Here is a 72,089-nt window from a genome sequence, read left to right as displayed (position 1 = left end):
GTCATTTCTGAAAGTATTTGTATGGAGTGTAGCCATGTATGGAAGTGAAACATGGACGGTAAATAGTTTGGACAAGAAGAGAATAGAAGCTTTCGAAATGTGGTGCTACAGAAGAATGCTGAAGATTAGATGGGTAGATCACATAACTAATGAGGAGGTACTGAATAGGATTGGGGAGAAGAGGAGTTTGTGGCACAACTTGACCAGAAGAAGGGATCGGTTGGTAGGACATGTTCTGAGGCATCAAGGGATCACCAATTTAGTATTGGAGGGCATCGTGGAGGGTAAAAATCGTAGGGGGAGACCAAGAGATGAATACACTAAGCAGATTCAGAAGGATGTAGGTTGCAGTAGGTACTGGGAGACGAAGAAGCTTGCACAGGATAGAGTAGCATGGAGAGCTGCATCAAACCAGTCTCAGGACTGAAGACCACAACAACAACAACAACAACATGCAAAATGCGATATGTAGTGTTTCCCCATCGACTGCTGACTTTCTTCTTTTTCCTCCATAATTCTGGAACTATAATGTGAACTTGACTCCTGCACCAGATACTTATCACTAATACTGGAATGCATATGTGCTGTATCCTCTGCGGTATTATCCAGTCAGGTCAGGATTATTCGTTGTACACTGGATTCTCATGGTAGGAATGGAGGTCACTGATACAAAGCATCCCAATAAACCCAATATGGCCCAATGTCATTTGTAATTTATGTTGCTGTGGAAGGCATGGTAGAACGAGATGCTAATAGCAGTCGTAGCACTGACTCTGGTTCGTACTACGGTCAGGCACATTTGCACAAACCATTCAGCATAGCCAACTGCATGCACTGCAGTTATGACCAGTAATATTCCCAGTTTAAATTCTATAGAGGCCACGATTGCGTGGTATAGCTCACTGGAATCGTCTATGCAATTGCTGAGAATGTGAATTACTGTTTATTGTAAAATATAAAATAGGGAAGTATGTCCTAAGGAAGAATCACCATTTCGCTCAGCAGAGATCTGCGACATTGGCAGGGAACTCTTTCGTAAAGGTGATAATGAAGACAGAGAAAGCAGTGTGTACCGATGCGCAGTGTATACCAGTTGCAATGCGAACTACAGCCCTCAGTATACGGTGCCAGCCGTATTCCACAGAGTAATTACGCCGAACCTTTCTTGATCCTGAACATTTGCCAACAAAAGACAACAGATGGTAATGAAGAATTTGAATTAAATACACGTCGCATTTCGCTTCCGCCACCTAATAAGGTAAAATATTAATCTCGTGCGAAAAGTATTTCTGCATGCTAGATATTTTTACCTGTTCGCTCCAAAACTGCACATCATACTTCAAACCAGATGAACTCAAGATAATAAAGATATTTTTCCCGGTGATCTAGAGTTTAATCTAGTAAATTAGAAGGGAATTAACATTCAACTGGAAGGTTTAAATGTTGATTAACTGGCGAAACAAAGACAGCAACGGACCACCAAAGTGTGTGGAATGTATGGAAGTATAAATCATTCAGACTACTCAGATTTATATTTGAACATGGACGTGCTACTCTTTCCTGATGTATTGGAAACCTTTCACTATCTTCGACTGAAGAAAGATGTATTGGATCCCGCTCATCACGTTACTTCACTTGGCTTAGCGTGGGATACCCCGCTGAAAATTACTAAAGCGGATTTGCAGCTTATTACCGATGTCGATCAACTTCACTTTGTTGAAAGATTCATTAGAGCCAGTATTGTCCACTGTTCCTGAAGAAATTCAGTCGCGAAGAACAGATGCCAAAATTGACGAATGTTACATCATTTATCAATAGCCTATACAGTTGGGCGACGTTGCACTACCTTCCAGTGTCCAGTTTTGAATGGCTTCCTCCAGAGCAGTCGAATCTTTTGTGTTGGATAAAGTATCAAACGTTTCCAACACATATTACGTTTTAGAAATGGATCTCGAAAATCCCAAGAATATTCATGTTTTACATTTGGATATGCGAGAAAATGGATAAAGAGGAGGAAACGCGTTGTCAACATTTCGTTCAAGACAGCAAGACTTCTCCGTAAATTTCATGTGAAAGCGGTTTTTCGCCAGTCATCTAAGATTTCAGACCTTCTGGGATCAGTGAAGAACAATATATTGTTGCGGGAGGCGGGACATTACAAAATACGAGGGTCACTCCAAAAAACATGCACACTATTTTTTTTAATATCCATCTTTTATTCTACATGTTGGAAAGTTTTACGGTGTGTAGATACATCCTTTAGGAACAATATTTTCATTTCTCCACATAATTTTCATCCCTCTCAACTGCCTTACGCCATCTTGGAACCTGCGCCTGTATACCAGAACGGTAAAATTCTGGACCATCCTATGGGAGCCATTGTTTGGCAGCGTGCACAAGTGAGTCATCATCTTCAAACCTTGTTCCACGAAGAGAGTCTTTCAGTTTCCCAAACATATGATAGTCACATGGAACCAGGTCAGGCACGACTCTAAGGTGGGTGTTTCAGTGTTCTCCATCGGAGTTTTGTGATCGCTTCCATGGTTTTTTGACTGACATGTGGCCATGCATTGTCGTGTAACAGCAAAACATCCTGCTTTTGCCGCTGTCGTCGAACACGACTCAGTCGAGCTTGAAGTTTCTTCAGTGTCGTCACATATGCATTAGAATTTATGGCGTTTCCACTTGGCATGATGTCCACAAGCAAGAGTCCTTCGGAATCGGCACCGTAGCCACAACGTTTCCAGCAGAAGGTGTGGTTTCGAATTTTTTCTTCTTGGGTGAATTTGCATGATGCCACTCCATTGTTTGTCTCTGGTGAAAAATGATAGAGCCATGTTTCATCACCTGTCACAATTCTTCCATGAAATTCATCTCCACCATTCTCGTACTGTTCCAAAAGTTCACTGCATACCGTTTTTCTTGTTTCTTTGTGAGCCACTGTCAACATCCTGGGAACCCACCTGACACAAACCTTTTTTAACGCCAACACTTTCAGTATTCTGCAGACACATCCTTCCCCTATCCCAACGTAGCGTGGCAATTCGTTCACTGTGATGCGTCTGTCAGCAGTCACCAATTCGTTAACTCCCTGCATGTTGTCTGGAGTGTGTGCAGTACGAGGCCTGCCTCTGCGAGGACAATCCTCAATATTGCCGTGCCCGCTTTCATCACGTAACCTGCTTGCCCACCGACTGTCTGTACTGCGATCGACAGCAGCATCTCCATACACCTTTTTCAACCTCTTGTGGATGTTTCCCACTGTCTCGTTTTCACAGCACAGGAATTCTATGACGGCACGTCGCTTCTGACGAACGTCAAGTGTAGCAGCCATCTTGAAGACATACTGTGACGGCGCCACTCACGGGAACAGGTTGAACTAAGTTTAAAAACAAGCGCGAAGGATGTATCTACACACTGTAAAACTTTCACACATGCAGAATGCAAAATGTATTTTTACAAAAATAGTGTGAATTTCTTTTGGAGTGACCCTCGTACCTTGTCAGTATGGTATGGCTTACATTGGCCATATCACACAGACCTTGAATGAACGCTGCACTGAACATCAACACTGCTCTCGCTTTTTGCAGCCAAACAAATCAATTATTGCCGAACATTGTATTTCCGCTGAACATTCAATGGAGTATGATTCTGACCACAGAAAAATGTTTTTCGGACTTCATTATCAAAGGATCAGTGGAAATACGCCTGACGGAAAATCCGATGAACCGCGACAGTGGCTACCAGCTGTACAATGCGTTGAATCTGCACTATTTGTTCTAATCGAAGACGACAGAGTGCGCCAAAGACCGTAGCGAGCGGTAGTACAGAGGACAGCTGAGTTTCGCGATTCCACCAGCTAGGGCGCTACCGCCAGGAGGTGTGGTCCGTCTGTCAACTGAATTTTGACGCATGAGAGGAATACCTACAGCGTGCTTTGTATTGCAGAACGGAGGACGTCTTCGCCAGTATTCGATGACTACCAGAGGATGAGTGGTAGGAGCCCAGTCGAATTATTGTTGAATGTACCGAACGACGACCGGCCGCAAACCCGGAATTTGTTTCAACGTTGATGAATATTTTATGTAAATTGATGGTGGAAGTGGGGGGGGGGGGAGGAGAGAAAGGAAATGGAAGGAATTATTTATGTCAGCTGCATCTAGACTTTATGCGGAATCTGCGGCGAATGACAACCACAAGTTCATATAACTGTTGAACATGCCACAGAGATGTGCTGCCGGTTTTCCTCATCCGTGCTCTCTTTTTAAAAATCACACTCCAATACTCGCAAAATGTTAAGCTACTGTATATGTTAGAAATGTTCTTATAATGTCGATCCTCGATGTGGCGGGTAACAAATGATCGACTTAAATGAAAAGTTGATTTCCATACATCACAAGAAGCAGAAATATCTTAAAATAAATACAAATTCATTTTTAGGACGTCTTTCCCGACATTATTTGAGTGGAGTGTAGCCTTATTTGGAAGCGAAACGTGAACAATAAGCAGTACCGACAAGAAGAGATTAGAGCCTTTTAAAATGTGGTGCTCCATGAGAATACATTAAATTCGAACATTTTAGGTTAGGCTTTACCGTGACTGTTCGATCACAACCAAAGATACACAAAAATGGGACCCTCATCAGGCCTATAGTGAACTGTAAGAACAGCCCAACATTCAAACTCAACAAAATGCTCTTCAAAATTCTCAAAGAAACATACACATTCAATAATGATAGAACACTTAAAAACACAGCAGAATTTCCACAACATGTCAACAACATAGAAGAACCTGATGGAACCACACTTGCCTCATTTGACATACAAAACCTTTAGTCCTCTGCGCCAATAAATCCCACACTACAGATAATTAATCCCGACCTATAAAAGCACAAAAAAATCCCTTCAACTCGCATTACCAAATTAATGGACCAGCCCGCATTCACACTTTCACACAACTATTTTAAATTTAAGAATACAATCTACAAACAGGCAGATGGCCAGGCAAAGGGCTCAAACCTTCCCAGTTTATTGGCTGAAAAATTAATAAGTAATTTAGAAGACAAAATCCTGAAGTCCAGTTCCTCACAAACATCATCTACAGATATGTAGATGATACCACCATTTTAATTAATGGCAGAAAAGATGACATCAGTGAGTTGAACCAGTTATTCAACAACTCCCATGAAAACATAAAATTCACAGTTGAATCGCAGGCAGATGACAGTATAAATTTTTTAGACCTTATCATTAGAATAAAGAATAGCAGACATCAGTTTGAAATTTATCAGAAGCCTACCACAACATATAGTACAATCCACAGCTCTTTTTGTCACCCCCTAGCCCAGAAAATGGGAGATTACAGCACATTATCAAGAGAGCTATCCAACTACCACTCTCTGAAGACAAAGGTGAAAAATAAACTGAAGTAATAAAACAAACAGCTATTGCAAATAGTTACAACAGCTCCATATTAGACACCCTAAAACATTCAATAGTGTCAAAGCAATCACATCACAAAAACAAAAAGAAAACAACATCTTCCATACAATCCCCTTTCCAGATAACATTCCATATCAGATTGCCAATATCATCAAACGAAAGGCATAGACATATCTTTTACCACAGACAACAAGTTTGGACAGAACTTACCCCACAACATCAGCACGCGAAACCCACTTCATCACACAGGTGTATGTTGTTGATGTTGTTGTGGTCTTCAGTCCTGAGACTGGTTTGATGCAGCTCTCCATGCTACTCTATCCTGTGCAAGCTTCTTCATCTCCCAATACCTACTGCAACCTACATCCTTCTGAATCTGCTTGGTGTATTGATCTCTTGGTCTCCCTCTACGATTTTTACCCTCCACGCTGCCCTCCAATGCTAAATTTGTGATCCCTTGACGTCTCAAAACATGTCCTACCAACCGATCCCTTCTTCTAGCCAAGTTGTGCCACAAACTTCTCTTCTCCCCAATCCTATTCAATACCTCCCCATTAGTTACGTGATCTACCCACCTTATCTTCAGCATTCTTCTGTAGCACCACATTTCGAAAGCTTCTATTCTCTTCTTGTCCAAACTGGTTATCGTCCATGTTTCACTTCCATACATGATTACACTCCATACAAATACTTTCAGAAACGACTTCCTGACACTTAAATCTATACTCGATGTTAACAAATTTCTCTTCTTCAGAAACGATTTCCTTGCCATTGCCAGTCTACATTTTATATCCTCTCTACTTCGACCATCATCAGTTATTTTACTCCCTAAATAGCAAAACTCCTTTACTACTTTAAGTGTCTCATTTCTTAATCTAATCCCCTCAGCATCACCCGATTTAATTTGACTACATTCCATTATCCTCGTTTTGCTTTTGTTGACGTTCATCTTATATCCTCCTTTCAAGACACTGTCCATTCCGTTCAACTGCTCTTCCAAGTCCTTTGCTGTCTCTGACAGAATTACAATGTCATCGGCGAACCTCAAAGTTTTTACTTCTTCTCCATGAATTTTAATACCTACTCGATATTTTTCTTTTGTTTCCTTTACTGCTTGCTCAATATACAGATTGAATTTCTTTTGTTTCATTTACTGCTTGCTCAATATACAGATTGAATAACATCGGGGAGAGGCTACAACCCTGTCTCACTCCTTTCCCAACCACTGCTTCCCTTTCATGCCCCTCGACTCTTATAACTGCCATCTGGTTTCTGTACAAATTGTAAAGAGCCTTTCGCTCCCTGTATTGTACCCCTGCCACCTTCAGAATTTGAAAGAGAGTATTCCAGTTAACGTTGTCAAAAGCTTTCTCTAAGTCTACAAATACTAGAAACGTAGGTTTGCCTTTTCTTAATCTTTCTTCTAAGATAAGTCGTAAGGTTAGTATTGCCTCACCTGTTCCAACATTTCTACGGAATCCAAACTGATCTTCCCCGAGGTCCGCTTCTACCAGTTTTCCCATTCGTCTGTAAAGAATTCGCGTTAGTATTTTGCAGCTGTGACTTATTAAACTGATAGTTCGGTAATTTTCACATCTGTCAACACCTGCTTTCTTTGGTATTGGAATTATTATATTCTTCTTGAAGTCTGTGGGTATTTCGCCTGTCTCATACATCTTGTTCACCAGATGGTAGAGTTTTGTCATGACTGGCTCTCCCAAGGCCATCAGTAGTTCTAATGGAATGTTGTCTACTCCTGGGGCCTGTTTCGACTCAGGTCTTTCAGTGCTCTGTCAAACTCTTCACGCAGTATCTTATCTCCCATTTCATCTTCATCTACATCCTCTTCCATTTCCATAATATTGTCCTCAAGTACATCGCCCTTGTATAAACCCTCTATATACTCCTTCCACCTTTCTACCTTCCCTTCTTTGCTTAGAACTGGGTTTCCATCTGAGCTCTTGATATTCATACAAGTGGTTCTCTTCTCTCCAAAGGTCTCTTTAATTTTCCTGTAGGCAGTATCTATCTTACCCCTAGTGAGACAAGCCTCTACATCCTTACATTTGTCCTCTAGCCATGCCTGCTTAGCCATTTTGCACTTCCTGTCGATCTCATTTTACCTACTTGATCCTCTGCTGCCTGCACTACTTCATCCCTCAGAGCTACCCATTCTTCTTCTACTGTATTTCTTTCCCCTATTCCTGTCAATTGTTCCATTATGCTCTCCCTGAAACTCTCTACAACCTCTGGTTCTTTCAGTTTATCCAGGTCCCATCTCCTTAAATTCCCACCTTTTTGCAGTTTCTTCAGTTTCAATCTGCAGTTCATAACCAATAGATTGTGGTCAGAATCCCCATCTGCCCCTGGAAATGTCTTACAATTTAAAACCTGGTTCCTAAATCTCTGTCTTACCATTATATAATCTATCTGATACCTATTAGTATCTCCAGGATTCTTCCAGGTATACAACCTTCTTTTATGATTCTTGAACCAAGTGTTAGCTATGGTTAAGTTATGCTCTGTGCAAAATTCTACAAGGCGGCTTCCTCTTTCATTTCTTCCCCCCAATCCATATTCACCTACTATGTTTCCTTCTCTCCCTTTTGCTACTGACGAATTCCAGTCACTCATGACTATTAAATTTTCGTCTCCCTTCACTACCTGAATAATTTTTTTTATCTCGTCATACATTTCATCAATTTCTTCATCATCTGCAGAGCTAGTTGGCATATAAATTTGTAGTACTGTAGTAGGCATGGGCTTTGTGTCTATCTTGGCCACAATAATGCGTTCACTATGCTGTTTGTAGTAGCTAACCCGCACTCCTATTTTTTTATTCATTATTAAACCTACTCCTGCATTACCCCTATTTGATTTTGTATTTATAACCCTGTAATCACCTGACCAAAAGTCTTGTTCCTCCTGCCACCGAACTTCACTAATTCCCACTATATCTAACTTTAACCTATCCATTTCAATTTTTAAATTTTCTAACCTACCTGCCTGATTAAGGGATCTGACATTCCACGCTCCGATCCGTAGAATGCCAGTTTTCTTTCTCCTGATAACGACGTCCTCTTGAGTAGTCCCCGCCCGGAGATCCGAATGGGGGACTATTTTACCTCCGGAATATTTTACCCAAGAGGACGCCATCATCATTTAATCATACAGTAAAGCTGCATGTCCTCGGGAAAAATTACGGCTGTAGTTTCCCCTTGCTTTCAGCCGTTCGCAGTACCAGCACAGCAAGGCCGTTTTGGTTAATGTTACAAGGTCAGATCAGTCAATCATCCAGACTGTTGCCCCTGCAACTACTGAAAAGGCTGCTGCCCCGCTTCAGGAACAACATGTTTGTCTGGCCTCTCAACAGATACCCCTCCGTTGTGGTTGCACCTACGGTACGGCCATCTGTATCGCTGAGGCACGCAAGCCTCCCCACCAACGGCAAGGTCCATGGTTCATGGTGTATACAAAATTGAATGTTTTCCACTGCGACTGCTTCTACATAGGCCAGACAGGCAGATCGTTTGAGATTTGAACACATAGCAACACTAAAAAACAAAAACCATACATCAGCAATTGCCACCCACCTGCATGAAACCATGTTAACATTACAAGTATCGGCATCCTACACATCCAACCTAAAGGCAAAGAACTCGACATCTTTGAAACACTCCAAATATACAAACAGCAAACAAAACAACCTGAATCCATCTTCAATAACGAAAACGACAATATTTGCAATACTTTCATCTGTGTGTTCAGCAACTGCCTGCGCTATTAAATTTGTAATACGCACGCACACACACACACAAACACACACACACACACACACCTTAATATTTACCATAAATATTTAGTTATGTTACCATGACATCTCCAAATGTGCAAGGCATTGACCTCATTCACAAATACTTCATCACACCAACACCTGTCATCTTGCAACTATATGTCCCATCAACTACTGGCACAAACTGTACATCCGTCCGCATATTTAAAGCATTAACCAATGCATTACCCCAACCTTTAGGCAGTTACTACATGTAACAGATCTTAAGAACCCGCTGCTTTGGAAAATTTCCTCTCATCCAATCTCTCCTTCTACCCTCTCTCTCTCACTTTCTCTTTCTCTTCCTCTCCCTCTGCCTGCAGCTTTTCATATGTATCCATGAAACCCAACCGAAATTGTTATTTGTGAATTATTTTACCACTGTGGCCAACATAATTGTTGTACTTAAAGTTTGCAGTTGTCACCTGGTTATACAAACGAGTATGAAGTTTAAGCTATATCAACTGACAAAATCGGATTTATATACCATCTGAAATATTTATCCCAATACATGTATTCAACACCTGAAAACAAAGATCTCCAAAATTCCTTTAAAATTTATTCTGTAATAATGTTGTTTGTACTTTGAGATAACGTTTCTCTTCTGCTATATGATCCTTGTACCTAATAGTCTCCAGACGCCATATTTGTTTACAAAATAAGACAGTATACATGTGATGTCTTACGACAGTGAAAGGAACCTCTGACCACTGTAGCTACTCAGTTTTACTTATTTTATTTTTACCGTTAGATATACGTTTATTTTTTCGTCAAAATAAACCCGAAACCATGTTCCTCCCTAGACAGAGGTACAAGTTCCTCCAAACAATCGTAACAGAAAAAACGCACACATGTCGTACTAACAAATGTAAGTCCACCTGATGGTGGAGGTTTACACCTTTGAAACGTGTCGTGGAGATAAATAAACAGCGACTACATGAGAATGTTGAAGATCACACGCATAGCTCGTATCACCGACGACCTACAGTTCGAATAATTTCGCTGAAAGAAGGGATCGTCTTATAGCACACGTCCTGAGGCTTCAGGGTATAGTCGGTTTGGTAATGTACAGAAATGGGTGTATGTGTGTGGGAGTGGCGGCGGGCAAAAGCTCTAACAGAAGCCGAGGCTTCCTGCAGTAGGTAACTTCATGTGGAAATAGCTTGCATTAGTTACGCAAAGATGAAGAGGCTGTTACGGGATGCTTTCTCATTGTCGTATTGTTTATACACGTCAAATTCCTCTTTTTTTTTTTTTTTTTTTTTTTTTTTTTGTGACTGCTCCAACTCTCTGTTACTTGTAATATTTGTAATATGCCTCTAAGCAAACAATGATTTAAACGAACGAAATGCGCCGAAGTGTATGAAGTGAGCGCCCTAATGGTTGGTGCGCATGGGTGTACCCAGCGAAGGGCAGGGGGGGCAGCTTCCCCTCCCCCCCCCCCCCCCTAGAAGACATTCGCAGTTTTTTACTAGTTTACTGTTTTATTTAATAAGAAATGCTGAATGTTTTCTTGGATTGTACAAGAGCATTCTTGTATTTAAAATGTTTATTAAAAGCAGTTTTCCACTGGTTTACCGTTTTATTTAATAAGAAGTGCTGTATGTTGTCTCGAGTCCTTGTTTCCTGAGACTAGTATGACCTGCCCCCCCCCCCCCCCCCCCCAGTTCAGATCCTGGGTACGCCCTTGCCGGTGCGTAATAAGGAGTGGATATCGGAGAACAGCGCTGAGTGCAGTGCCGAACGGCAGAGCAGCATTGAAACAGTTGCGGATCGCAGCCGTGTTGTGTTTCTGTAGCGGGGGCACACTCGCAGGGCTGCCAACGCTGCGGCGCTCACCGCACCGCACCGCACCGCTCCGGTCAGCGTCAGCCGCGAGAATGTGGCGAGTCCACTCCTGTTTCCAATTTCCTGTTCGCCCAACTTGATTTAAATTTTCATTTATTTCCCCGCATCGCTGTGAGCGAACGGCGGATAATGTGAGAACGCCACGTGGCTCTAGCTCCCCGTGGAACAATGTCGCTGGCTGTCCACTTCACAGCTCAACCAGCCCTGTTTCGAAAGATGACCACGCTGTGTGTTCACCCCCCGCGAACATGGCCGACAATGTCGATCAGTGATCTCTATACTAACTGGATGGCGAACTTCGGCTGTCACAGCGTGCCATCATCTGTTAGCGCCACCATACTGCAGTTAGGCAAGAAACTGAATGTGATATTTTATTTAGAAAGGCGGCACTCGTTTTCGTTGGAAAGTATTTACATTCTTGACGATAATAAAACTAACTACGTTAAAATTAAAGAAACGAACTACCAATTTCGTTTTATGCTCACGAACACTAAAGTTTACTGTAATATCGTCAATATAAAGTAACTAAAATCGAAACAATATTTTTCCCAGGCCTAAGGAACAGTTTTATTCACACATGTAATGCACTTACCAGTGGCGACATCATCTTTGGCGTAGGAAAAAAACGTAGTAGGATTTATTTAAATGAGAATGTGGATATCCACAGCAATATGCTAATTATTGTCAGGCACCATATGATACAACCAAAATTACGTGTGACACTGACATGAAAATTGTTCTCTCCTTTTACTGAGCTAATTCACATGTACCAGCGTGGAATTTGCGATGAAATCAGTTAGTTTAAAGTCCACATTTAACTGAGAACTAACATATAATAAACAGTCCAGTCAATCTGGGTAACTTTGCACCACTTTTTTCCGTCTTTTTGAAAGCACTGCACACACAATCTACATCACAAGAAACACTAAAATTTCACACATATTGCTAAGTTGTGCTTGGCAATGAGGAAATATGTACTAGACATGCTCTCTTGGAGTAAAATTTCAGTTTTAATACTGGTATAAAATTACTCAGTCATTTTAGGTAACTTTAGTCTTAAAAAAACATAGTATTTTTCCCATATGTAATGTTCTGAATAAATTTACATAACAACAAAAGGAACTCAGGTGTTAATAAAAGTAAAAACAGTGTTATTCAGTTTCCAGATTTACTTTGAAATATCGAGATATTTGTATCAACCTGGCAGTGTTCAACTCAAATCACTGTCAGAAGCTTACTTCACAGTCAAAGTAATTAAAGAAAAATCACAAGCCTAAGAGGTTTTAGGGAGGTGGAAAGACATTTGAATGAATCACAGAGGTAATAAAAACGGTACATTTTGTACAAAATAATACAATTAAGTGGAATACCAGCCATTTGAAACAAAAATAGCAATTGGTACAAAGATACCATGATTAGTTAAAAGCTAACCTGATTTTAATGTCCCAAGGAACACCTTCATATGTCTATGTACTTTTTTATCATTTGTAAAATGATGAAGACTGTAAACATTAACAGCCGGCCGCGGTGGCCGTGCAGTTCTAGGAGCTGCAGTCCGGAACCACGGGACTGCTACGGTCGCAGGTTAGAATCCTGCCTTGGGCATGGATGTGTGTGATGTCCTTAGGTTAGTTAGGTTTAAGTATTTCTAAGTCTAGGGGACTGATGACCTAAGATGTTAAGTCCCATAGTGCTCAGAGCCATTTGAACCATTTTGTAAACATTAAGCATGAGTAAAGATATTGAAATAAGAACCCAAAAACACTTTGAAACACAAAATATGAAATTTATTTTTGTCATTTCCTTACATTTTTAACCACTGTTGCAATGTTACAGGCACAACATTACACATTACTGAATAAAATAATCTTACTGAGTTTTTGTCTTACACTAGTTGTATTCAGAGTTATTTTCTGTGCTGAAACGCTTTTCCCATATGTTTTCAGCCGCACCTGAATGTACCCGGATGCAATCCCATGTACAAGCTGTGTCTCATGCAAATCATCAACTACGCATTCATTATGGAAGTAATGGTCAAATTGAGGGAATGAACAGTTCACAAATTTTTTAAGGACACACATGACAATCTTACTAATTAAGTGCTTTTGCCTCATGTCACCACTGACAACAAACATTTGAAACAATTTTTCTGAGTGCTCCACCACAGAGTATACAGCATTTCCTGTTTCAATAAGCTTGCCTCAGCTTACAAATTTTGTGAATGAATTTCCTGCTGTACTGAGAAGTGCATATGTTGCGTCCTTACAAACAACAGGTGGCCTAAGAATGTAGAGGCAGTCCTTACATGTAACTTGTTTTGAAATTGTGAGGGCAACATACCCTGCAATGTAGTACAAAATGTTCTGCTTGTATGAGGGAGACGAGTACCCTCTTCAATAAGTGAGCACCACTTTTCTACTTGCTCTACAAACATACAAGAATCATCATCATCTACAAGAGGACGCTTTTGTGATCGGGAATCATACAGTACTACAGGTACCATTGAACACGTGTTAAAATTTGCACAGTTTCCCCCAACAGTGCTAACATTACTGCCTAAAAGCAACTTGCACATAGCACACTTCTACTGATATGAATTTGGGTTGTTATTCCAACACCCTCTGGATCTCACTCATGAGAAGAAGAGTTCAATATGATCTTGGGAAAACTTATATGTCAACAAATATTGCAGAGGAGAATTTTCCCTAGTCATTATTGCCGGTGCAATGGCTTTAATCGAATGCATGTTCAAAATTACGCCCTAGGCAAAAGTATTTCTTGGGTGCTGCAGGAGAGAACCACCATTTTCTTTTAAACTTCTTATGTAAGATTCTGTCTGTTGAAAAATATCATGCCAATATGCCTGATTACTGAGTTTCAGGCTGGCTTTATATCCTGAAGCTAGAGGATTTCTGGAGTGAAAGACATCAAAAATTCTGTCTATGAATCTCAAAAACTCTACTGTTGCCTCACTAACATGGAATCTGGGATTGCCAGCTCTTCTCAAAAAATCTGTAGTATATGCAACAACACTAGAACTGAGTGTTTGAACTGCTGACATTGGTCTTTTAACCAACGTAATTAATATGCTGTCCTGACAACTTGTTACCAAATGTCATGCCTTCCTCAATTTGCAACTCATTTAGTTCTTTTAAGTACTGCCGCTTAATATGGCTTTTTGCAGACTCTATAACAGCCACTTCTGCTAATGAATTTCGAGCAAGTTTCACTAAATGACACATATCCAAAATGTACTGAACATTGTGGTTTGAAACTGGGTTAAGGAACTTTTTGATGAAAATTAATACTGCATCCCAATAAACGAAAAGTACTTATATTTTTCCTTGTGAGATCACAAGTGACTGCCCAAATTCTGATGCCTGTATTGGTTAGCCTCTCCAGAGCAGAGTTTATTAACCTTGCCTGCACGCTACTATCAAAGCCATTCATTAAAAAATACGCTACAGGACACTTAAATTTACCTTTTATGGACACAATCATAAAAACTAATGCCTCTGAAGCTTCTTTCACTTCTTTTGATTGTTCAACTTCTCCTCCAAAATCTAGAAAACCTGTATACCTCTTAGTTTCCTGGTCCCACACTACCTCTTTTCTAATTGCCATACTGTCTGTTATGAGGCTAGAATCTTTAAATTCAGCCCTCACTTGATGGTTAAACTCAAAGCATCTGAACACAGCACATAAAAAGCCAGGATCACAATTCACAGTCCCCGCCCAACGAGCAATCAGTGATTTGTGAGGCAGAGGCATTAGTGTCTGTAAATACATCATCATTGCAAACATATTAATGTCTGTTTTGTATCTGTTTCTCTTGGATGACACACTATTATTCAACAAATTGCACACTAATTCCACGTGAGTCCCTGTTTGTTGATTCAGGAATTCATGCAGCTTCTCTGTTAGATGACCCTTCTCTTTCAGAGCACTTATGATGTCTTTCATTGAATAGTTTTTCTTCTCATTCTCCCAATTTTTTCCTGCAGGCTCTTGATTTTTCTTCTCAGTGCCTCCACAACATCTTGTAAAAAGTTGCATGTGCCAGTGACCTTGTCAATCATTTCTATTTGTGTTTGAGATCCACATTCCTTAGACGTCTCGCAACTCTGAGAAAACTGAAGCAAGAATATAATATAAGTAGTACAGGCATGAAACAAAGTTTAGTAAGTACTTATGAGAAAACATGTTTGTTTGAAAACAAAAACAATGTTTATGTGAAGTGACAAACCAGTTCAATATAATCATGAGTTTCTACAGTAGACTGTTCAGTTGTTATTCTAATCTGTCGCCTTGGTTGCTTCTCCTTGGGCATTAAATGAGTCGGAAATGCAAACTGTGATGGCACTGCATCAGGCTTGAGATATCTTCTCGAAGTACCAGGCCTTACTAAATAATCTTCTTCCAAGAAGTGATCTCCATACAAGAAACTAGTCCTTATAGGCGTGAAACCTTTGCGTTTAGTGGCAATGACCCACTGTTTCAGCAAATCGCCTTTCTGCAGAGGAAACTTGTCGAAAACAGAAGACACATTGTATCATGCAAGGCAACGACCAAGATATTTACGGGATTGTTGTCATTTCTTGACATTCAGTTATTACTTGTGGAAAGTTAAATCACTTTCCTTGCTCCACCGGTTCGTACAGTTATATGCAGAGCAAGAAATAACCATTTTACACCCACGACAAACGCTTCGTTAACAGCAAGAGAAACTTTCTACCTAACTAAAAGTTGGTGGACGATGTAGACAAACAGTCCTGTTCAGCTCTCTTTCCGTTCATGATTCTTTTGACATCGATTAGTTACTCACTTGAGCAAATATACAATATCTTTGCTACCGTGTCGTAACGCGACCCTTTCTTTTCCACTCTTCTCCGATGGACCAGATAAGGAGCACAGTCAAATTTCCTTTACATACTCATTATTTTCTTCTCTTACAATACTCTTTCGCCTGCTCACCACATTTTTTTTTCCTTCCTGTCACTTCATACCCGACTTCCCTCACTCTCCTATCTTGAAATCCTTCCATTATCAATACTTTCTCCCTAAACACTTCTCCACCAATTGTTCCTTCAGTTCTTATATTATTTTTTTCTAAATCTTTTTTTTTTCTTCATGAGCCCAGTGTGGGGTTGAATTTTATCCCATAAATATTTGAAGATCTTCTAGTTAATGTACTGTCTTGTGTCTGATATACGTGTTCAAAAATTACCAGTCGTTTTTTCTCATTATTTATAATGTTTTTTTCTATGTTTCGATAAATTTTATCGTTTCATAGTTTGTCATGGACCTAATAGGAAAGTAGGGCAGAAAGTGAGTTACTGTGAACAGTCCAGTGATAGGGTTGTTCTCAGCAGAATCGACAGCAACCAATATCGACCAGTAAAACAACATCGACAACGATACTTCAGGTATACATGCTGACATTGTAAGCCAAGGATGAAGCATAGGGAAAATATATGAGGATGTTGAACGGGTAATTCAATACGTAAAGGGGGTGAAAATCTAATAGTCATGGGATTGGGTTGTAGGGGAAGGACTAGAAGAAAGGTTTACGGAAGAATATTGGCGCGGTACTAGGAATGAGAGAGGAGAAGGACTGATTGAATTATGCAATAAATTTCAGCTAGTAATAGCGAAAGCTCTATTCAAGAATCACAGGAGGAGGAGATATACTTGGAAAAGGCCGAGATATATAGGCAGTGTTCAGTGAGATTGAATTATGGTCAGGCAGAGATTCCGAAGTCGTATATTGGATTATAAGGCAGAGACAGATATAGACTCTGATGACAATTTGGTAATGATGAAGAGTACGTTGAAGTTTAAGAGAGCAGTCAGGAAGGACCAATGCGCAAAGAAGTAGGATGTGGAATCACTATGGAATGATATGCTTGAAGTTCTCTGATGCTACAGATACTGTGATAACGAATATCTCGGTACACAGTTCAGCTGAAAAGAAACGGACATCTCTAAACAGGGCAGTTACAGAAATTGGAGAGAAAAACGTAGACACATGGAACGTAACTGCGAAGAAACCATGGGTAACAAGAAAAACTTCAGTTGATCGACGAAAGATGGAAGTACCAAAATGTTCAGGGAAATTTAGGAATACAGAAATACAAGATTCTCAGGAATAAAATAAATAGGTAGTGCAGGGGAGCTAAGGCGAAATGGCTGCATGAAAAATGTGAAGAAATAGAAAAATAAATGATTGTTGGAAAGACTGAGCCAGCATGTAGAAATGTCAAAACAATCTTCGATAAAATTAATATCAAGGGCGGTAACATAAGGAGCGCAGTGGGAGTTCCACTGTTAAATGCAAAGGAGAGTAGATAGATGAAAAGAGTACACTGAAGGCTTCTATGAGGCGGAATACTTGTCTGAAGACTTGATAGCAGAAGAAACAGGAGCCAGTATAGAAGAGATAGGGGATCCAGTATTAAAATCAGAATTTAAAAGAGCTGAAAGCAGAAGGAATATACAACATTCCATCAGAATTTCTAAAATAATTGGGTTAAGTGGCAAGAAAAAGACTATTCACGTTGGTGTGTAGAATGTGTGAGTCTGGTGATATACCGTCTGACTTTCGGGAAAACATTATCCACAAAGCTCCCAATGTTGTAAGAGCCGACAAGTGCGAGAATCGTTGTACAATCAGCTTAACAGCTCATGCATCCAAGATGCTGACAAGAATAATATAGAGAAGAATGTAAAAGAAAATTGAGAATGTTTTAGATGACGATCAGTTTGGCTTCAGGAAAGGTAAAGGCACCAGAGAGACAGTTCTGACGTTGCGGTTGATAATGTAATCAAGATTGAAAAAAAATCAAGACACATTCATAGCACTTGTCGACCTGGAGAAAGCGTTCGACAATGAAAAATGATGCAAAAAGTTAGATGTAAGCTATAGGGAAAGACAGGTAATGCATAAAATGTATAAGAAGCAAAAGGGAACAATAAGAGTGGGAGCCCAAGGACACTGTTCACGGAAGGTTCAAGAGTGGAATAATAATTCAAGGTAAAGGATATCAGTAGTAAACTTCACTGGTAACTTTGCTATCATCAGTGAAAGTGAAGAAGAATTACGATAGTCGTTGGATAGAATGAACAGTCTAATGAGTATGAAATATCGATTCAGAGTAAATCGAGAGAATGCGAAAGTAACGATAAGTAGCACTAATGAGAACAGTGGCAACGTCGTTGCAATTCTGCTAACTAGACAGCTAAATAACCCATGATGGACGGAGCAAGAAGGACATAAAAAGCAGACTACCACAGTCAAAAAGGGCATTCCTGGCCAAGAGAAATCTGCTACTCTCAAACATACTATACTTCGAGGAACAGATTTCTGAGAATGTACGTTTGAAGCACAGCATGGTATGGCAGTGAGACATGGACTGTGGAAAAACCGGAACGGAAGAGAATTGAAGCTTTTGAGATGTGGTGCTACGGAAGTATATTGAATATTAGGTGAACTGATAAGGTAATTAGCGAGGAAAGGAATGTATGGAAAACACTGTTTAGGGACATCCTTAAAGAAATCAGAGAATGACTTCCGTGGTACGTGAGGGAGCTGTAGAGGGTAAAAACTGTAGATGAAGACAAAGATTGGAATACATTCAGCAAAAAATTGAAGATGTAAGTCGCAAGTGCCGCTCTGAGATAATAAGGTTGGCACAGAAGAGAAATTCGTGGCGGCGGCATCAAATCAGTCAGAAGACTGATGACTGAAAAAAAATTATCTTTATGATCCCCCTTATTATTATTTCCAATTTACTTAAATTATTGTTTATAGCTGAACATTCTTTTGCACATGGCTTACATAGGCTTCAATACTATATTGTACTAACTTATTTTTTATAATTTTTTCCCACATATTTCTTTATTGTAAATTTTTTTTATTTTTTCACATATCCTTCCCATTTTATGTATCCTTTCTTCTACAGCAGCTTTTTCCTAAACATTTTCTTGGATTATTTCCCCAAGATATTCCAATTTTTTAAACTTCTCTTTTTGGCTAATATCTGGCTTTCGTTAAAAATTCGGATTTTTTTCTGTAGATATGCTTGATCCGGTTCTACTGGCTATTTTTTCTAAAATGTTAATTTATGTTAAAACAGGTGTCGTATTTTCAGACAGTATAGAAAAGTCATTGTCAAATGCGACGCTGTTAATTCCAGTACTTTTGTTTACTCTTCCCAACCTAACTGACGAAAACATATAATCATTCAGCTTTTCAGTCCAAATTCTCAGTGTTTTTCTAGGACTCAATCAAAAATAATTTGGGATAGGTGGGCATGTTGCCTTACAAGTTTGTTTATTATAAAGGGCTTAGATATTTCTCCAATAAATTTCACTTTAGATACTGTGTGTGTAAATGTTTCATGAATTCGTTTTGATAAATTAGATTACACCAAATTCTTGGATCATTACATCTGCAGAGTGTCTGTCAATGGGATTAAAGACCTTTCTGAAAACAAAAAATATTGTTACAATAGCTTTTGATTTGGGTAATCTATGACGAACTTTTGGTTTAAATATTTGTTCATAGCGAGATCTACACATCCTAGAACCACCTTGACTTTTACCTAACGTCTGTCTTGTGTTATTTCTACTCTGTTTAGAAAAATGTCGGAAAATATTTTGTAAGCAAGTGGTAGCAAAAGAAATTCCTCCGTAGTTGTAAACGTCTTGTTTACTGGTTTCATATGTAATGGATACATCAAAGTTACCTTCAACACTCCTGTGATTTTTTCTGACTCCAAATTTCTTCAAATATTAATTATTGCTCATTTTTGGTACAGACCATTTCAAATGTTTCACTGTAATAGCGTATTTTCGCTTTCAGTAATTTTTAATTTTAGCTTTCCTTTCAGCTGGAAGCCAAATGTAGCATGGGAGACGTACTATCCTCACTTTCCTTTAGCTTTAGGTTAGTTTTAGCTTTATGAACGTTACCTATGCCTAATATTAAACGAAACTCGTGCCATGTCTTTGCACTCACGTAATGCTACATACATGTTAGCTCCACATAAGGAAAAATCATTATAGCGTCATGTAGACACTGTGGTGAATTATTTTAATGAAACTTTTAATTGCTTTTTTAATTTGAAAAATGGTTAACCGTGACCTAAACCTGACTGAATTACCAGAAAGTCAATAGTGCCGCTCTGAAGTGTTTACTATATACCAGTCTGGGTCGTTCTTTAAAACAATTTACACACTGCAGATGTTACCTTAGTCATTACTCAAATGACGACGAGACATGCCCAAAACCACCTCGCTTGTATTCACTATTGCACCCAAAATTTTTCTTAATCAAAAATCGAGGTCGCAATCTGCTTTGTCGATACGAGCTCTCGAAAAAAAATTACGCTGTTATCCCTAAGGTAACGTAATCTCATGATCATAAATTATGGATCAAACCAACAAACATAAATCAATGATATAATAATGATGAGTTTATTGTTGGGAAAATCGTACAAGTACTACATTGCAAGTACCTGGGAGAAATCATCCAGCCATCAGGGATCAACCTAAAGGCCAATGAGGAAAGAATAAAAAAACTACAGAAAGCATATAAACTCACGTGGAACAATTAAAACAAAAAGTCCATATCCATTAACGCAAAATTGAGGCATTACAACACTGTCGCACCTCCGGAGGCACTGTAAGTATCTGAAACAACATAAATAGGTTGGCAAACTAAAAACAAAGAAATAGAGAAACAAGAAAGAAAAATTCTCAGGAAATTTTTTGGCCCGATACAAGAGCAAGGAATCTGGAAGAAGAGACCAACATCAGAATTACATAAACACACAGACAAGATTACGGATACAATAAGGGAAAGAAAAATGCAGTTCTACGGACATATCCACAGGATGAATGAAAACAGAAGTTCAAAGCGAATTCTTAAAGTCATCAACTCAGGCAGGGGAAAAACAAAATGGATAAAAGAAGTTGAAGAGGATCTCAGAAAAGCACACATAACAGTAAACGATGCAGAAAATAAAGCTGAATTCAGGAACATCATCAAAAAATATAAATTTGACACCACAACACAGAAGAGACCAGGATGGAAATGGACAGCGGAACGAAAGAAACAACACTGTGAACACATGAAGAAAATTTGGGCTCAGAAAAAACATAAACAATCATCATAAAGGAATTCAAGTTCAAACGCTCTCTTTAAATGGGAATAATCGAAAATAATAATAATAATAATAATAATAATAATAATAATAATGGTGAGTTTATTTATTCTTCATGTCACCCCAACAAAACATTAAGTATAGAAAGACCAACAAAAAATTACATAAAAGTAAAATGCTAAGCTCTAACAACATTATCTTATGACATTTGCATATGAAAAGATATTATTCATCATAATCATTATCATTACTGTGTTAGTGGGCCTCTGAGGCCCACAGCAGAAAACAAAAGAACAGCCACACTATATAAGGAAATAAAACCGCACACTGTTACAGAAAAGTTCATTATAAAAAGCACAGTAAAAAACGGAAGTCAGTCAGAGCAATGATAGATGATGTACAGCTGAATCTTACTCTTCTACGATATTAGACGTGAATAAATTGTTCAGACTAAGAAATATCTGATCAGCGTTTGTTATTCGTTGATGCAGAGCTAACGATCTAAATTCCAGGAACTAATAAGATACGGGAGGGGTGAGTTCCAGGAACTGATAAATAAGGTGGCTACCATGATCATGTCTGCCTATCATTATCATGCCTACCTCACTTAAATCACTAATCTGAGAAGGCCTCTGTTCACACATCTTTTCTACATCTAATAGCTCACCTGATACAGACCCCCAGTCCTCTAACACCCGATATGGATCAAGTAGTTTTTGACACGTTGACACAAATGCATAAAAACAACGAATAAAAATGACAAGTGTCCTACACCGTCAGTGAATAGTTACTACACATTAATAATTACTGTAGCTACAACTAACTTCACAGCATACCTGAGAATCCGTAAAGGTACATAAAAATGCTAGCAGTGTCCCTCTCTCAAAAGATAAACTTTCATGAAAAATGCAAATCTACTCTATAGAGTGTCAATAAGACAAGATTGAATATTCAGGGTAACATCCAACATAAATCACTGCCTAACTACAAGCCAAAAGTAATTTTCAGTGGAAAGAGAAAAAAAACTTCAAAGACAACACTTTCTCAAAAACATGAAGCTACAGAGCCTTTACACTTTGCTGTCACATAAAATTATCTTTCTCAATGACAGTGCTAAGCAGGGAGCGAACACCTACGTTATTAATTATACATGAAATATATAGGAAAGAAATTTAAGAAATCAAGGTTCATAAATAGTCTTTCGTTGTATATGTAGTAGCAGAGCAGACAGAGCTTTGCATCAAACTTCTCAAGCAGAAACTATCAATAAGATCGTATCCTAGTACACGTGCTGAAACTTGGAAACTGTGCGTGACGAAACGTGTCACTCAGTAATGTTTCTTATTTCCATTATTGTGTAGCTTGCACACTTTAGCAGTAACATTAACTTTTATGCTTCTACAAGAATACAGTGACGCCACGTATAGCTAGCCAAGTGAAAGCAAGTATTCTAAATTCTTATTACACTGTCGCCCATGTACTTTGATCTAGAATAGCCTTCGCTACCCTACTTTTTAGCACGAACATTAATTGTGTAAATTACTTTCGATGTGTGTGGTGCCCATTGGTCTAAACTGAATCAGACTATCTGTAAATGAAACAGAATACAAATAATGACTATCAACAGTACACAGAATGGCTTCCTCATCAAAAAATCACAACACAAAGGATAATTATCTCGTATTGAGACTGTTCTCTGTTAGAAAACGCATCTGCTGAATTATATGAAAACTTCGTAAACGAAGAAACTTTATAAATGAATGCAGTTCCTATCTCCGCCTTAGAAAATTCGTCTGGGCCAGTGGTAGTCAACCTGACAGTAACACCGACTGGTGGGCGTCCCAGCTTTCATGATGGGCGATGGTAGCTAGTAGGGATTTTAGAAACATTTTCATTACGTTTTCGTGGAAGTTTGACATAATGTTTCGTAACTAATTATTATTGTATGCTTTAACTTGCTTAATACTGCTTTATAAATGTTATACAAATATGTGACTTCCCTATTTCATAAATCGCCATTACTGCTGAACCAGTGGGCTGTTTGAATCTTTTGCTTCTAATAAAAGTGAACGGTATGTAAAATACGCCATACAAACGTTTCTTACTTGCAACGTGTAACTCAGCCCTGGTCTATCCCCTTAGTTCCATAATATGCAATGTTGACAGCATGTACCTAAAATGAATCACTGCATGGCCAATTGCCTTAGTATTTATTTTAGGCTGCTTTGGCAAATGAGAATTTTGCTACGCCTTCAAACGCGCAGTTAACTTCTCACGCAATAGTGTCAGGCGGACACTACAGTAATGTTACGATTTGCATTCAAACTGTGAAATGTTGGAAAGTTAATAAAAAACTTGATTTAAGTTGAAATTGTATTAAGACATTTTTAGTGACACAGTGACTATGATCTTCCTTTCCATTAGCATAAATAATGGATATTGATGCAGACACACAGTACTTAAGCCACAAATGTTCTCCTTCCATTCCTGCAAATAGTGGCGTGCGACGAGTAATAATTAGTATTCTGAACACATTACCGACAGTTCACACAGGATACCGAAACGTAAATATTAATCAACAAAATAGGGTCTTTACACTACAATAATTACGCGCATAGGACTTGTAGCAAATAAGAAATCTGTTCATGTTACCTTTTAACAAATATGCCGACGCTCTGTAAAATCGTCTTAACATCATCCTCCATCCCAGTCACACCAGGGAGCATCTAAAATAAAATTCGTCCTCCATTCAGCACGTGCGCCATCAAAACTCTTCATTCACCGATCACTCACACTCACTGTCGCAGCTGATTATCTCTCTGTCTTCCTCCTCTATTAATACTCTGGGATGCTCTCTGGGGCAATCTGGGATCCTCAATAGATGTCGAGCACAGTCTCTGATTGGTTGTCTCGTTTTTGGCGCGCGATTCAAATAACGTTGGGGCAACACGCTACCTAGTATTACTAGGAGCGTGTTGCTTGAAAATTCACATCCGGTGCGATTGCGTAAGCTGATAAGAGTCCACATCCGCTGCGTGCGCCAGGACTGATGCTATAAATAGCACACTGTTCTGTCTAGCGCATTCACTTGGTTTGAGTGAATAGCCACTGAGGCACTGCTTCTCACAATGATGCGTAAACGCTATTTTCGTCGTCGGCGGCGAATGCTGCTTTACAAATCACTTGTCAATGTGGACGGCACTCTTGGTGCTTCGACATCTTCTGCGAAGGGTAAAAAGAACGAAATAAGAGGAGTTGGTAAAACTACTCAATTTGTTCTTATTCATGGACCTACTTTATTTTCTGGTGCGAGGTTAAATTTTTCTTTAATGAAAGTTTCTTCTTCTTCCAGTTTGGGTAACGGATGGCTAACTGTAGCTTTCGTTGCTTGTAACAATGCAGGAAGAGCCGGTTTGGAATCCTTTGAAACTCTGGAAATCTTAGCTTACCGTACTATACCTGTTTCTGAGGTTATTATTGCTAGTGAGGGTTCCTACCTTTTTCCGCACGGGAGTTTGTCTTTGTCTTGTCGTAGACGTTGTAAGATAAATTCCGATTGTAGTATTCACTTATGGGTGAAGGCTAGTGGTCCTTCTTCTTTGGAACAGGAAAGGGAGGTAATGACAGTGGCACGTAAAGTGCCCTCCGCCACACACCGTTGGGTGGCTTGCGGAGTATAAATGTAGATTTAGATGAATACAAAGAGTAACGTAGCAGTCATTTTTCATAAAGTGTGTACACTGATCAGCCAGAACATTAAGACCACCTGCCTTGTACCCGGTTCGTCCACCTTTTCCACGGATAACAGCGGCGATGAGAAGTGGCATGGAAGCAGTTAGGCCTTGATGGGTCGCTGGAGGGAGATGGCACCACATCTGGACACACAAGTCACCCAACTCCCGTAAATACCGTGAGCTGTGACGCCACGTCCAATCACATCCCAGATGTTGTTGATCGGGTTCAGATCTGGCGAGCTGAGAGCCAGCACAACAATTCGAACTCTCCACTGTGTTCCTCGAACCACACCATCACTCTATTGGCCTTGTGAAAAGTGCCACTGCCGTCGGGAAACACGATCGTCACGAAGAGATGTACGTGGTCTGCAACCATCGCACGATACTGCTTGACTGTCATAGTGCCTTACAAGACCTTCACTGGTCCCACGGATGCCCATGCGAACGTTCCACAGAGCATAATGTTTCCCTGGAAGACGACAGATTCGCACCCTCCTATTGGCACGATGAAGAAGGTATCGGGACTTTCAGACCATGCAGCGCTCTGCCACTGCGCCAACGTCCAGTGCTGATGGTCATGTGCCCATTTCATTCTGTGGTTGCCGTTGTCACGGTGTTGACATTGGCACATGCATGGGTCGTCGACTGTAGAGGCCCTTCTTTAGAAGTATGCGGTGCAGTGTGTGTTCAGACACACTTTGCCCAGCATCAACGTGTGGTATTAGTTCCGCCACAGGTCGCCACCTGTCTTCTTTTACATGTCTGCGCAGCCTGTGACATCCGACATCTGTAATGATGGGTGGCCACCCAGCCGCACGACTTCTGGACGTGGTTTAACCTTGGTTTCCCCACGTGTTGAAGACGCTCGCCACAGCCCTCCTCCAGCACGCGACAAGTCTTGCAGTTTCCAAAATGCTCGTGCCGAGCCTCCAGGTCATCACAACTTGCCCTCGGCCAAACCCAGATAGATCGCGTGCCTTCCTTATTCTACACAGGCACTGTGCGTGTGTGTGACTAGCAGTCATTCCATGCCAGGTGGTGCTGCTGTCGTCTGGACAGGTTTATATCGATTGTAGATCGGTGGTCATAAAGGTTTGGCTGGTCAGTGTATATCTATGGAGTGATCATAGCCTGCCACGCAGGTTCTCAACATCAAACCGAGCTATCCACGTGCTTTTGGGACGACGCTGCTTGCCTGCAACTTGTGGTAATAGCGAACCTTCAACATTACAGGTATTCGCCTAGCTTTATGTACGTTACTGACCGTTTTAGTAACAGCTGTGGTGCAGTATTGTCATTGCTATGGATGTAAAGAGAAGTATGTGAAAGGAGGACAGTTACTTTTCATAGGTATGTATAACAACCGTATAAATGTGAATGTCATATTGATACGAGGCACCTTATATGGTGAAAAATTTCGAGGCACTATATTGCAAAATCTTGTATTGTAGAGAGAATTTCTGCGATTTTGTGCCCATGTGCTTACGAGACAAGTGTTAGGTTAATTTGCAAGTGTGTTTAAGTAAGCTGCCAGTCAGAATATACGTATTGGTGCTATGTTAATATGCAGATAAAATTTATATATGACTTCCTCCAATTTATGCAGGTTCTTAAACACCTGTGCGTATCTCACTATTTCCGCATGAGACAATTTCCTATAGTGTAATCTTAAGGTTTATCACCACAGTGAGTGGGATAGAAAACTTGCATTCCACAGCTAATATGTTGGAAACCACATCTGTTATATCACTACAGTGCTCTCACATGTATCAGGCTGTAACTACTATACACCAGTTAGGAGTGCTAACCTCCTTAGCATGCACACGTCTAGAGAGATTGTGTGTACTGTGGGGGGTTATGTGAGTAGGATTTGTGTGGTATGGTCTTCACAGAATGGCAGTTGTGGTATTGGAATGAGATAATCGGTTTATACCACTAGCATCACTCAGTTGTGCAGAATTGGAACACGTGCTACCCCCATTCCGAAAGCAGAATTTGGAAGTATATTGATTACGTGGAACTCAGCTTATTCTGTTCCTTCATGAGACGTCCAATGTAGTGGGTACAGTGCCCTCTTACTCTTGGCAGTTCCATATTAAATTGGAGACAATGTTGCAGGGAGGGTTGGTTAAAGATAGAGTTGCGTAAAATACTGCACAGGATCCTTTGCTGATGGATTCAATGAAGGGGCAGCTCGTTTCAAAATAGAGGGCAGAGTGGCGCCCTGTGTATGATTCGTTTGTTGGTAATCATCAAAGACGTTGGTGATATCTTTCAATTTCCGACTTTATTCCACGAATGTTAGAACACTTTCTGACTCCCATCCAAATAGGCACAGAGAGCCAATGACTTTAAAATCTTACCGAATTTACGAAGTGTTTGAGCTAAGGAACATATTCTTTTACCTCCTCTCTGCCATTGGCTATTTTCACACTACGAAACAGTATTTGCGTCATATGATGTAGTCAGTGTAATACGGTTCATGGTACGTCCACACGTATATGGCACTCGCAAAATAGTGCAGGGGGTGGTTTAGTTATGATACAAAAACTGAGGACCATGCTGCGATATCATTGGCTGCTAGCATCATGAGATAGACGCGACGTGATGTTTTGTTGACCTGACAAGTCGTCGAGAACAGTGGTTTGGAATCCGACTAACTGGGTAAAATGCGTTTAAATTGCGGAAAACCTGGCAAAATTGCTAAAATTGATGGGAAATACATAAAAACGAGCAAAATATGACAAAATAATTGTTATAGAACTCCGACATCGGCAGTTTGGTCATCCACGATCGACGACAGTATCATATGCCTAGTTTGTAGTTTTCCTCAGTTGGATTTTAATAAATAGTGAGGAGGGCGGAGATGCAAATTGTAGCTTGCTGTCGGTTGTAAAAATGATTTTTTGTTTCGACATACGGATAGACAGAGTGAAAGTGGTATTCGGTATTGACGTTTGTGCATCTGAAGTGTATATAATAGATATATGCTTGACAACTTACTTACAAGACTTCCACAGACACTAATTTCGAGTTTTCAGAGGCTGGGAGAGTGCGCTGGCTAGAGAAACCTGCTGGAAGTAGCCGGCGCCGTCATAGTGCACAGCCACCGCCGTCAGCAACCTCAACGGCTGTTGGTCCCAGCACCCAACTCCTCTGACGAATGGAACCGCTGAAGCTGCCTTTTTCCATTGCGAGACGTAGCCGAGGACCATAGCATGCCATTGGCCATTCTTCTCGCAGTAAGTTGTTAATTCTCCCATCTGATGAAGAATAGTCAAGTACACTCCTGGAAATGGAAAAAAGAACACATTGACACCGGTGTGTCAGACCCACCATACTTGCTCCGGACACTGCGAGAGGGCTGTACAGGCAATGATCACACGCACGGCACAGCGGACACACCAGGAACCGCGGTGTTGGCCGTCGAATGGCGCTAGCTGCGCAGCATTTGTGCACCGCCGCCGTCAGTGTCAGCCAGTTTGCCGTGGCATACGGAGCTCCAACGCAGTCTTTAACACTGGTAGCATGCCGCGACAGCGTGGACGTGAACCGTATGTGCAGTTGACGGACTTTGAGCGAGGGCGTATAGTGGGCATGCGGGAGGCCGGGTGGACGTACCGCCGAATTGCTCAACACGTGGGGCGTGAGGTCTCCACAGTACATCGATGTTGTCGCCAGTGGTCGGCGGAAGGTGCACGTGCCCGTCGACCTGGGACCGGACCGCAGCGACGCACGGATGCACGCCAAGACCGTAGGATCCTACGCAGTGCCGTAGGGGGCCGCACCGCCACTTCCCAGCAAATTAGGGACACTGTTGCTCCTGGGGTATCGGCGAGGACCATTCGCAACCGTCTCCATGAAGCTGGGCTACGGTCCCGCACACCGTTAGGCCGTCTTCCGCTCACGCCCCAACATCGTGCAGCCCGCCTCCAGTGGTGTCGCGACAGGCGTGAATGGAGGGACGAATGGAGACGTGTCGTCTTCAGCGATGAGAGTCGCTTCTGCCTTGGTGCCAATGATGGTCGTATGCGTGTTTGGCGCCGTGCAGGTGAGCGCCACAATCAGGACTGCATACGACCGAGGCACACAGGGCCAACACCCGGCATCATGGTGTGGGGAGCGATCTCCTACACTGGCCGTACACCACTGGTGATCGTCGAGGGGACACTGAATAGTGCACGGTACTTCCAAACCGTCATCGAACCCATCGTTCTACCATTCCTAGACCGGCAAGGGAACTTGCTGTTCCAACAGGACAATGCACGTCCGCATGTATCCCGTGCCACCCAACGTGCTCTAGAAGGTGTAAGTCAACTACCTTGGCCAGCAACATCTCCGGATCTGTCCCCCATTGAGCATGTTTGGGACTGGATGAAGCGTCGTCTCATGCGGTCTGCACGTCCAGCACGAACGCTGGTCCAACTGAGGCGCCAGGTGGAAATGGCATGGCAAGCCGTTCCACAGGACTACATCCAGCATCTCTACGATCGTCTCCATGGGAGAATAGCAGCCTGCATTGCTGCGAAAGGTGGATATACACTGTACTAGTGCCGACATTGTGAATGCTCTGTTGCCTGTGTCTATGTGCCTGTGGTTCTGTCAGTGTGATCATGTGATGTATCTGACCCCAGGAATGTGTCAATAAAGTTTCCCCTTCCTGGGACAATGAATTCACGGTGTTCTTATTTCAATTTCCAGGAGTGTATTTTGCTATTGCTCCAGGGCCTGCATTTCCCAGAAATACGTTTGATTTCTGCAGACCTGAAATAGTGTATTATGTTCTACTCGACATCGACCAAAGCAGAGCATCGCCAATAGTTGTATCTCTTTGTACACCATCAGCGAGAGGTTAGAACAGGCCTGGGAAACCAGAACCATTACCAATATGATGGTCCAGCTGCAGATCAGAAACAGTACTTCATTGTCAGCCCAACACTGATCATAGCAGAGCACCTGTACTGGATGGAGCTCTTTACGTACCATCAGCAACAGGACAGAACAGGCCTGGAGAAACAGTATCCCTGTCTATGGGTGAAAAGAGGAAGGGATGAGGGGAGGAAGGGGGGGGAGGGGATAAGACTGACTCTGCTGCTGTATCCACACATCGAGATGAAAATATATGCACTGTTCTTGTGGAAGCATTTTTTTCGGTAGTTCTGCGATGTTATTAGTGTGTTCCATCTTCCTGTAGAACCAAAGCTGAGATGCACCCTCAGCCTAACAGAGTTGTTGCTATTTTCTTTTCTCCCTTTTTTTAGTAGTTGCTCGCTTATAACACGATTATGTCTCTCTCCTTCTGGCACCACTCACAAAAAACAGTCTGTTCACCCTGGAATGTTCGCTCAATATTGACTATCGTGTTGTTGTTTGGTTCTGTAAGCATTACGTTATTGGTGAAGCCTTCTACTCACCATAGTGTGTGGAATTTGATAGATGAATGTATGTTGAAGGATTGTTAGATGGTGTCATGTTCTTATTTTGTAGTATATTCAATGCAAGATTCAATGTTCTCCGTTCAATATTTATTGTAGCAAGCATAAGTTCACGCCACAAGAATGAGTTTACGTTTATTTAGCTGAAGACATTGTCATCACTTCAGTCTCTACGCTGTTCATTTTTGGAACACAACCTGCTACCAGCTTAGAGACTGAAGTGATGACACTTTCTGCAGGACCTGACCATCATTTTACAGGACAATGCTCAAACACGTACAGTGCAAACTGTTACTGATTTGTTTGACTGGTGGCGTTGCTATACCACCTACTGCACTCCCCTGACTTAAGCCCTTGTTTGTTGAGCTCGATTTCTAAACTGAAGGAAACACTTCACGCCATTCGCTTCAGAACTGCTACAAATTCGCCAGGCAATAGACCGCGCCGCTCGAACTGTCAACACATCCACGACTTCCACATCACTGGCAACGGGTTATACACAATGCTGCTGACTACTCTGAAGGTCAGTAAAACTTTGAAACACATGTCTATTTTGTACGAGCTGTAAGTAAATAGTTGCCACTTCTAAAGTTACAACCCTTTCGGAATATTTCAGACACTGAATTGGAAGAAACAGTCACTAGTCACGAAGCATCTACATTGCAGTATGGTGTGGGAACGATTTTTTAAAGAGATATCACTGTGAAAGTTCACAGAAATACAAGTGCAGCTCACAATTTACTATGAAATATGTTACGCAGAACACAAGTAGGCATAAGCACATGAAAATTCCAAAAATGTACGTTTTATCGCGTAAATATATAACAAAATTAGGAAACGATTGTTTTCGAGAGAGGATACTATTGTCTAAATTTTCTAGGAAGTACAAATTAAGCTTACAATTGGCGATATATTGTGAAAATTGCACGGCACTCGCAGTATTCGAAAGTATACAATATTTCACGATACATAGACGCTTTGAGGCTATCAATGACAGATTATGCGAAAACGTCAAGAACAGCCTAGAGGGCACTTGCAGTCTCATAAAGGAAAACCCGGAAGCCGGCTGATATATATAAATAAACGTGCGAAATGAGCGGTTTTTTTTTTTTTTTTTTTTACTTGGCTAAATTTAACACCTCCTAGTGTAATACCGTAACATTTCCACTATAGTTGCTACGGCCAGTCAAGCACTGCAGTAGTAGTACAAGTGCTGAGTAACATAAAAACATGCACAGATGACGTCACTGCTCAAGATGAAATATCGACAGATAATTTCTTTTAATTCAGGCTAAAATTTTAAGTAAACTTCCCAGTTACTAACATTAATACCTTACTACACGTTTACTGACACAATAAATCATTTTAAAATTAATATTTTCGTTTCCGCTGCTTTTGAGGTCAAAACGCTTGTATTTATTTTCATTTGATTGTTCTGTCGTCGCAACTCGCCGTACAATCTATGTCCGGGCTCACCGCAAACAAATAAATCGTGCAAAAAATAATGACCCCCACTACTGACACACACACACACCCACACAAGTCTATACCTGTCGCATTTATTTCATGGCGCGTTTCAGAAACAAAGAACAAGCTAAAATATTATACAACATAATTATCTGCTTGAGTGATCATTCAACTACGTAGCCGCTCTGGAAAGTATTAAAATATTTAATACTGTTGCATGGAGTCCAAACAACACAATAGCTACTACGCTGGTCTCGTTGTCAACCAAATTGAAAGCCAGGTTCCCAGCTAAATTAACGTCAGGCGTATAGAGCCACTCCATTAGAATATGGAATACGAGCACCGCTCACTACAGCAAAAGCCATCCTCCAAAGGACCGTTACTGGAACAGACGTTAATCTTTTCATCACATTTCAGTAATCGCAAGGAAGAATGTACAAGTGTCGGCCGGGGTGACTGAGCGGTTCTAGGCGCTACAGTCTGGAACCGAGCGACCGCTACGGTCGCAGGTTCGAATCCTGCCTCGGGCATGGATGTATGTGATGTCCGTAGGTTAGTTAGGTCTAAGTAGTTCTAAGTTCTAGGGGACTGATGTCCTCAGAAGTTAAGCCCCATAGTGCTCAGAGTCATTTTTGAATATACAAGTCGCCAAATAGTCTGTCCGAAGCAGTCTGCTCAATTTAAAAAGCAACCATGGTGCAGCGATTGATCGACTGCAGCAGTCGATAGCCTCGCAAGCTCTCTAGATACAAGAGTTGAGTGGCCTCTGTTTTAATAACTCATGTACTTTGGACTACCCGTAACGAACAATTTCAAATTTGTGTACTGAAACCGAAGGCGTTGTTTTTTTTTTTCATTTTTAGACGGAACTGAAACTCACTCATTGTACACAAGACAAATTTCAGCTATCCATGTAACGCCTCTGCAAGCATTCCAAATTTTGCATAAAATATTCATATGTGTGAAGTACTAAAAAAAGCTTCTTCAAACATATTTCCGCTAATAAAGAAATGTTTGCTCTTATATAATTTTTTTAAGCCACTCCAAACACCTTTGCACTGAGTAAATGAGATCCTTGCTGTACGTAAAACAGCGTTGCATGCACTGAGTGCACAGCGTGTGAGGTAGCTCTTCCGAAGCCACAGATTACAGTGCGTCTGTGGTTCAAATGGCTCTGAGCACTATGCGACTTAACTTCTGAGGTCATCAGTCGCCTAGAACTTAGAACTAACTAAACCTAGCTAACCTAAGGACATCACACACATCCATGCCCGAGGCAGGATTCGAACCTGCGACGGTAGCGGTCACGCGGTTCCAGACTGAAGCGCCTAGAAGCGCACGGCCACACTGGCCGGCAGTGCGTCTGTGGAGCATACAAACAGTGTTCGTTCGCTTACGAGACACGACTACAGATGGTCTGCACGTTCTTCATTTACAACGTAGGTAGCCTATAACACTGCAACTGGATTTACGTAGCGTATGCAATCAAATACCAAAATTGGTTTATTACGTACTATGCCCCAACAGAACAAATAGTCCTGTCACGGAAAAGCCACGCATAACACTTCTTTCCGCTACTGCTATATCATAACCTTAAAGTTGGAGGCAGGTCGTGTAATAAAAACTATCTTGTTAAAGTAATTATGGTGTAAAGCAACAGAGCAGTGTTACCCTCTGAGAGGAACTTTGTTTGTGTTGACCGTGAAATACCTAATGCAGGTAGCTTATCGGAAGTGAAAGTCAGAATTACGTCAATATTTGACAGTAACAAACAATAATTTGCCTATCCACAGTGTCCAAATGATAATAACAACGGTCGCCACACTAATAAGGCATCAGAATGAGTAACATTCTTATTCAAGGAACTGAAAATAAGTAACTTCAATGGACAATCACAGCCTATACTTCGTCACACGAGAGTGCAATGAACTCTGGCACCTGCATGTGTTTACGTTAAAGAATGTTCTAACAGTTATAAGAGAACATAGCTATTTGCATAATGATAACAGAGCCTTCAAGGCTTGGTCAACTGAATGGTCTCAATAATATTACTACCAATATTCACTGTAGAATCATAAAACAGGCGTAGGTTCAATATTACTTTTCAAAATTGTAGATGTAGTTCACTGCAAAATTATAAACTGATCATAGGTTAAGTCTCTCTAAGCTAAATAACTTTTTATTTAGAAAAAAATTAAATGGAATTCACTAACAGATTTCTTCTCACTGTCTTTTGAATAAAGAAGTTGCTGTTTTCATAGATAGTTGTCTTTCTATTAATCGTTATGTAGCATGAGCACAACAGACAAATTATAGATCCTGTTACAACATTGTTGTTGTTGTGGTCTTCAGTCCTGAGACTGGTTTGATGCAGCTCTCCATGCTACTCTATCCTGTGCAAGCTTCTTCATCTCCCAGTACCTACTGCAGCCTACATCCTTCTGAATCTTCTTAGTGTATTGATCTCTTGGTCTCCCTCTACGATTTTTACCCTCCACGCTGCCCTCCAATACGAAATTGGTGATCCCTTGATGCCTCAGAACATGTCCTACCAACCGATCCCTTCTTCTAGTCAAGTTGTGCCACAAAATCCTCTTCTCCCCAATTCTGTTCAATAACTCCTCATTAGCTATGTGATCTACCCATCTGATCTTCAGCATTCTCTGTAGCACCAAGTTTCGAAAGCTTCTATTCTCTTCTTGTCTAAACTATTTATCGTCCATGTTTCACTTCCATACATGGCTACACTCCATACAAATACTTTCAGAAATGACTTCCTAACACTTAAATCTATACTCGATGTTAACAAATTTCTCTTCTTCAGAAACGCTTTCCTTGCCATTGCCAGTCTACATTTTATATACTCTCTATTTCGATCATCATCAGTTATTTTGCTCCCCAAATAGCAAAACTCCTTCACTATTTTAATTAATATGCACTTTTAACACACAAGAGGAACCCAATATTGTATAGAATTTGGCTTGAATAGCAAGAGTAATTGAAACTTTCTATAATTAATTAACTTTGTGCGTTTGAACTACTTTCAATGGAGGAGGGGGGCCTTAATCTTGACCACTGTAGCAGAGCAGAGTAAACACACTTTCATTACATCAAGGAAACACTTAGCAAGCATGAACATATAACGCTCAACAGTTGCAGTTCTGAACTTTTACTGCAGTGAAACACAAAATTGAGATATTTGTTGGATCCTTTCAACAAACATTATTAATCTTAGCACACTCTATTGCCATATTAATTTTAATTTGCTTTCAATAAAGGATGCTCGGTAATCATAGTTCAAACGGAGAGGAACCTGAGAGGTGTTGCGATAAGGAAAAAATCAAGGTAGGTACATAAATTCAGTTATAAATTACCTTATATTTCAGCACACTAACACATCCAATGAGCTGATCCTTCACTGTAAATTACTATCGTTCTTCTGTTCTATTACAGTGATGCGCAGTGTGGTGGCGTGTGCATGTTGGTAGGTGGATTTGCAGGTAGAATTGCTGGACTCAGTCATTTCTTGGTGGCGATGATAGATACCAATTTCAGAATAGTTCCAGCTCTTTGTCCTTCCATCCGAGGCACTGGAAAGCGTCAGTAAAGCCTCTTCTCGGAACCAGCACAATACAGAACTTTTACATGAGCAGTTGATAGTTTGGTAGCTCGCCCCCGACTGACTCTCAATTCCACCTTTTCTACCTAGGCCAACCACAATTTGCGGGCACTGCATGCTTCCGTTTCCGAGGGGAACCAGAACAGCTTTTATATACGAAATAACTAAGAACCCTAAGTGAAGGTCAGCAGTTTACATAACAGCAAACAAACATATTAAATAAAACAGAACATTTGCACATATTGGTAGTTCTACACAAAATTATTTAATTTTAAAGATAACCAAAGAGATTATATGAGGAAGACAAAAAATCATTTGCCCATATTGTGCATATTACAGACATTACACTTCATTACAGTATCGACTTAATCGTACACTAATTACAGAAGTTCAACGATGGGATGTTGAACAAAATAGAAAGCTAAATGAATCAACAAAGAGTATGTAGTGTGTAAGCTATGGTGTTACAAGCCGACTTATATTTTTGAAGAAAGCAGTATATTATTTCTATTAATTACATTTCAAAATGAATACTTTTCTGGCTCTGAGACACTTTTGGTATGTCTTGTTCCGAAAACCAAAAAATGTAGAACGTCTGCAACTGCTAATTCTAAGATAAAGTAGAAACCACTCTGTTGTCCCACTGAAGAAAGTGACAAAATGTTACAGAGCGGTGTACGCCAGTCTAACAGACACTCATTTTCCATGGTTTCCTTCAATCTCTAACGTCATTTATCTACGAGGACTGACTATCATTCACTAATGTGAATTCGACAATGGAACGAGGTATAACACCGATAATTCTCAGAATGTTGGTGAATGAATGTATTGGGAAAAAGGTATGTTATAGATGCCATAGGCAAGCAAATAACTAGAACACCAAAACAAAAGGCTCTAACATACTGTGAGGAAGTCTTATACAGAATAAAAGGAGCATTCTGCAAGCACTTCCTCGATGGACGCTAGGAAGGAAAATGACCTGGATTTGGAAAACAGTTTCTTGCATAGCGTATAGAAATCTGTGCTGCGTTACGCAGTTTTCATTTCGAGCAGACTTTCAACTGAACTAAATTTATGACCGATAAGCCACATATTTTTAGCTCTGCTGGAAGTCTACTGAGAATGGAACCTACCTAATATAGCACAAATTTCAATATTATGTTTAAGGAAATGTTTTCTAACTGCAGATCGTTTTTCATTTTCTTATTTATTGAGTGAATGATACATTTCCTATTGAAAAAGTTCCTATTATTAACAATAAATGGCTGGAGAGTGGTTATTACGTAGGCGGTAGAGTTCAACAATCGACATTGCGAATTCTTCCCGTCGCTCTTTTCTCGATATATCCAAGTAGATTTGAGCTTTACTTCTTGTTTTCTCTAATCCCTACACCGTTACAAGAGATGTAACGAGATCAAACCATCTACAAGACAAAGAGCTATGGAATAATTAACAAAAGAAATTTGAATTTATTAAACTGCTATGTACTGAAATTCTCGTTGGGTCTTCCCGCTGGAGAATGTAACTTTGGTACTAATAGCGGTCTGACATGTTATAAAGGCAACTCTTCTCGCCCCACATGATGATGGCTGGTAGCTCACTGCCTGTCCTGTCTTCACCGATTGCAGGTGGTATCCCTCACTACCAGACTTCATAACCTTTCCCTCCTTGTGGCTCTGTAAATCTGGTCGTGCCGTAAATAAGGCCTGCTTCGAGCCTTTATCATATTTATTCCTCCGTCCATCTCTCAATAATCATCGCTGGGTGCTGAGCCGGTGGGTTTCTGGCGCCAGGCGATATCGATTCTTACTTCCAACTTTGATCGTTGTCCCCATGGAGGTATGAGGAGGGGAGATGCCATGACGTCACAAACTTGAAGCCGACAGAAACCGAGCTCCGCCATTGTAGTTTGGTCAGAAGACTCGTTTCCGATTGTGCTACTGTCTAGAGCTGCTGAAGGTTTTTTCATTTTAAAATGCCGGTTTGCGTTGTTTACGGGTGTACTAACCGTTGGGATAGTGCTACCAAGTTAAAAGGAATCACGTTCCATGCGTAAGTGGCCCCGTTCGTAAAATATTGTCGTTTATATTCGTGAGATGTGCGGCCTTGTTTACGTTTTGTGAAACTGTTTTCTTCAGATTTCCGATCAATGAAGCTCGTAGGGCTCTGTGGGTTCATATGCTTATTTTTCTTGACAAAGCACAAACGATGTTTGTATTTACAAATGAAATTTTGTATAAGTGTGTAAACGAGTAAGAAATATCATCCGGTATGTAAACTAGCATAGCTTTCGGGTTCTGCTTTCAGTTTACATCGACACAAATACAGTAAAAGGTGATTTGAGTTTGAAAAGAGCTTTGTACACTGTTATTTTTCATCATTCGAAGTTCGTATCCAAAAGAAACACTTAAGTTAACGAGACCAAATCAGTTGTATTGCTGGGGCAAAAACGCATTAAAAAACGAAATCACCTGAAAAAGCTATTCTGACGTTGTGTTATGCATGTAAACATTGTAACACTCATCATCTAAAATTATTTCGCAGACATAACGTTAAATATGAAGAACACGCAATTCTAACAAGAGCTCTGTCACTGTTTTGACCAATCAAACATGGCGGCCCACCGGCTTCAAACAGACGTACAGCAGACGGCCATAGTGCCATCTCCCCTCCTTATACCTCCATGGTTATCCCTGTGCCTTGTTCTCTTTGCATCTTTGAGGCAGGCTATTTATGGTAGCGCGCGCGCGCGCAAGTCGAGGAGAGTGGGTCCGCGCGTGAGCCGAGTCAGTCTGTGAAGTGACGTGCTTTCGATGTTGTCGTTGTGGGGAGTTGGTGACACCATGTCACGTGGCACGGCCGTATGCCGTGAGGACGAGTTGAGTTGGAGCAACGAAGAAGCATGGGCCGCTGCCGGAAAGTTATATTGACACAGAAAGTTATATTGACACGGCTGGCCAGTGGCGACCAGGATTTGCTAATACCTCGAGAGCTATGTGGATGGATGGCATGTGAATTTCACATGAAGAAGAAAACATTAATTTCCAAGCTTTCTTGGTGGGGTCCTCCTTCTATATATATTGAATATTATTGTGTACTTAAGGACTGTCGACTGTTGTAGTTCAAAAATGGCTCTGAGCACTATGGGACTTAACATCTGTGGTCATCAGTCTCCTAGAACTTAGAACTACTTAAACCTAACTAACCTAAGGACATCACACACATCCATGCCCGAGGCAGGATTCGAACCTGCAACCGTAGCAGTCGCGCGGTTCCGGACTGAGCGCCTAGAAGTGCTAGACCACCGCGGCCGGCGACTGTTGTAGTTGCTCGTGCAAGTGGCCAGCACAACATTCACTGCAGTGGTGGCGAGGCGAGTTATGTTCTAGAACGGCCACAAAATTATGTTACTAAAGTGGCTGGAAATATCGCCTCGCATTTTTAAGTTTTGATTTGGTGCTTAGTGGCACGCTGAGGGTAGCTGGTTCACTTGAACGTCATTTCTTAATTCAGTTATAGATTTAGAATTTTCTGGTTTTACGAATTAGTGGTAGTTGTTGTTTCTTAATAATTTCTTGTGTGTATGGAAGGCAAGTGGCCACGATAAATATAAGTCACATTGTGTTTCATGGTCCGATAGAGGCTTTGTGTATTTTGATCTGTGGCCATATCGGCCGTGCTTATTGCATTAGGAACCTATTGAAGTGACATTAGTTTTCCATTGCAATTTCAAAAACCTCTCTGAAGGTTGATTGTCACGTTAGGTACTGCACGTTTGATTTATGTAGTGTCAGCCATTCAGCAAAGACAGATTATCTTGTAAGGTGGACCTTAAGTCATTGGGTGTGGACTGACACATCTTTTAACACAGCATCAAGATTTTTTTGATTTTTTTATCGAAGGAAACTAAGCTCCTTAATTCTGTTCATTGGTTAACTTGTAATATGTTTATATTAAGGTATTGCTTTCCTATATATGTATTTGTGTAACTTGTATATACTACAGTGTGTCCGCCGCTAATGTTTTCCTGTTTTCAGAAACGTGTATAGTGGTTGACGCGAGAAAACCTCGCCCCGCGAGCTTGCAGTGTGACGGAAATCTCAGGATTTGAACTCAGGGCCGTCCGGACCCCGTTAACGAACGATTTCTCTATTCCATTCAACGAGAGGCTTGCTTTAGGCAGAAGATTTCCTACGGCCCAAAGATGAGTATAAGTTCACCCTTTGGATCGTGTGTTTGTGAAATCGTAATAGATTAACGTTTGCTCGCGTCCATCACATCTTCATCAAATTGACGTTTTGCCTTAAGCTTGCATAAAGTCTAGAATCTTCCGGACGTTGAGTGTAATAGAATGCTAAGTGTAAACAGAACAATTAATAGTACCCTTCAGGTCAAATATCATCAAAAGAATTTTACCTTTTCAGTAAGTGTAAAACCGAGTGAGAAAAGCGATAGCCGACATTGTAAACATTTCGTTATCTATTTCATCTATTATTTTGGTTGTTGTTTCCGGCACGTAAAGGGGCCGTTGTCACAAGTGTGACGGTTAATATTGTAAATACTAGTTGTGGATAGGGCCTTGATATGAAAATGTTGTTTATTGATTATTACTGCTGATGAATTCATGTGTATGTGTAATCAGTAAAGAAGTGTTGCAACTACAAACTGGTTGTGTTACTAGTATATAAGGCTAGAGTGTGCAACCGCTACACCAGGTGCATCTGAGTACCTGTCCAGATATCAAGTAGACAGAAATTTTACGTAAGGAGGGTATAAACGCAAATGAGAAAACATACAACCCCATGGTGATCAGCTGTTGAAATAAAGAAATCGTTAACCCATAACTTAGAGGAAAACCGAGCGCACGCTAATTGTGCACTGATACACAAGAAACAAGAATATAATCCTGAACAAGAAGGCAGCAGAGTCTTTCGCGGTGGCGACCATGTATAAAATTTTCTCGTTGTTAAGGCACATCACATCTGAGTTAAGACTCGAGCTTTTCGTCAGAAAGCGACTGACTGCTGACTCCGATATGACTCTTATACAGCAGTGGTTTGGGGTGCTATTGGTGGAGCGATGACCCTTGGGCAGGATTTGCAGGCACAAGTGCGAGAAACGGTCAGTGAAGCGAGTAGTTACTCCCCCTCCTACTCACTGCGTAAGAACTGGAAAGTTCTCGGACTTGCCCAAGGATCGCAGCACTAGATTTTTTTTCTTTTTCTACGTAGGTACAACTTTAACAGGGAAATAATTCAATCCAGTAGCTGACTGTAGACAGCTATCTGACACAAGAGACTGTGAGCTTCGTTTACTGACGGAGATAGAAAAATTGTTGGCTGCTTAGTGAGAGAAAAATAATAATTTTTTTTTCTCTGTGGAGCTGACCTGGAGAAAATTATTGTTCATTTTATGTTTTCGGCATGAAATCGGAAATTTAAATACTGCAAGGTCTTGAAAAGGGTGATAATTATTCTCTTAATTTTTATTCGCCGCGCTAGCAGCCATTTCGACATAGTCCAAGCCAGCCAGAAACTAATCCGTTTCCACATGCCGCCTTTTAAAATCTCCAAAAACCACTAAACTCCTTCGCCTTCTCTACAGTAAAAGGTGCCAAACTACTATAATAATGATTATGTACACCGATTTCTTCACTTGAGCAGCGCAGGATTAGCCGAGCGGTCTCGGGCGCTGCAGTCATGGACTGTGCGGCTGATCCCGGCGGAGGTTCGAGTCCTCCCTCGGGCATGGGTGTGTGTGTTTGCCCTTAGGATAATTTAGATTAAGTAGTGTGTAATCTTAGGGACTGATGACCTTAGCAGTTAAGTCCCATAAGATTTCACACACATTTGAACATTTCTTCACTTGAATGGTTATTATTAAATAATGAACGGACATACCTCCCCCCCCCCCCTGCCCAAACTATATTCAACGCTAAAAAAGTAAAATACCAAAATGTGACGAAACAATATCAACCTTAACATAACAACTGTTTTTCCACAGACATGATAATATTCCATCTGCTACCGAAATTATTTATTGTAACGTTTCAGCACGACATGAGTATTTTCCTGGAAATGGAGAAAACTAAGTATCTTGCCCTGAAGAAGTTTATGTAAAAGAAGGTTTGCCACCAAATGAAATTCATTCGAAATTCATAAATGTGTCTAGGAGCTCTTCTTCCTCTTTTTTCTCAGTGAAATTCAAATGGCTCTAAGCACTATGGGACTTAACATCTGAGGTCATCAGTCCCCTAGACTTAGAACTACTTAAACCTAAGTAACGTAAGCCCGAGGCAGGATTCGAACCTGCGACCGTAGCAGCAGCACCGTTCCGGACTGAAGCGCCTAGAACCGTTCGGCCAGAGCGGCCCGCTTCTCAGTGAAGAAATGGGCCTGCAAACTAGAAATCGTCGAAGAAGTGCATGACCATGAAAGATCTGCGTCCAAAGATTTCTGAAACTGGCACTATTGTCTGGATTTCAGAAGAATGTGTCGCCTCCATTTTGCATGTAGAACAGCATAAAGGAAACCTTTGTGCAAAATGGATGCCACGCACGACAATTTCGCAAACAGTGTTTGCACACTTTTGTAAAAATAAGTAGAAAATACTCTTATGTATTCACCACTACACACCAGAATCAAATCAACAAGCGAAACATGAAACGATGGACAAATGCCAGGTCTTCAGCTCCAAAGAAGACTGTGTCATCGAAGAGGTGTTCTCGGATGTGAAAGGGATTCTCTTAATTGACACTCTTCGTATAGGTATATTGTTCTATTCTTCTAACGGATCTGGATGCAAAAATTCGCGAAAAGGGACCTGGTTTATAGGAGAAAACAATCATCAAGACAGTGCACCTGCCCATAAAAGTTTCTTTGCAGTGAGAAAACAGACGGATTTGTGCTATGAAGCGTTGGAACATCTGCTCTGTATCTTGTCTTTGGCTTCCTGAGACTCCATCTCTTGACAAAACTTGAAGTTATCCTCGTTGTTCAACATTTTTCGGCCAATCAAGAACCGATTTCAGCTGTAGTAGATTATTTTGCATCACTGGAATACTGGACAAATGGAATGATTTTACTAGAAACCCGGTGGAAGAAGTGTATTAATTTCAAAGGAAATTATGTTATACTCTCGGCCTGATCGTGAAAATGAGAGTTTTTGTTTCCAGAAAACATACATGCCCATTCTCACCATCAAGCCGAGAACTTTTCAGCCCAGCCTCATTCTGGACGGAAGGAGAATGAAGGCCGCTAGCAGAACTAACATTTTGAGTCTTTCTCAAGGCTCAGTTTCTTGCACCTGGCCAAAGGCTCCTCTAATGAACTGTTGCTATTACTGAGAAAAATAAAGTCCAAAGACGGTCAGCATTTCTGTGCAGCAACGTGGAGCAGCACTGAACACATACTGGTTACGGGACCAAAGTTGTGTTCACTGCATAAAATTAAAGACTTTCTGTATTCAGAAAAAAGCTCGGGTGGTTTGAGGGTATACGGTGTTAGGAACATGCCATGAGAACGTGACGAAACTTACTCAGGGCTGACAATCTATGCCACGTAGATGCATTGTACTGAGCATAAACACCATACCAAGTACATAAACGTGGTAAAGTCAGCGATAGTCGACATAAGATCTCCTTCGAAGATGCCAAAATCTTATATTACTTCACGCTTCGTTTTACCGCGTCTTCGTAACAAAAGAAGCAGTGGGAATTCGCATGCTCTCTAGCAAATTTAAACGACAGCGGCCGAGTAGAACTTAGGGCTCGAAAGATACCTGCATAAATGCTGGCGGTTTCGTGAGATGTAGTTCCTAACAGGAATGGAATCTTTATTTGGGAGTCAGAAACATCAGCATTGCAAAATGAACGATTGGTGACATATGATTCTCGTAGTGCAGTCCCTCTGCGATCTTCGGAATGATTCTAGATCAACATCCGTCTTGAAAGAAAAAGTCAAATGATATATACGAACATAGTGGCTAGTGGCTAGATCGTCGGTGATAGTAACCTAATGTGAAAAAGCAAAAGGTTGAATTGGCATAATGAGCTTCACATCTTCATTAGTAGTCAGACGATAAGTGTTCGTGTTCTGAGGTATGGAGATGACAGGCGGCAAGAACATGCATGTCTCTTCCATACATGTACATGCTCCAGGTTTCCTCTTCGTAATGGATGATACTCGTCTGTATCGAACTACTGTCGTGGACGTGAGAACCAGAGTTTGAAACATCCACCGCGGGGAGTGAAAGTGTAGCTCATCAACTGCCACCAAGTGTTTTCCTGACCTCAGTCCTGCTTCTCGTGGTTGTAATCAGCACACAAAAGGAACTCCACGTTGTTACCAAGCGTGTGTGACAGCAAACGGTAACGATTGTCTCTCTTGTCTTCTGGTTTTGTTGCTCTTATGTTTAAAATGTGTGTGTTCGGTTTCATAAATTTTCTAGTATCTGATCTGGAGGCTGACGTATATTGAAAATCTAGAATTGGAGTCACGCTGACTACATATACTTTATACACTACTGACCATTAAAATTGCTACACCAAGAAGAAATGCAGGTGATAAACGGGTATTCAATAGACAAATATATTGTAATAGAACTGACATGTGATTGCATTTTCTCGCAATTTGGGTGCATAGATCCTGAGAAATCAGTACCCAAAACAACCACCTCTGGCCGTAATAACGGCCTTGATACGCCTGGGCATTGAATCAAACAGAGCTTGGATGGCGTGTGCTGGTACAGCTGCCCAAGCAGCTTCAACACGATACCACAGTTCATCAAGAGTAGTGACTGCGTATCGTGACGAGCCAGTTGCTCGGTCACCATTGAGCACACGTTTTCAATTGGTGAGAGATCTGGAGAATGTGCTGGCCAGGACAGCAGTCGAATATTTTCTGTATCCAGAAAGGCCCGTACAGGAACTGCAACATGCGGTCGTGTATTATCCTGCTTAAATGTAGGGTTTCGCAGGGATCGAATGAAGGGTAGAGCCACGGGTCGTAACACATCTGAAATGTAACGTCCACTGTTCAAAGTGCCGTCAATGCGAACAAGAGGTGTCCGAGACGTGTAACCAATGGCACGCCATACCACCACGCCGGGTGATACGGCAGTATGGCGATGACGAATATACGCTTCCAATGTGCGTTCACCGCGATGTCCCCAAACACGGATGCGACCATCATGATGCTGTAAACAGAACCTGGATTCATCAGCCGGCCGAAGTGGCCGTGCGGTTAAAGGCGCTGCAGTCTGAAACCGCAAGACCGCTACGGTCGCAGGTTCGAATCCTGCCTCGGGCATGGATGTTTGTGATGTCTTAGGTTAGTTAGGTTTAACTAGTTCTAAGTTCTAGGGGACTAATGACCTCAGCAGTTGAGTCCCATAGTGCTCAGAGCCATTTGAACCATTTTTGAAGAACCTGGATTCATCCGAAAAAATTACGTTTTGCCATGAGGGCAGCCTGGTTCGTCGTTGAGTACACTATCGCAGGCGCTCCTGTCTGTGATGCAGCGTCAAGGGTAACCACAGCCATGGTCTCCGAGCTGATAGTCCATGCTGCTGCAAACGTCGTCCAACTGTTCTTGCAAACGTCCCCATCTGTTGACTCAGGGATCGAGACGTGGCTGCACGATCCGTTACAGCCATGCGGATAAGATGCCTGTCATCTCGGCTGCTAGTGATACGAGGCTATTGGGATCCAACACGGCGTTCCGTATTAACCTCCTGAACCCACCGATTCCATATTCTGCTAACAGTCATTGGATCTCGACCAACGCGAGCAGCAATGTCGCGATACGATAAACCGCAATCGCGATAGGCTACAATCTGAGCTTTATCAAAGTCTGAAACGTGATGGTACGCATTTCTCCTCCTTGCACGAGGCATCACAAAAACGTTTCACCAGGCAACGCTGGTCAACTGCTGTTTGTGTATGAGAAATCGATTGGAAACTTTCCTCATGTCAGCACGTTGTAGGTGTCGCCACCGGCGCGAACCACGTGTGAATGCTCTGGAAAGCTAATCATTTGCATATGACAGCATCTTTTCGTGTCGGTTAAATTTCGCGTCTGTAGCACGTCATCTTCGTGGTGTAGCAATTTTAATGGCCAGTAGTGTACATATTTTACGCTACATACTTTATATAAAGTTTACTTGGAGGTCAAGCCGCAAGCACTGTGTGCGAGTGAGAACTCATATTTCAAAGATACAGACCATCATCGGCAGCTGATGTACTATCAGAACTGATGTTTGTCTTTCACATACTAATGGTTCAAATGGCTCTGAGCACTATGGGACTCAACTGCTTTGGTCATCAGTCCCCTAGAACTTAGAACTACTTAAACCTAACTAACCTAAGGACATCACACACATCCATGCCCGAGGCAGGATTCGAACCTGCGACCGTAGCAATCGCACGGTTCCGGACTGCGCGCCTAGAACCGCGAGACCACTGCGGCCGGCATACATACTAATCAAATGGCTCTGAGCACTATGGGACTTGACATCTGTGGTCATCAGTCCCCTAGAACTTAGAACTACTTAAACCTAACTAACGCCATCACACACATCCATGCCCGAGGCCGGATTCGAACCTGCGACCGTAGCAGTCGCGCGGTTCCCGACTGAGCGCCTAGAACCGCGAGACCACCACGGCCGGCTTACATACTAATCAGCCCAAACTTTGTGACCATCTGCTTAATATCGTGTTGGTTCACGTTAGGAGCGCAATACAATAGCGATTATGCGTGGCAGGGATCCCAAAAGTCTTTGTTACATTTCCGGAGGTACAGGGTGTTTCAAAAATGACCGGTATATTTGAAACGGCAATAAAAACTAAACGAGCAGCGATAGAAACACACCGTTTGTTGCAATATGCTTGGGACAACAGTACATTTTCGGGCGGACAAGCTTTCGAAATTACAGTAGTTACAATTTTCAAAAACAGATGGCGCTGCAAGTGATGTGAAAGATATAGAAGACAACGCAGTCTGTGGGTGCGCCATTCTGTACGTCGTCTTTCTGCTGTAAGCGTGTGCTGTTCACAACGTGCAAATGTGCTGTAGACAACATGGTTTATTCCTTAGAACAGAGGATTTTTCTGGTGTTGGAATTCCACCGCCTAGAACACAGTGTTGTTGCAACAAGACGAAGTTTTCAACGGAGGTTTAATGTAACCAAAGGACCGAAAAGCGATACAATAAAGGATCTGTTTGAAAAATTTCAACGGACTGGGAACGTGACGGATGAACGTGCTGGAAAGGTAGGGCGACCGCGTACGGCAACCACAGAGGGCAACGCGCAGCTAGTGCAGCAGGTGATCCAACAGCGGCCTCGGGTTTCCGTTCGCCGTGTTGCAGCTGCGGTCCAAATGACGCCAACGTCCACGTATCGTCTCATGCGCCAGAGTTTACACCTCTATCCATACAAAATTCAAACGCGGCAACCCCTCAGCGCCGCTACCATTGCTGCACGAGAGACATTCGCTAACGATATAATGCACAGGATTGATGACGGCGATATGCATGTGGGCAGCATTTGGTTTACTGACGAAGCTTATTTTTACCTCGACGGCTTCGTCAATAAACAGAACTGGCGCATATGGGGAACCGAAAAGCCCCATGTTGCAGTCCCATCGTCCCTGCGTCCTCAAAAGTACTGGTCTGGGCCGCCATTTCTTCCAAAGGAATCATTGGCCTATTTTTCAGATCCGAAACGATTACTGCATCACGCTATCTGGACATTCTTCGTGAATTTGTGGCGGTACAAACTGCCTTAGACGACACTGCGAACACCTCGTGGTTTATGCAAGATGGTGCCCGGCCACATCGCACGGCCGACGTCTTTAATTTCCTGAATGAATATTTCGATGATCGTGTGATTGCTTTGGGCTATCCGAAACATACAGGAGGCGGCGTGGATTGGCCTCCCTATTCGCCAGACATGAACCCCTGTGACTTCTTTCTGTGGGGACACTTGAAAGACCAGGTGTACCGCCAGAATCCAGAAACAATTGAACAGCTGAAGCAGTACATCTCATCTGCATGTGAAGCCATTCCGCCAGACACGTTGTCAAAGGTTTCGGGTAATTTCATTCAGAGACTACGCCATATTATTGCTACGCATGGTGGATATGTGGAAAATATCGTACTATAGAGTTTCCCAGACCGCAGCGCCATCTGTTGTTGAAAATTGTAACTACTGTAATTTCGAAAGTTTGTCTGCCTGAAAATGTACTGTTGTCCCAAGCATATTGCAACAAACGGTGTATTTCTATCGCTGCTCGTTTAGGTTTTATTGCCGTTTCAAATATACCGGTCATTTTTGAAACACCCTGTATATGATACAAGGGATCCACGCACCGGTCACGTAGTATCCCTAAATTAGGCCGATGGTTTGTGATTGCCGAGCTAGCCACCCTATAGCGTCCTCAATGCGTTCCATCAGATTAAAACCAGGTCACTCTGGTCGGCAAGACATCAGCGTGAATTCACTACCATACTCCTCTGACCACTGTAGCACCATTCTGGCCTTGTGACATGTAGAGTTATCCTGCTGAAAGATGTCGTTGCCATCTGTGACATCAAGCACGAAGGCATGCAGGGTATCCACAGCGACATTTACGTAGTCCACAATTGTGATGGAGCATTCGATTACTAGAACAGGCCCCACAGAACTCAATGATTGTTTCTCAAGGCATGATACTGTGCGCAAGAATATGTGTCCATTGTGCTGTGCATTTTTCCAGAAGCTGTTCTCCTGGACGCCAGCATATTTGGATGCGACCATCTCCTTATTGTAGCAACAAACGTGATTCCTCAGACCAGTATGGTATACACACCCTCCCATTTTAGCAGGAGCAAGATCAGTCCAGCAGTACCCACCAGGACGTGAGGGAAACTCCGGGCACATCGTCGTCGCATGGGTTCGGAGGCCATCATCGCTTCCTACAGGCTGCTGGCTGATTTGATGAAGACAGCTAGCCTCTCTCGAGGAGTGGAAGCAGAGCTGTCGTTTTGTAGCATCGTTCCCAGAATCGATCGCTGTCTTCTGGCTGCCAAGTGGAAGAGTTAATCCAGAGGCTCAGATGATTCTGTGTCGATCTTAGATGGAGATTTCTGGACCTCTGCGATCGGATGGACGAATACAGATCCCCTTACTAGTTAGGCGTGCACTACACGCAGGAAGCGACTACTACAGTAGCGGAGTACGTGTGGCGTGCACCTGTGGGTTTTTTAAGATAAAGAAATCCATCAACAGGCCCAAAAAATGTATTCTGAGTCCAGACAGGACAGCATTTGTTAGAACACAAAATAAAACGTTAATATCGTATTAGTTAACTGCAAGAGAGCCACTGGAAAAATCCTGGAACTAGTCTCGTTTATAAACAACCACAATGCCTACATAGCAAAGAGTGGATCAGAGGAAATGCATGTTTTTCACTATCGATTCACTGAAACCTGGTTTTATTTTTAAAATCTTGCATTCGATAACAGCGTCTTTATTGCATTTTTGAAGTCTACATACCTTCATTAGGTTCAGAGACTAACGTCGTTGAGAAGACGTCCTTGCTGGACAGAAATTTGGATCTTCTGTTGAAAGTATGCATGGCTGTCATCAACATTACATTTGGTACAGCATCAGTTTCCTGACAAATGGAAATCTTGAGGTCATCGACTGTGCAGGGCTTGTTCAAGTAAACTCTTGATTTCAAATACCCCACAACAAGAAGTCACAGACCGATAGTTCGGGTGAGTGTGTGACCACAGAGCATTACCGTATCATGAAATGACATGCCCTGAGAACATTTGTTGAGCCACTTCCAGAGATGCTTTTGTCATGTTAGCTGCGGCACCATCCTGTTGGATTTCTCTCATGTTCACTCAACGCCTTTCAAGTTCTGGATGAAGAAAGTTGTTTAACATTTCGATGTACCACTCTGATGTTACAATAACTGCAGTTGCTTTCTCTTCCAAAAGGTTAGGTCCAACCAACAACCCCTATCTTGGAGATATCGCAGCACACTGTTACTTTTGAGGTGTGGGGAGGTTTTTGGTGTAGTTCATGAGGGTTCTTTGAGGTCCAGTACAGACTACTTTGCAGATTAACATTTCGTCTAGGTGAAAATGGTCTCCATCACTCATGAATACTGGCTGCATCTTCGGTAAGAATAACGTCCATTATGCCAAAAAAATGCTCTGCACTGCATAAAATACGTTTCTCTTAGATGCTGGACAATCATTATTTTGTACAGGTGAAATTTCAGATCATCATGTAAGAGAGGGTGCACTGAACGACGTCACATACCCATCGATACAATCGATACAGCCTGTCACCTATCGTATCGTTTCGGACTAGCATAAACTGGCGTCCTTACTATGTCTACGTTTTCCGGAGTTCGAACTGGATGAGGAAGAGCAGGTGGTTTCTTTTTCATCACAGATCCAGTACTCCTAAACGCTGCAACTCGCCAGAGTACAGTGTTTCGATCTAAGACTCCATCTCGACGTCTGAAATTAAACTTTCGACCATGACCATAGAATCATTATTTCTAAAGAACTGCGCGACTGCGAAGACACGATGCTTTACGCTCCAACGCTCCATAGCGACTGAAACTTCATTGTCTGAGCTGTCTCCCAACGGTCGCTCAACGTCGACACACCCTCTCGACGCCGAGTACCAGCGGTTTAGAAGATATATGTATCGTCTGTTCCACCCTGTACTAGTGACAGAAAGGTGACTGAAACCATTTATCAGTAGCAATGAAATTCTGAACTCTACTGGAATGTACACTGAAGCGCCAAAGAAACTGATATAGGCATGCATAGTCAAATACAGAGATATGTAAACAGGCAGAATACGGCGCTGCAGACGGCAACGCCTATAGAAGACAACAAGTGGCTGGCGCAGTTGTTGGATTGCTTACTGCTGCTAAACTGGCAGGTTATGGAGATTAAAGTGAGTTTGAACGTGGTGTTGGTGTCGGCGCACAAGCAATGGAACCCAGCATCTCCGAGGTAGTGATGAAGTGGGGATTCTCCCGTACGACCATTTCACGAGTGTACCGTGAATATCAAGAATCCACTAAAACATCATCGCTGCAGCTGGAAAAGGATCCTGCAAGAACGGGACCAACGACGACAGAAGAGAATAGTTCAACGTGAGAGAAGTGCAACCCTTCCGCAAATTGGTGCAGATTTCAATGCTGGGCCTTCAACAAATGTCAGCGTGCGAACCATTCAACGAAACATCATCGATATGGGCTTTTGAAGCTGAAGACCCACTCATGTACCCTTGTTGACAGCCCGACATAAAGCTTTACGCCTCGCCTGGGCCCGTCATCACCGACATCGGACTATTGATCACTGGGAACATGTTGCCTTCTCGGACGTGTCTCGTTTCAAATTGTATCGAACTGATGGACGTGTACGGGGACTGTCAGCAGGGGACCGTTCAAGCTGACGGGTGCTCTGTAACGGTGTGGAGCATGTGCAGTGATATGGGACCCCTGATACGTCTAGCTACGACTCTGACAGGTGACCTGTACGTGAGCATCGTGTCTGATCACCTGCATCCATTCATGTCCATTGTGCATTCCGGCGGATTTGGGAAATACAGTAGGGCAATGCGACAACTCAACAGTCCAGAACAGCCACAGAGTGCCTCCATGAACACTTCCGCTGTCACCAAACTCGCTAGACATGAACATTATTGTGCATATCTCAGATCAGTTGAAACGTGCTGTTCTGAAGAGATCTCCAACCCCTAGTACTCTTACGGATTTATGGAAAACCCTGCAGGACTCATGGTGTCAATTCCCTCCAGCACTACTTAAGACATTAGTCGAGTCCATGCCACGTCGTGTTGCGGATCCTGGGGTGCAAACCCAAAAGTCTTGACAAATTCAGCCCTTGCGCTCAGTGTGTCAGCCGCGGAATACGCCGCTCCAGTATGGTCTGCACCAACACACGTGACAAAAGTTGATGTTGCGGTGAATGAAATGGCACGGATTGTTACCGGATGCTTGAGGCCAACCCCATGGGGATCGCACCGCCCAACATACGACGTGACATAGCTGCCGAAGCCGAAAAAACCAAGCAAGAAAAGGACATGCGTCACCCTTTATATGGACACCAGCCTGCTGACCGACGGCTCTGTTCGAGGAAGAGTTTCCTGTCACGTACCCGAGCCCTGGAAGGGTCGGCTGCAGAGAATCGTTTGAAAAGGTGGGAAATCGACCTGAGAAACCCCCATAAAGATGCAAAAGAAGAACTGGCGCCTGGTGGAGACCTACCATACACAGTATGGAGAACCCTAAACCGTATGAGGATAGGAGTGCCAAAGTGCAAGACAAACCTGCAGCAATGGGGTTTCCTGAAAGAATAAGAACACTCTCTGTCTGTGTGGTTCTGTCCAGGATCCTCAACACCCGCTTATCTGTCCATATTTAGACCAGCCCTGTACAATGAATGACTTATGGGAGGCAAATTACAAGGCCATATTGGCTGCTGATTTTTGGAAGTCTGAAGTCTAGTTCCGGATACGGAAAGTAAAGTAAGTACTTCTGCGTCCACGCGGGGGTCCTACACGATATTAGGCAGGTGTACCAGTTTCTTTGGCTCTTCGGTGTAGATGCCGTAGTAGATAACGTCGGATGTTCCATGAAGCTCTTCATGGCTAATGCTGTTCTATACACATAAGTCGCAACGCTAGAAAATTGTAGCGAGATGCAGGGGATCGAAGCTTGGTGCAGGTACTGTGACTGACCCTCAACATAAACAAATTTTATTTATTGCGAATACGTAGACAGAAAGACCTTTCAGTGTGTGATTCCACAATTGCAGGACAATCGCTGTAATCATTTACTTCATTAAAATAGGTGGGAGTACGCGTACAGAGCGCTTTCAAGTGGAACGACCACTTAAAATCGGTGACAGATAAAAATGATGCAGACTATGATTCATTGAAAGAATACTCAGGAAACAATGTCCGTCAACAAAGGCAGTAGCTTGCAAAACACTGGTTAGGCCAATACTTGAATATTGCTCGTCATTTTGGGATCAGTTCCTGATGTTATTGATAGAGGAAATAGAGAAAATCCAGAGAAGAGCCACTCATTTCGTTACAGGTTCATTTAGTAAGCGCGAAAGCGTCACGGAGGTGCTCAGCCAATTCCAGTGGCAGACGCTGCATCAGGAGCGTTCTACATCACAGTATGGCCCTTCTTACAAGGGAACCTCCCCATCGCACCCCCCTCAGATTTAGTTATAAGTTGGCACAGTGGATAGGCCTTGAAAAACTGAACACAGATCAATCGAGAAAACAGGAAGAAGTTGTGTGAAACTATGAAAAAATAAGCAAAATGTACAAACTGTGTAGTCCATGCTAAGATATGCAACATCAAGGATAACCTGAACTCAGGAGAGCCGTGGTCCCGTGGTTAACGTGAGCAGTTGTGGAACGAGAGGTCTTTGGTTCAAGTCTCCCCTCAAGTGAAAATCTTTATTTTTTATTTTCGCAAAGTTATCATCTGCCCATTCTTTCATTGACGTCACTGTTCACTGTAACAAGTTTAGTGTCTATGTTTTGCGACCGCACCGCAAAACCGTGCCATTAGTAGACGAAAGGACGTGCCTCTCCAATGGGAACCGGAAACATCTGATCGCAAGGTTATAGGTCAACCGATTCCTCCACAGGAAAACACGTCTGATATATTCTATACGACACTGGTGACAGCATGTGCGTCACATGACAGAAATATGTTGTCGACCCACCTAACTTGTACACTTGGCGAATGGGTAAAAAGATTCTTCTACATTGCCCGATTTAAGTTTTCTTGTGGATGTGAGAATTACTCCCAAAAAAGTGATGAAAACATAAGAGTTTGTCACATAAACTGCAACAAATGAATGCAACAGTTTCACAGTGGCACAGTTTTCCTTGTGCTCTGTCAAAACATATGTTTTTAACGTTTTCAAATTTTTCCGTGTGTAGACCGTCAAATCCTGCATATGTCCAAGAAAATCTGAACATGTCCTGGAATTTTGGAAAGCGAGGTTGATTATGTGTGAGTGCCTGAACTTTGATAACTGTCTGAAAATAAAATTTTAGGCTCGAAGGAAGATTTGAACCAAGGATCTCTCGTTCCAGAGCTGCTCACGCTAACCACGGGACCACGGCGCTCCTCAGTTCAGATCATCCCTGATGTTGCCTATCTTTGCATGGACTACTCAGTTTGCTAATTTTGCTTATTTTTTTCATAGTTCCACACAACTTCTTCCTGTTTTCTCGATTGATCTGTGTTCAGTTTTTCAAGGCCTATCCACTGTGCCAACTTATAACTAAATCTGAGGGGGGTGCGATGGGGAGGTTCCCTTGTTAGAGTGCCGAGAGCTTACGTTCCTAGAAGAGTCAACCAATATATTGCTTCTTCTACGTATCTCGCGCAACGGCCGTGAAGAAAAAATTACAGAGATTTAAGACCACTTGGAGGCTTAGAGGCAATCGTTCTTCCGTATGCGACCAGTGACAGTAGTACACAAAGTAATCTCCGCCACACACAGTAAGGTAACATGTATAGACGTAGATGCAGCTATAGAACAGCAGGCAGCACGCAGCCACCGTCAGATCATCTACGACCGCGTTCTTGGACTTGGTGCCCACCACTGGTGGGTAGCATCACGCGCCAGTGAAACGCCCGTGTTCTCTGACGTTTCGGATCGGAAACTGATATCACGTGACCACACTCGCCCGGCTGCCGAGGACACCCGGCTGCGCGTGTTCTACCACTCTGAAAGTAGCTGCAAGAGCTGTGTTACGCTTGCCTACTCCCATATCGTTTGCTCATTCTCATTTCGCTTTCTTCCTTTGTTACTAAAAATGGTTCAAATGGCTCTGAGCACTATGGGACTTAACATCTGAGGTCATCAGTCCCCTAGAACTTAGAACTACTTAAACCTAACTAACCTAAGGACACCAACACATCCATGCCCGAGGCAGGATTCGAACATGCGACCGCAGCGGTCTCGCGGCTCCAGACTGAAGCGCCTAGAACCGCTCGGCCACACCGTCCGGCCCTTTGTTACTGTTTTTGTTTCTGTTTCATATTTGCAGCTGAAATATATTTATTTTTTTATGTATTTTGTGCTCTCAAAGAGATGAATATAGTAATCAGGTTGAAAATTATGTAGTTGCGGTAGTTATTCAGAGATGAAGCGGCTTGCACGGGATAGGGTAGTGTGGAAAGCTGCATCAAACAAGTCTTCGAGCTGAAAGTCACAACAACAATAATATTGTTATGATGATGATTGTCAGCATTTAAATAGTCTGCTGTTCCTTGCCCACTTCGTTAGTTTCAAAAAACGAGAGTCTCCGTGATGTAAATACACAGTAAAGATAGAATACCTAAACTCTTAATTAGGGCCTTACAGGAGTTTCTAGTTTTATATGTCTCATGAGTCTAATGACCTTTTTTTCCGCAAACTTCTTAGCTGCTGACAAATTACCCCAGAATATGACGCCATATTTAAGGGGGGGGGGGGGGAAGACAGTAGAGATAACATGTACTCTTAATTGTATTTTTCTTCACATGACCTCTATATTTTAAATAACATTGGTTCAAATGGTTCTGAGCACTATGGGACTCAACTGCTGAGGTCATTAGTCCCCGAGAACTTAGAACTAGTTAAACCTAACTAACCTAAGGACATCACAAACATCCATGCCCGAGGCAGGATTCGAACCTGCGACCGTAGCGGTCTTGCGGTTCCAGACTGCAGCGCCTTTAACCGCACGGCCACTTCGGCCGGCTTAAATAACATTCAAGCCGATGCTGTTTACATTTTCCATCACAAAGTCAGTGACGGAGTTAATAAGTATGCTCAATGAGACGACTAGTAACACATCTACGTAGATTTCAAATTGACGTGGTAGCCACACAGCCGGTATTATAGGAAGCCATTAAAAGCGGTTTCATCTTCCACGAATTAGGAATAATTGTGTCTACTGTACACTAGCAGTATTGCTGCGGCAAAAGAAAACACCCAGGGCAATCAAAGAGATATTAAATACGTGAATGAATCATTAAGGGACCGTTCTCAGTGATCCACAACATTTATTATATTACCATTGTACGCAAAAAACAAGGCCTTATTCCGAAAGCAAGCAAAAGTTGGGCGAGTCATTATCAAAAAGACGTGATGAACACAGACATGACTCTACATATGGCAGCAATCTAGACTTAGCTTTTAGACTGAATAAATCTTTAGAAAGTAGTTTTAACTTCGCTGGGATGATGTGAATATATCTTTACCAGTGATACAGACGCCTATTAAAATACGACCGTTTCATCTCATATACCAAGCGCTAATAGGGAAGTGCTATGAAATCGAAAGATTTTTGTACTTGCTTTGGACAAACATTTTATACGACATTAAAATAATCTCTGGGCATAGGGTAATAATTACGTTTAAAATATCTGTAAAAATGTATTAGAGGTAATCCCACTTTGCCAGTAGCGTATTGTGCAGTCCTATTGTATTAATTTTGCGACAAAACCTTCACTACCATAATACATTTCTATATACATATATTTCACAATTATGGCCAACGTGGCCACGTACGTTACAACAAATGTTGACTACTGTTTAATCTTGAGACCACTTCTACAACGGGGTCACACAAGTGTGTTACAGAAATAGCAGTCACACGCTTTCTTCCTCTCAGGCGAAAGTTCTTCAGCACAGCTGTAATGTAATTAGCATCATATTTTTCGCTTCAATAGTAGTCAGCCATTTTAGTATACACGCTAATTTGTCTAGCTGAGGGATCAAAATGAAGTAAAGTGCACGAATTTTACAGCTGTTCCAGCCGCTCACAGACTTCTGTGTCAGGTGTTCACCTGTCGTTGCAACTAGGCGTGTACAGCAGCCAGTCACGTGACGCCTGTTTCTTGTCCAAGACGTCAACGCTTCCGGACGTTTTACTGACGCGAGACACTTCCAACGCTGGTGGGCGTGCTCCAGCAAGACGCAGCAGCCGCCAAACGCCTCCCCAGAAGGGCGGCAGCTGGGCCTCAGACGGTGGAGAAACCCACTGTACTGTGTCACCAACGAACCACATGCAAAGGAACCTGGCATCTGCTACATCTACAATACTGGCCATTAAAATTGCTACACCACGAAGATGACGTGCTACAGACGCGAAATTTAACCGACAAGAAGAAGATGCTGTGATATGCAAATGATTAGCTTTTCAGAGCATTCACACAAGGTTGGCGCCGGTGGCGACACCTACAACGTGCTGACATGAGGAACGTTACCAACCGATTTCTCATACACAAACAGCAGTTGACCGGCGTTGCCTGGTGAAACGTTGTTGTGATGCCTCGTGTAAGGAGGAGAAACGCGTACCATCACGTTTCCGACTTTGATAAAGGTAGGATTGTAGCCTATCGCGATTGCGGTTTATCGTATCGCGACATTGCTGCTCACGTTGGTCGAGATCCAATGACTGTTAGCAGAATTTGGAATCGGTGGGTTCAGGAGGGTAATACGGAACGCCGTGCTGGATCCCAACGACCTCGTATCACAAGCAGTCGAGGTGACAGGCATCTTATCCGCATGACCCACGTCTCGATCCCTGAGTCAACAGATGGGGACGTTTGCAAGACAACAACCATCTGCACGAACAGTTCGACGACGTTTGCAGCAGCATGGACTACCAGCTCGGAGACCATGGCTGTGGTTACCCTTGACGCTGCATCACAGACAGGAACGCCTGCGATGGTCTACTCAACGACGAACCAGGCTGCACGAATGGCAAAACGTAATTTTTTCGGATGAATCCAGGTTCTGTTCACAGCATCATGATGGTCGCATCCGTGTTTGGGGACATCGCGGTGAACGCAAATTGGAAGCGTATATTCGTCATCGCCATACTGCCGTATCACCCGGCGTGGTGGTATGGGGTGCCATTGGTTACACGTCTCGGACACCTCTTGCTCGTATTGACGGCACTTTGAACAGTGGACGTTACATTTCAGATGTGTTAAGACCCTTGGCTCTACCCTTCATCCGATCCCTGCGAAACCCTACATTTAAGCAGGATAATGCACGACCGCATGTTGCAGTTCCTGTATGGGCCTTTCTGGATGCAGAAAATATTCGACTGCTGCACTGTCCAGCACATTCTCCAGATCTCTCACCAATTGAAAACGTCTGGTCAATGGTGCCCGAGCAACTGGCTCGTCACGATACGCAGTCACTACTCTTGATGAACTGTGGTATCGTGTTGAAGCTGCATGGGCAGCTGTACCTGTACACGCCATCCAAGCTCTGTTTGATTCAATGCCCATGCGTATCAAGGCCGTTATTACGGCCGGAGGTGGTTGTACGCAGAACAGGATCTATGCACCCAAATGGTGTGAAAATGTAATCACATGTCAGTTCTAGTATAATATATTTGTCCAATGAATACCCGATTATCATCTGCATTTCTTCTTGGTGTAGTAATTTTAATGGCCAGTAGTGTACATCTATAGGGTGATTATAATTAAAGTTAAACTTTCAAAATGCTGTAGAAATAACAGCACTCAAAAGAATGACGTCAAATTACAACGGAATATTAACGGAGAAGGGGGGAAACGTATGGCAGAAGAAGAAAGACGCTGTATGGCTAAGAATACAGAAATGAATACACCTGTCATGCACACGACTCATTAAAACTGGTATAAACACGCAGGGTACACGGCTTTTCCTCCTTTCGCGTCTGTGACGTTCGCCATGACTGTCTCAATGCAGGATCGCGCTCTGCTTATAAAGCTCTATTACAAGAATGATGACTGTGCCTGTTGTGTCTAGACCATACAGCCTAGACACAATGCTGTAGCCGATAGGGCACGCAATTGCTAACGCAGACGGGCGTGAAGTCTGGAACATGAGACTTATAAATGAATAAGAAGAAAAGTACGTAGATGCTTGTTACTTAACTTTTAATTAGTCCTTGGAATACATCTCTCTTGAATATTAGTAAGCTATAGGCACTGATACAAATGGCGCCTTGCTAGGTGGTCGCCAGTTAACTTAGCAGAGGGCTATTCTACTGTCTATCTCTCGGCAAATGAGAGCCAGGCTTAGCACGTCCAATCGCTAGCTATGTTGTCCGTACAACTGGGGCTGAGGTCTCCTCAGTCTCTCGAGACCTGCCTTGTGGTGGCGCTAGGTTTGCGATCCCACAGTGGCGACACGCGGGTCCGACATGTACTACAGGACCGCGGCCGATTTAAGTTACCACCTAGCAAGTGTGGTGTCTAGCGGTGACACCACATTCCTCCCCCGCAAATCGGCGAACGGTCGTGAGATAAGGCTTCCGCCCGCCGTGGGGAGGACCGCATGTTGACGTATGCGATGAGGTGGGGAGCCTAACAACAGGCGAGGCTGTGCCACCCGCACCCGGCCATTCGGTCCGAGGGGAGCTAGGAAACGCCTGAAAACCTAGTCCAGGGTGCACGTCAACATGCGGTGTATGCGCACGTAATGAGACAGGAGGGGCCGAAGGGTCGACCTCCATTGCGTCGGGGAATCCGACGCGCGATGACGACATCTGGTCCGGAGCGGGCAAGAGGTCCATGGCGGAGGACGGGTGGTCACGGGAAGCGAGCGGCGGCGCGTGACCCTGGGAGGCGCCGGGCGGTTGCAGCGAAGCGTCCACTGCGGGCGGCGCCGGCGGCGGCCGCGGCGGCGGCGCGACGCCATGAGGCAAAAGGGAAGGCAGCGTCGGTAACACCTGGGGATGAGACGAGCCAGTAGATGGGTCCCCAAGGCGCTGACCGGACGGCTCCGTCGCTGAAAGCAGACGGGGAGCGGCAGAACCCAGGCGACGACAGAGGCGCAGCTGATTGAGATGCCGTCGCACCTCACCAGAGGCCCCCAAAACCAAATACATCGCGCGGCCGAGGCAGCGAAGAATGCGCCCTGCGAGCCAACGCAGTGAACCGCGATAGGTGCGATAATAGACAACGTCGCCAGGAGCAAAAGCAGGAGTCTGCCGCTGCACAGGAACCTGATGTGGCGGATGCAGCAAAGACATCAAGGTGCGATGAGAACGACCATGGAGCAATTCAGCCGGCGAGCGACCATCGCGGGGCTGAGAGCGATACGAAGACAAAAAGAGCAACAAAGCGTCCTCCTGAGAATGCGACTCTTTCAATTTCAACATCTGTGACTTGAAAGTCCGGACCAATCGTTCAGCGGCACCGTTTGACTGAGGCGAAAACGGCGCGGATGTCAGATGTTGAATACCATTGGCCTCGCAGAAGGACTGAAATTCTGCGGACATGAATTGTGGGCCATTGTCGGAAACAATAGTCTGCGGAAGACCTTCAATGCAAAAGTTAGCAGACAAGGCTTGGATTGTGGCAGAAGACGTCGTGGAAGACATCCGGACAACAAAAGGAAAATTACTGAAAGCATCGACCACAACCAACCATCGAGCATTCCAGAATGGACCAGCAAAATCGATGTGCAAACGTTGCCAAGGGGAAGTGGCTTTCGGCCATGCAAAGAATTTCCGCGGTGGTGCGGATTGTTGTTCGGCACACGCCACGCAAGAGGAGCACATATTCGTAATCGCAGTATCGATTCCGAACCAAGTACAGTGCTGACGAGCAAGTTGTTTCGTACGCACTATACCCCAATGTCCTTGGTGGAGAAGCTTTAAGACAGAGGACTGTAACGAACGTGGGACCACGACTCTGGACTGATAATTATCGGAACGCAACAACAAAACACCACGTCGTACAAAAAGTCTCTCCTTGTGAGCAATAAAACGACGAACCAAAGGATCCTCGATCCGTGACTTTGACAAGGGCCATTGCGTAGCAACAAAACGCAAAACAGTAGCAAGGACAGGGTCAGCAGCTGTGGCTGTAGCTACATGACGAAAATCAATCGGAAACGATTCGACCACGTCATCGGTTTCCGAATCAATGAACATGCAAGCAAGTTCGGAAGAATCGAATGCTTTATCCTCAGCAACAGGCAAACGGGACAACGCATCAGCGTTTCCGTGCTTAGCAGTGGACCGATACAAGATATCGTAGCGGTACTGCGAGAGAAAAAGTGACCAGCGAATGAATTTCTGCGCTGTACGTGGAGGTACAGGCTTGGTCGGATGAAAAAGCGATGTCAAAGGTTTGTGGTCCGTGATACGACCATACAAGAAATCGTGAAACTTTGTAACACCAAACACGAGAGCTAAAGCTTCTTTCTCTATCTGTGAATAATTTCTTTGCGCAGATGAGAGCAATTTGGACGCAAAGGCAATAGGGCGATCATGCGAGCCATCCTTGTGCGCAAGCACAGCACCGATCCCGAAATCCGATGCATCTACCATCAACAAAAGGGGTTTCTGGGGATCGAATGGCGTAAGGCACGTATTTGAAAGTAACGCCGATTTCAACTGGCGAAAGGCGCGTTCGCATTCCGTCGTCCAGACGAACGGAACACCTTTACGGCGTAAGCGATGAAGCGGAGCTGAAATGGAAGAAGCATTGCGCACAAACTTTGCATAATAATTAATTTTACCCAGCACACTCTGTAGTTGTTTAACATCCCGTGGCGAAGGCAACTCCTGTATGGCACAGAGGTGCTCTGGACTCGGATGTATACCTTGGGCATTTATGACATGCCCCAGGTAGGGTAAGTCCCGAGCAAAAAACACACATTTGTCCTTCCTCAAGCGAAGACCATTCTGACGCAAGACCTGAAATAATGTTCGGAGATTTTGCAAATGTTCGGCTTCTGTCTTTCCTGAGATCACAATATCGTCCAGATAGTTCGCAGCAGTAGGGACCGACGCACAAACAGTTTGTAAATATTGCTGAAACAAAGCAGGGGCGGATGCACACCCGAATGGTAGTCTTTTGAAGCGATACAAGCCAAGATGCGTGTTAACCACTAAGACGCGCTGGGATTCTTCGTCCACAGGTATTTGCAAGTACGCATCTGCTAGGTCCAATTTGGAAAAATATTTTCCCGGGCACAGTTTGTCAAAAAGATCTTCCGGGCGGGGCAAAGGAAAAGTGGCAGTCACAAGTTGTGGATTCACTGTTGCCTTGAAGTCCACACAAAGTCTCAGTTTACCGGAAGGTTTTGGCAAAATTACTAAGGGTGAGGCCCAGAGAGAAGCCTGCACACGTTCAATTACACCTTGAGATTCTAAATCGGCTAATGTTCTGGCGACCTCATCACGCAATGCGTGGGGAACATTGTGCGCTCTGAAAAATTTCGGTTGCGCGTTTTCTTGCAGTTCCAAATGCGCTTCATAGTTCTTAGCGCAACCAAGGCCCGGTGCAAAAATGTCTGCAAATTCTTCACAAAGACTAGAAACACTGGCGGAAGGCACAGTCTGATTCACTAATAGGACCTGATTTACTATAGACAAATTAAACAATTGAAACAAATCTAAACCAAACAAGTTCACTGCAGTAGAAGAACGAAGAACGTAAAATGAAACAAGTTTCGTTTGTCCCTTGTATGTGGCAAGAAGGCTGCACTGTCCTAACACAGGGATATGCTGTCCTGAGTAACTATGTAACTTAACATTTGCGGCACGCAATGGCGGTTTGCCCAGTTGTTTGTACGCGTCGTGATTGAGCAATGAAACTGCAGCTCCGGTATCGAGCTGGAATGGTATCACTTTGCCTTCAAAGTCTAAGTCCACAAAAAGTTTATTGTCCTGCTGACGACAAGAGCGACTGTCACGTGCAATTTGAACTGATACAGGTACAGAAGCACTTGCGACTTTACGGGATTTTCGGCGACGTCGACGCACTCTGTTTGTGGGACTAACACAGTCACTGTTAGCTAAAGTGTCACTGGACGGGTGGGAATGAACTACATGAATGTCCATGGGCGAAGGTCCACGAGCCTGATTATCCTGGGTTCGATTCCGGCGCGAAGCAAAGGACCTGGAATTATTGTGATTGTCTGATCTAAGCTTTTTCTGGCAAACACTTTGAACATGTCCTTTCTTTTGACAGTAAAAGCAAATAGCTTGGCGTGACGGGCAATTTTCACGCGAATGTCTAGCTGCACACCGCGGGCATGATTTCACTACAGTTGCTTGCTTACGCGGCGCACGTGTTTGCAAGGTAGGCTGCCGCTGCTGTGACGGGCGCGAGGGCCGCGTAGCGTCCCGTGCAGCGGGCCCGGCGGGCCGGTTAATGTGACACACTGCTGGCGAAGTTTCAAATGAGTCCTGAGCAAAGTCAAGTGTGTCTTGCCTATCCAATATGTCTATCACTTGTTGGAGGGAGGGATTAACGAGTTTCAAAATCTGTTCCCGTATGCGAACGTCAGAAACGTTCTGTGCTATTGCATCACGCACCATAGTGTCTGAATAAGGAAGGCCACAGTCACATTCAAAGGCACACTCCCTAGTAAGTCCTTGCAAAGTTGCAACCCACTCCCTATTAGTCTGACCGGCCGTACGTTTTGTACGAAAGAACGTATACCTTTTTGCAACGACATTCACTGTTTCTTTGAAATAGGCATCTAAAGCAGACAAAATTTCTTCGTAGGCCAGAGTTGCTACGTCGCGTCGGGGAAACAATTTCACTATCACACGGTAGGTAGACACACCGACACAAGAAAGCAAAAACGGCTGCCGCTCGTTACCTTGAATTCTGTAGGCTGTTAGATGAAACTGGAACTGGCGGGACCATTCTTGCCATGTTTCATCGGCCGCCACGAATGGTCTAAATTGCGGTGCAACAGCGTTTTGTGGCAGCGGTATCGATGAAGCGGCGGCTGCCGCATCGTGTTGCAGCACACGTTGACCCTGGACGAGCTGTCCCAGGGCATCCAATAACGCCTGCGACTGCTGATTCTGCAAGCGAAAAAATTCGGACAGTACATCCGGAGATTGTGGCGAAGCCATGACACAAACGAATTAATACAAACTCTTTTTCTCGTCGCCAATAATGTTGTGTCTAGACCATACAGCCTAGACACAATGCTGTAGCCGATAGGGCACGCAATTGCTAACGCAGACGGGCGTGAAGTCTGGAACATGAGACTTATAAATGAATAAGAAGAAAAGTACATAGATGCTTGTTACTTAACTTTTAATTAGTCCTTGGAATACATCTCTCTTGAATATTAGTAAGCTATAGGCACTGATACAAATGGCGCCTTGCTAGGTGGTCGCCAGTTAACTTAGCAGAGGGCTATTCTACTGTCTATCTCTCGGCAAATGAGAGCCAGGCTTAGCACGTCCAATCGCTAGCTATGTTGTCCGTACAACTGGGGCTGAGGTCTCCTCAGTCTCTCGAGACCTGCCTTGTGGTGGCGCTAGGTTTGCGATCCCACAGTGGCGACACGCGGGTCCGACATGTACTACAGGACCGCGGCCGATTTAAGTTACCACCTAGCAAGTGTGGTGTCTAGCGGTGACACCACAGTGCCCACGTCGCTCTACAGCAGTTCCGGACACTGAAGGGTTTGAAACAAGGCGTTGATCCGATGACTGTCGTAGGTTTCGAAAAAATCTGGTTTTTTTAATGTGCAACCCGGTATAGGGAGGAAACGAATTGATTCGACGTCAGTGGAAGCAGTGGCCACAGCAGTGCAGGAGGAGACGAGTGGTGGCGTGCAAACGTGTAGTGCACGGAGAATTGCCCGAACATTGGACATACCCGTGAGAACGGTGCGGAAAATCCTATGAAATATCCTTCTTTGCTATCCATTCAGAATTACTCATGTCCACGAATTGCGGCCGGCCGAAGTGGCCGTGCGGTTAAAGGCGCTGCAGTCTGAAACCGCAAGACCGCTACGGTCGCAGGTTCGAATCCTGCCTCGGGCATGGATGTTTGTGATGTCCTTAGGTTAGTTAGGTTTAACTAGTTCTAAGTTCTAGGGGACTAATGACCTCAGCAGTTGAGTCCCATAGTGCTCAGAGCCATTTGAACCATCCACGAATTGCTTCCTTTTGATCTGCCAGCAAGAGAGACCTTTGCCTTAGAATTTCTTCCTTGCAAGTGTAAAGTTGATGCATTAAGTTGTTCTGAAAGCGGTGCTGATATTCAAGATAATAAAAGCGGTTTAAAAGCTGTGAGCTCTCTGGGGAAGTTATCCTTGCATTACTGAGCAACTGTTTCACCAGGTATCCAGTCTAGTTTACCAAATTGTCAACCAGACTAACATTAATTATAATCTTTTAATAGTCATCTTACGACAACCGGTGATATATATAGATTTTAAATAAAAAGAAATACATCAGTTTATATTTGGACATATCATCCCAGATAGAGTGAGAAACACCACAGTAAATTTGGAAGTGGAATGTTCCGTTAAAATTTCAGCATATTAAACTTGATTCATAACTAAACTGGTCCCTTATTTAGTATTGTGAAAATGTGAGTTTATAATCCTACAGAACACATCAAATATGGAGCCAAGATTGGGAGACTGCATACAACACTGTATTCTTAAAATAACACATGAAGAGCGTTGAAATACATGCAAGAGGAAACTGACCACAACCAACCGATTCAATTTTCAGCCAAAGAAGTTACTGTTGTAACACAATCCTGTCCGTTATGAAATTACCATACACTTGTATACTAAATTCATACTAACTGTCTGTGAAATCTTCTCGAAAAGAATAGCTGCGGGCTACTTTGATGATTACACCACATGCTTCACGTGGTCAACTTGGTTTACGCAAAGAGTGTAACTCCACAATAATTTTGATAATTAAAATAAATTACATCGAAACGCACTTCACAAAAGAAAAACCTCAAACTTGTTACTATCTTCATACTATTAACCTGATGGGTCAAACAATTATATAAGCACATGGTACTGGTCTCACAAAGTACACCCCACGTCGTTGAACATAAAGAAAAGTTGCTATATTGAAAAACATTGTCCAAGACGAGACGTTATAATCTCATGCACATTCGCATTTAAGATTGATGATCTTAGAGTTACGGATCATGAACACGTGGTTCCGCTTTGCTCACAAAGTAGCGACAAAGCAACTACTGGAAGATATTCTGAACTTCACAGTCGAATTACGCTGTGTTGCAATTTAAGATAACATAAGATATTTTAGATCTAAACCTGAAACAAAGGTGATTAAATTTGCAGTTAGGCTGATCTTAAGAAATCCATTGTCCTACGGACTTAGCAGAGACGCGCTTAGCCGGAGATCTTACCACTTCAGACGGTCGCTGCAGACAGACTGGCGTGGGCCCCTACCGAGGGTGCCTCACAGATACAAACGGAAGTGACGAGAGAGGCAGCTTCCTATACCAACGTGACAATGGATGGACAGGACCACACCAAGAATAGAAACCTCTTTGCTTTTAGAAAGCGTAGCTACCTGTTCCAACGTTGGTGCTACTGTTCTCTAGCAGACAGGCTTGTCTGCTACCATCAAGCATGCAACTAGAAATACATTTACTCATTCATCCTTTCATACAGAAGGGAAGGGGGATGACAGTATCTTATCATATACACTATATAAAAGGAAGCGGATGTAGGTTCCGTATGAGACTGTGTGACATGAATTACATATAAACTGTGTTTTAAAGTGTAGTAGTGTGACAGATCATTCTTGTTTATGTGTAAAAGTAACACGTTCCACTGCTCAGTCTCCTCCCGATAGAGCCAGAAACACCACAGTAAATTTAGAAGTGGAATGTATGAAGTAAATAACAACAGATTTAAGAAATTAACATGAAAGCAATCCAACAGAGAACTTTCACAAGGAAGCGGACAATGATTGGCCATGGAAGATTTAGTGGACAGACGAAGCCGACTTCTATCTGACAGGATATGTCAATACACAGAATATGGGCAACGGAAAATCCACACGCAAATCAACCAGTACCACTTGATCCTGTAAAGGTCAATGTGTGGTGCAGGTTTACGGCATCATATTTTTTCGAAGAGACAGGTGCTTCCGGTCTGTTACCTTTACCGTCGCTGGTGAGCACTATGACTGTCTTTTGCGCAACCACGTCATTCCAGCTCTCCAGCAGCGTGGATGTGTAGATGGGATCATTTTTATGCAAGATGGCGCACCTCCGCACATTGCATATCCAGTTCAGCAGCTGCTGAAGTGCCACTTCGGAAATGCTAGAATTTTCAGCTGCCATTTCCCTACAGCCTGGCCGTCCCCGTCACCTGATCTTAATCCGTGTGACTTCTAGCTGTGGAGCTATCTGAAATATGTTGTGTTCAGCGTTCCGATTGCAAAATTAGCTGCACTGAAGGCACGCATTGCGCAACACATTCTGAAAGTGACCCTGGAAACGCTTCGATCAGTTGTGGAACATGCTGTTTCTCGATTTCAACTTGTTGCAGAAAACGGTGAACAGCATACTGAACATGTTTTAAGCGAGTCACATGGAAATTAATAATCCGATTTGATTTTGATTGATGCTTTTTATACGGTTTGTGGCCTCAGGACAATTTTAAAACCGATGTAAGCGAATCTTTTTATGCGGTTTTTGGGCTCAGGACAATTAAAAATCGACTTTTCCCATCCGATGTGACATGACCTTCCCTTGGTGCATGGGCTTACGTAACTAACAGTATCACACCTGTACACCCATGCACACTGATTAGTACAGTTTGTTTTACGTCAAACGTAGACCTTAGGCATCGTTGTATGATTCATTTGTCATTTGTAGTCTACCACTATTAAATTATGATGCTTACAGCGCCATCTATTGCTATATTTTCTAACTATTTTTCTTCTGCCATACGTTTCCCCACTATAACCAGTGGTGTTATATCTGCAGCGGTTTTAAAGTTTAATTATAATCACCCTGACATGATTACTATGCAATTCACAGTCAAGTACCTGGAAGAATATTCATTAAACAACTTGCAAGCTGTTTCTCTATCGTTCCACTCTCGAACAGCGTGCGGGAGAAACGAACACTTAAATCTCTCTCTGCGGGATCTGGTTTCTCTTATTTTATTGTAATGATCATTCCTCCGTGTGTAAGTGGGTGCCAGAAATATATTTTCACACTCTGAAGAGAAAGTTGGTGACCGAAATTTCACGAGAAGATCCTGCCACAACGAAAATCGCCTTTGTTTCAATGATTACTGCTCCAATTCACGTATCATATCAGTGGCACTATCTTACGTATTTCCCCATAGTACAAAACGTGCTGCTCTTCTTCGAACTTTTTCCATGTCCCCCGTCAGTCCCATCTGATGCGGGTCGCACACCGCACGCCGGTACTCCAGAAGAGGGCGAAGAAGCTTAGTGTAGGCAGTCACTTTAGTAGGACTGTAGCACTTTGTCAGTGTTCTGCCAATAAATCGTAGTCTTTGTTTTGCTTTGCACAGGACATTATCTGTGAGCATCGTTCCAACTTAAGTTATTCGCAATTGCAATCCCTAAGTATTTAGTTGAATTTCCAGCCTTTATATTTGTGTGTTTCATCCTGTAACCTTCCTTTTGGTACTCATGTGCATGACTTCAAGTTCTTCACTAGTTAGAGTCAATTGCCACTTTTCGCACCATACAGATATCTTGTTTAAATCGTTTTGCAGTTTGCTTTGGTCATCTGGAGACTTTATAAGACGGTAAATGACAGCATCACCTGCAAACAATGTAAGAGTGCTACTCAGATTTTCTCCTAAATCGTTTACGTAGAACAGGAGCAGCAGACACCCTATAACACTTCCTTGATGAATGCCAGGTATTAGCTCTGTTTTACTCGGTGACTTTCCGTCAATTACTACGAATTGTGACCATTCTGATAGGAAATCACGAGTCCAGTAGTATAACTAAGAAGATAGTCCACACGCAAGCAATTTGATTAGAAGTCACTTGTGACGTACGGTGACAAAGTCCTCCTGGAAATCTAAAAATATGGAATGAATTTGACATTCCCCATCAATAGCACTCAGTACTTGATGAGAATAAAGAAGAGCTAGCCCTTTACCACAGCAAAGATATTTTCTGAATCGATGTTGGGTGTTTGTCAATAAATCGTTTTCTTCGAGATAAAATGTTCGAATACAGTTTATATGCCAAAATCCTACTGCAAATCGACGTTAGCGATACGGGTCTGTAATTCAGTGCATTACTCCTATTTCCTTTGTTGGGTATTGGTGTGACTTGCGGAACTTTCCAGTCTTTACATACGGATCTTCCAAAGAGCATCGGCTACATACGATTGCTAAATATGGAGCTGAAACCTCCTGGCAGATTAAAACTGTGTGCCGGACCAAGACTCGGGACCTTTGCCTTTCGCGGGAAAGTGCTCTACCGTCTGAGCTACCCAAGCACGACTCACGCCCCGTCTTCGCAGCTTTACTTCCGCCAGTACCTCATCCCCTACCTTCCAAACTTCACAGAAGCTCTCCTGCGAAACTTGCAGAACTAGCACTCTTGGAAGAAAGGGTATTACGGAGATATGACTTAGCCACAGCCCGGAGAATGTTTCCCGAATGATTTTCATTCTGCAGCGGAGTGTGCGCTAATATGAAACTTCTTGGCAGATTAAAACTGTTTGCCGGACCGAGACTGGAACTCGCAGGAGAGCTTCAGTCCGCCCCTGGTAGCTGTGTGGTCAGTGCGACGGAATGTCATACCTAACGGCCCGGGTTCGATTCCCGGCTGGGTCGGAGATTTTTCTCCTCTCAGGGACTGGGTGTTGTCATCATCATTATTTCATCCCCATCGACACGCAAGTCGCCGAAGTGGCGTCAACTCGAAAGACTTGCACCAGGTGAACGATCTACCCGACGGGAGGCCCTAACAACACAGCAGGAGAGCTTCTGTGAAGTTTGGAAGGTAGGAGACGAGATATTGGCAGAAGTGAAGCTGTGAGGTCGGAGCCTGAGTCGTGCTTGGGTAGCTCAGACGGTAGAGCACTCACCCGCGGAAGGCAAAGGTCCCGAGTTCGAGTCTCGCTGCGGCATACAGTTTTAATCTGCCAGGAAGTTTCATATTGGCGAACACTCCGCTGCAGAGTGAAAATCTCATTCTGGAAATAGGGAGCTGTTTTACCGGCATATCCTGAGAGCCGCCGACTGGTATACAGTCCGGACCGGAGGCCTTGCCATTATTAAGTCCTAGAAGAGTTCCTGTCTAGTTCCGTCCGCGCTGCTGGTTTCTCACGCAGACCGCCGTGAAGCGGGAAGCACACAAAACGTGCTGTGTCAGTTGGTGCTGGAGTGAGCAAAGCTGTTCGTGTCGCAGCGTGCCATGCTAACCACGCTGAGGGGTCGGTTATCATTGTGCCCCGACACCACAATTGTAGTTGCACGAGTTTAATACAGTTCGCTCAGCTTTGAACTTCTGTATCTGAGCTGCCGATGGCTCGCTGCCTCATCGCACCTACCGCCACTACCCAGCTCTTCACCGAAACGGGCCTTTCATCCCCAATCCACTTCAGGTGTTCCCAACAGTAACACACAACAGCTTCGCCTAGTTCGAGGTGCTCGTTCCGAAGAGCCATAAGTACCTCCCTTTTCTCACATTCACTTATGTAAGTGGATTTCCCCATTTGTGCCCCGTATCGCCTGTCTATATGCCTCCGTATGAGCCCTAATTTCTTATCTTCAAGGTCCTTACGCGCCGATGTATGTTGGCTGCAACAGAATCGTTCTGCAGTCAGCTTCAAATGCCGGTTCTCTAAATTTTCTCAATACTGTTTCTCGAAAAAAATGTCGTCTTCCCTCCACGGATTTCCACTTCCTGAAGCATATCCATAACAGTTACGTGTTGTTCGAACCCACCAGTAACAAATCCAGCAGTCCGCCTGTATTGCTTCGATGTCTTCCTTCAATCTGACTTGGTACGTGTCCCAAATAGAGATGGGTAGTTCGCGAACGAACGGGTCCAAAGGAACGGTTCACCAAGATGAACGAAAGGACGGAGGAACGAATTCCAAGGAACGATCGGTTCATAGTTCACTTCGGTCGCGGCGGTCTACTTATAGTTCCGGGGAACGAGGAACGATCGGTTCATAGTTCACTTCGGTCGCTGCGGTCTACTTATAGTTCCCGGGAACAAGGAACGATCGGTTCATAGTTCACTTCGGTCGCTGCGGTCTACTTATAGTTCCCGGGAACGAGGAACGATCGGCTCATAGTTCACTTCGGTCGCTGCGGTCTACTTATAGTTCCGGGGAACGAGGAACGATCGGTTCATAGTTCACTTCGGTCGCTGCGGTCTAGTTATAGTTCCCGGGAACGAGGAACGATCGGTTCATAGTTCACTTCGGTCGCTGCGGTCTACTTATAGTTCCCGGGAACAAGGAACGATCGGCTCATAGTTCACTTCGGTCGCGGCGGTCTACTTACAGTTCCCGGGAACGAGGAACGATCGGTTCATAGTTCACTAGTTCACTTCGGTCGCGGCGGTCACTTCGGCAGTTCTCGTTCCAGCCTCGGTCGCGTCCTCGTCTCAGTCTCGGTCTCCCTCGGCCGCACTCGTCGTTCGCATGACCACCTGTCTCAGTTTCACTGACGACTGCTCCTAGTTAGTTCAGTATCCAGTTGTTCGTTTCGTTCACTGCGCTTGCCTATTTTACATGTGTTCCAAACTGTTCTTGCACTTTGTTCTGGCTATTCAGCGTCCTCGACCGGTAATCAAAAAGTATTTTATAGTTACGTAAATTACATAAAAATTACGTTGTATGTAATAGGTACGTCTTTTCAGGTAACAAAAGGGCATATCAGCCACTTCATTACATCGATGAACAGCAGAAGACATACTTATAACAAGGCAAGTTTTTTTTGTCATTCATATACTTTTTGGTTTCATCGATTTGATTCAGCAGCTAACTTTCAATAATGTGCTTAATTTTTAGTGTAAGAAAATTCATATAAAACGATTTTCGTGTATCTTTCATATACAAAACATTACATTTAGGAAGGCTCTAATTATTTTTAAGTTTGGTTGTTTCCAATTTGCATTACCTGCTAGTTTGGTTTACATGCAAAAAAAAAAAAAAAAAAAAAAAAAAAAAAGTTGGTTGTGGGTCATTTTGGCTCAGTAGGAAAAGCGGTGCTTCTCCATTTGAAAAGACATAGATTGCCATAAAATCGTATTTACTTATTATCTCCATTTGTTCAGAAGGAGCTTTCAAACCAAAACGTTTATTACTGCGAACTTTATTATTATTATTGCTGCATTAACTTTGATAATGCAACATAAAAACCTAATTTTTGCTAAGCGTGTGACGCAAGTATGAGAAAACCATATTTTACTTTATGCTTTCATAAGGTCTCCGCCTACGAACTCAGAGACAACGTGAAGTATATATAGGGTGTAAACGATTATTGTTTACAACGTAGCATAGCTATGTAGTGGAAGTCGAAACGAAGAATTTTATACAAGACACTTGTGATCTATTAAGTTGAGAAACAGTCACCAACAGGTTTACAAGACTACATGAGCTATATAGCCCATGCGCGTCGCGTGAGATTTTCATGTTCTCTTCTCCAGCTCTCTACACATCGTCATCGATTGTTTCGCAATTGTTGCTCGCATTAGCTTG

This window comes from Schistocerca nitens, chromosome 5, assembly GCF_023898315.1.
Source record: "Schistocerca nitens isolate TAMUIC-IGC-003100 chromosome 5, iqSchNite1.1, whole genome shotgun sequence".
Lineage (NCBI taxonomy): Eukaryota > Metazoa > Arthropoda > Insecta > Orthoptera > Acrididae > Schistocerca > Schistocerca nitens.
This window is presented reverse-complemented; position numbering follows the sequence as displayed.